This window comes from Lactuca sativa, chromosome 8, assembly GCF_002870075.4.
Source record: "Lactuca sativa cultivar Salinas chromosome 8, Lsat_Salinas_v11, whole genome shotgun sequence".
Taxonomy (NCBI): Eukaryota; Viridiplantae; Streptophyta; class Magnoliopsida; order Asterales; family Asteraceae; genus Lactuca; species Lactuca sativa.
This window is the reverse complement of record NC_056630.2, coordinates 257032379-257104467: the sequence shown is the minus strand read 5'-3', so window position 1 is coordinate 257104467 and position 72089 is coordinate 257032379. Positions and strand designations below refer to the sequence as shown.

At 36.6% G+C, this 72089-nt stretch overlaps 1 protein-coding gene and 1 long non-coding RNA gene across 3 annotated transcripts; one reads left to right on the top strand and one right to left on the bottom strand.

The window, feature by feature from the left end:
* Positions 1–26752: 26752 nt before the first annotated feature.
* On the bottom strand, positions 26753–28349 carry LOC122195722 (uncharacterized). Its single transcript, XR_006186317.1, has 2 exons — positions 28014–28349; positions 26753–27901 (listed from the first exon to the last, which is right to left on the bottom strand). It is a non-coding gene; the product is annotated as an uncharacterized LOC122195722 (long non-coding RNA).
* An 11718-nt stretch (positions 28350–40067) lies between these two features.
* LOC111903572 (R-linalool synthase QH1, chloroplastic) lies at positions 40068–42715 on the top strand. 2 transcript variants are annotated; one of them, XM_023899339.3, is made up of 7 exons: positions 40068–40361; positions 40453–40723; positions 40887–41259; positions 41367–41585; positions 41666–41804; positions 41916–42164; positions 42331–42715. In XM_023899339.3, the coding sequence occupies exons 1-7, from the start codon at positions 40083–40085 to the stop codon at positions 42619–42621; spliced, it is 1821 nt and encodes a 606-aa protein (XP_023755107.1). In that variant the 5' UTR covers positions 40068–40082; the 3' UTR covers positions 42622–42715. The 2 variants fall into 2 exon arrangements, with proteins under 2 accessions (XP_023755107.1, XP_052622197.1); XM_052766237.1 differs by lacking the exon at positions 42331–42715 and having other exon boundaries at positions 41923–42093.
* The last annotated feature ends 29374 nt before the right edge of the window (positions 42716–72089 follow it).

Below are 72089 nucleotides of genomic sequence, written 5' to 3'. Positions count from 1 at the left end.
GATCTTAGCTTGATGTTTCATTTGGGTGTTACATCAAGAATTCTAATCAACTTAACTTGAATTTTCTCCCATTTTGTAGATGTCTGAATCTTACAATGGTCTTCCCAAATCCTTTGGAACAAGCTTTCCAAATAAAGATGACGTTTCGAGATACGATCAAGGAAATGATAGTCATGCTTCACTTCCAGCACCTCCTCTAATTGTTCTCCCTGACCCACAAGTTCAAAGGCTTGAAATGTTCAAGCTCACTCAAGCCCTTTTGGCAAGTAAACACAAAGATGGGAAACCTGTGTGTGCACACGTCTTGGAGATGAAGTCACACATTGATAGGTTAAGCATGTTGGGTGTCGGGATTTCAAGTAAGTTGGTTGTTAACTGGGTTCTTCAGTCACTTACTGAATCATATAGTGAGTTCGTTAAAGAGTACTATATGATGGATCACGATGTAACCCTCCTTGATCTCACCTATTTGCTTATAGCTGCTAAATTAGCAATGATTTGGTGTGCTGGTCAAGCAAATTTGTCTGGTGAATCAAACTCCCAAACTTCAATGGACACTGGCAACATTGGAAGTCCAGAAAGAACTAAGTTTGTGATTATCTGGTGTGCTGTGCCAAAGGAGTCCATTTGCTTTTATTGCCAAGGGAAGGGGCATTGTAGACGAAGTTGCCCTAACTACCTGAGAGATCTAAGAGATGGGAGAGTCAAGACATATGGCTCTGCTTCAGGTAAAATCCATTAACTAACTCTTTTAAGTTCCTATTCTAGATTCTTAATACATGATGTGATAAGATTACATTTTGATGTTTTGTAGGATCGAAGAAAAGAGAGGAAGCTTAAGGGAAGAAGTGAGCTGAATCTAATCATGAAGAAAGTGGATTTCGATCGCATTGTTTGAAGATTGGATTTTTGAGCTACTACTTGGAGTTAGAATAGATTGTTAAGAAATATGTAATAACATAGTTTTTCAATTGAATTGCATTGTAAGGACAAATTTTCCCACAATAAAATGAATTTTGATTTTATCTTATTTATTTATCCTTGCAATGGCAAGTATAAAAAATTGATGTTTGAAGGTTTCTATTATTAGAAATAATGGATTTGATTCTTGATTATGTTATTTGTGGAGATGTCAAGAATTCACCAAATAGGGAGAGTTTCTCATCGCCCAAGTTTCAATTGGACAGAAACTTGGAATCATACAACTTGGTTGCGTGATGAATGAAAACTTTCATATTTGGAAATTATACTAATTCATTGACAAAGTGTCAAGTGAAGGACTAGTAGATCGAGTACACTAGATTGTGCGTTGATCAAATCCACCACAAAGAGAGATAAGATATTCATCATGATTTTCTAAAAGTTTAGTAAATATGATTAAGTGTAATTCTGAGTTGATTGAAAGAGTTTTAATGAATAGCATAACGAATAAAGAAGAATCAAGTAGGCAGAAAGATAAAAGTTTCTCTATTCTAAGAAGAAGGGAGAGTACTTTTTATTGTGTTTTATGATAAGTCTTAATGATTAAGAAACATATCTCAATTGATTCTCTAAGTGAGTCTTAGTACATTTGTATGTCTAAGAAGAGGAATCGGGAATTGTGGAATTGGTTAAATCAAGAAGTCAATCATACTTCGTTCCAATATCGAATCTTCGAGTTATACTCCAAGATTGCAAATTGAGTGACAAGTCTTAAGTAGGTTTATAACACTCAACAAATGTGGAATTTGGAAAAGTTTTTCTATTCTTGCACATTTGAAGTTGGTAAGTTGTGTTGTCTTGGATAAGACAAAGACCAACTAAGACCAATTTGTGAAGTGTTTTGTCTTGATAAAAGCTACACTAACTCTTGAATATTTGTTTGTCAAGAAATGCTTCTTGATAAGAGAACCTTATATGTCAAGGAGTCAGTGGGAGTTGTAATGTTTCTTGAAAAAGATTTCAAGAACAAATCAAAAATAAACCTTAACGATCATCACTAGCACACGACTTGAGGTTTACAACCTATCGCGTTGATATATTTTTGTTTCTGTGCCATTCCAATTAAGTTAATTATGCATGTGAGTTCTATGACTTCTCATTTGAATGCATAAAGACAAAGCACCTTGATCAATGGAAAGTACATTGATATGTAAGGATAACTTGGTAAACTACTTGGAAGACATGGTGGGCACTCGTGTTACCATAAGGCAAGAAATCAAGATTAAGAAAGTTCAGTCCATATGAGTTTGGATTTGTCACAAACTTTGGTTTTGGCAAATTCACATGGATAGGAACCATACACCATAAAATCTAAGTGTCATAAGATTCCCTCATTCATAAAAATGACTGTGAGGAAATGCTTTCACTAAGAGAGATTTTAAAAAGATAGCGATTGTGAAAATTGTATTCTCAAATTCGATTATGGTTACGGCATCCCTTTCCATAGTTCGAATTGTGAGATTTAGCAATTAGTTTGAACATTTGGAACTTAGTAACATAAGTTCTAAATTGTTTAGACACACATATGAGCTATCTAAGGAAAAGGTGTATAAGGTTAAGAAGCTTAGATAAAGGCTTATCGAAGCATCTGCTATTAGAAACATGACCTTTAGAAATTCAATAGGTATTGTTTCTGGAAGTTTAGTTTTTTCTGAATACACGTCAAAGCTAGTGGGAGCATAAGTGTTATGCTTATAAGATAATAATCATCATGATAGTGGGAGCATAAGTTTTGTGCTTGTATGATTATTATGGAGAGTATTGCAAGTTAGCAATATTAATTATAGAAAAACAAAGATTCAATTTGCAAAGTTGCATGGGTTGAAAAGTTGTTTTGCTATAATTAAGGGAGAGAATATTATACTTCGTTTCAAAATCTAAAGCTTGGATTGATAAATTTTAATAAATTTAGTCAAATAATACATAGTGTGTTCTCAAATTTCGATTATGATTACGGCATCCCTCTTCATAATTTGAATTGTGAGAACGTGACACATAAAATATTATGGCAGAAGATTGATAAAGTATCATATCTTTATGTAAGACATTATGCATCGTGTCCCATAGGCTTCAGGTATAGGATCGATTGCAAATGCTATAGTATTTGACCATTCTAAAATTTTCCAAATGTCCAGCGCATTAAGAGGGAAAAAGGATTAGAATCGGTTTTGACTAAAATAATTAAACAACTATCAAAGGATGATCCAAAGTTCACTGAGGATTGGTCGTTTGTGAGTAGTTGGAAGTATGGTATTGGATGGACCGTATCGACATTATTATTAATAGATAAGATTTTATTAAGAATGAGTTGTCATATGGGAAATATGGAAATGTTTCCATATTAGGAGTTGGATACTGAGAGTTTTTGTCTAGATTAGAAACTTCTATGCAAGAAGGATGTTCAAAGGAATGTGCTTTGAATGTGAGACTTCATGTCTATGGAATTGTCTTGTAACAATTTTTAAGAGAGTACTTTGTAATTTCATTAGCCAAGTCTTGGTGAATTTTGTGCTATGACTTTGCGAAAGGATCATTGGATAAAATGTTAGAATCTAGCATATTCTAATAGTAGCAAAGAACCTCCTTGTGTGTACGCAAATGATAAGAATTGGGAATTGTGAAATGAGCATCATTGGAAAAGTTTTTCAATTGATCTAGTTCACAAAGCATGGACCATAGGAAACAAAGTGTGCATGATTGGAGCATGGGACGATTGTTGTTATTCATGTAATGAGTTGATTATCCGAAACATTAAATGATAAATAATGAGTAATCAATATGGTGGATAAATAGAAGTGTTTTATTTACTCTCACAGATTGGGGCCATATAGGATTAAGGATTATTGTTATGTTTCAGTTTGCATGTTTTGACTTCCAAAATAACTAGGTTATTCAAACATCCACAGTCGGTCATACGTTGGGAGTATGTATGAAGGAAGACTGTCATGAATTTGTCTGTAGACTGTCTGAAGTGTTTAGACATGGCACAAGTTTGCTGCAGAGTTCATGAGGGCTTTGATAAGATTAGAGTATTGGATTAAACCCACGCTCACTTGGATCACTTCATGGATTTATCACGAGTGATTAGTGAGACGATAATATTGTATATTCTTGAAACCGAGACGTGAGAGTTGTTATTTGTTGGTCGGTTGCACATTGATAATAAGTAAACACACCAGTAACTTGGTGTTATAAAACTTATTGTTGTGTGTGATTCAGTCAGTAAATGCAAGCGAGAATTTGAGTTGAGGTTTATCCATTCCTTTTAACCAAAGTGGAATAAAAGCGATATCTGTGGGCCCCTCGATGATTTAGTGATGTCACCTAAGCGCTTGGCCAAGTTGGGACTAAGTTGATGTGTTCAATTGTAGTCTGTTGTCAGTCGTCATAAATCGGAAGTCAGGAAAACAATATAGAGAGAATGATTGAAATTCATGTCTTATGTCTATACGATATCTTGAGAATGGAGGAATATATGATCCCTTATCTAAAGAACACATTATCTGATAAGATCAAAGTTGACAGCGGCTTTTGAAAGCTACGATTGTTGATCAGATTCTGAAGTCATACAGAAAATAGCTATTAGACTTATCCAAGTGGGAGACTGTTGGATTAGTGTCTAAGTCCATAACTATTTTGGTATATACTTGACCCGATTATGAGCATGGTCCTTTTGGGTTGCCTTCACCATAGCAATATGTAGGATGATTTAAGGAGAGAAAAATTTAAATATGATATATTAATATATTATGAGAATAATATATTAAAGGAGAAATCATATTGTTTAATTAATATTAGTCAAGAATTAATTAAGAATTAGTTTTGTGGCTAAAAGAGATTAATTAAACTTAGGGGACTGGAATTGTAGTTATAAGATAATTATAATTGGGCTATGGATCACCTAATAATATATAGGTTGGACGAATTCTATGGCAAGCCCATTAGAAATCGTCTAAGGGATATGTTAAAGGGGTCCATAGGTTGCTTAGGGCTTAAGCAGTCAGATTAGGGTTTCCTAGTTGAAAACCCTAATAGCCTACATGTGTATAAAGGTCCCTTATGCCCCAAAAACGTGGACAAGTCTTCCTCTAGGGTACTAGACGTTTTGGGCAGCCTCCTCTCTTATCCTCTTCATCCAAGTTGGTTAGTGGTGTTTGTGACTCTATTAGAGGTGCAGCACTTGAGGCACTAAGCTTTTTGAAGCCAATCAAAGCAAGGAATTGATTGTTATTACAATATAACATTCAAAGGTAATTACTAAACCCTTATTTCAGTTCTTATATGACAGATCTAGGGTTTATAGCTTTGGATATTCAATTGCATGTTCATTAGACAAACTAGATCCAAAAGCTATTAGGGTTTGCATGTACACCATAGGATTGACGTATTGCTCTAAACCCATCAGGTTCCCATGGCATTCCAATCTAATACCATGTGAGGGGTTCCCATGGCATTGGTTGAGACCACGTGGGGGTTCCAGTGGCACTCGGTGTAAGACCTTGTATGGTTTCCATGGCATCTTCGTATGCTTGTATGTTTAGTTTGCATGATATTTCATTGGTTAGCTAACAACATGTGGGGGTTTACATGGCAGTTAGTGAAGACCATGTAGGGGGTTCATGTGGTAGTTGGTGAAAACGATGTGGGGGTTCCCATGCTAGGTAGTTAAGATCTTGTTGGGGTTTCCAGTGGCACCCGATATAAGATATTGGATGGTTTATAGGGTATCCTTATATGTTTGCATGTTTAGCTTATATGTTTGAATGTATGGTTTGATTGGTAGCAGATGAAGACCATGTGGGGGTTCCCATGGCAGGTAGTTAAGACCACGTGGGGGTTTCCAGTGGCACTTCGTGTAAGACCTTGAATGGTTTCCATGGCATCCCTATATGTTTATATGCATGGTTTATGCAATTAGTATGATATCTGTGATTATGTGTATAAGACCTCTGATGGTTTCCATGGCATCCTTATATGTGTATATGCATGGTTTATGCAATTGATATGGTTGATTTGATTATGTGGGGTGTTTTGGGGAACTCACTAAGCTTCATGCTTATAGTTTTTTTTATGGTTTCAGGTATCATCGGTTTGAAAAGGAATGGCCCGGCTTGATCGCAGTGCATACACCCATGTTTTCCGCAATATGTGATTTTGGGATGAACTCTGATAAATGTTTTAATTAGCAAAGATTTTCGAAAGCTTCGATTTATAAGATATATGTGTTTTGACTGTATTAAAAAATGAAATTTTTACACTTGATTTTTGGGTTGTTACATGAAAAATTATTGGCATAAAACTATTAGAAAGCGCATTGTGCCCGGCAACGGCGCCAATCTGTTAATCCCAGTTGTCGCGGCCGATTTAAACAAGTAAATTTATCACTACTTGTTGCAATAAATATATAGCACAGGGAAACAGGGTCAAATCCTCAGGGACACAGCTTAACGGTCAATCCTTTAATTCATCAGGCACATTCCAGTCAAAAGTAAATTATTAAAAGGGGGTTTTGAATTAAACTAAATAGAAAATTAAAATTTGCAGTGATATTAAATTAAAAGAAAATCAATATTAAAAACGATTTCAGCTCAACTGCGATTTTCCTAATCATGCAACTAACTGAGATCTGATTATTTGAGATGCGTTCTATCTAAGTTGGTACTGAGAAAAACTAACAAGCTCTAGTATAATCTCTTTTACCTAAGCTAGTTAATAAAAACAAGCTCTTCAATTAACCCTAAATTTTTAATGTTGAATTAAACAAGCTCTTAATTAAATCAAAAAAATTGCATTAAGTTCTTTGTAAAATTCCCAACAATATCCAGTACTTCTCACTAGTTCGGAAGCATAAAGATATTATTGTTCAGTTTATAATAATCTCAAATCCTAAGCACGGAAACGATTTATTATTTGTTACTTATTAGCAATTAATTAGAACAATTATGTGTTCTATTAACTTGGTAACTGGAATGATTAAACCCTAATTAGGTGATCAGACTAACAAGAATTTAAAACCAAACATTCATTAAGAACAAAACTAAAGTATCTAGATAGAAACACAAGTCAAAATCCAGATCCAATGATTGATCACATGAAAATTACTAGTCTGATGCAGAACTGAAAATAAGGATTTAGCTAGACATGGATAAAATCTGATCAAAATAGATGAAAAGAAACATCAAACAACTAATCTTACTAATCTAATTGAAGGAGATGATCTATAGTCTTTAGATCTTCAGAAATTGTTAAAACTGGAGAAGAAAAACCTCCAAAATCGTATTTTCGTCGTATGGAACTTTAGGAATCGACTAGGGTACCAAATTCCTCTAATGGAATGTCATTCGCGTCTTTTTATAAGCACAGCAGGAAAAACGGCAATACATGTGATCGCATGTTTTTAAGAAAACGCGTCTCAAGCCTGTTTAATGAAGTAGAATATTATTTCTAGGCTTTTTTTAGCAAAGTTTTGATCGCATGTACATAGTTTGTGATCGCATGTTTTGAGTCTTTACTTCAGATCCCTTCTAGACGACTTATTTTGACCCAGGGAAGCTTCGTGGCAAACATGCAATCGCAAGAAAAACATGTTATCATACATGCGATCGAATTTTTGGGCCATGCAATCGCAAATTTTTCCTTTTTCACAAACATGAAAGTTGTGCCAAATTGTGTGTAGTTTTCGTAACATTTTGAATCTCAATAATCACAGTTACGGTTCATGAGATATGGTAAAAATTGTAACATGGGGTCAAAGCTACCAACAACATCCTTTAGCTTCAGATTGTAGACTGTTTCTACGTGTGATCAATTCGATCGAATGCTTCTTGACCAAATAATCTTTCAAGTATTCCTCAACATACTCCTTCAATTGAAACTCCTTTTAGGCTCCAAATTTGCATCTAGCTGCTCCCAAAGCACTGCTTCACCTGAACTATATGAAATTGGCAAAAAATGCTAGCAATACTGGAATTCTGATAAAAGACATGAGTTGAACATTATTTAAACAAATGACATGAAAATGTACAAAATATGATGCTAAATGATAATAAAAACTACCCTAAAAAATGCATAAAACAGCATCTAACAAATCTCCCCAAACTTGAACCATACTTGCACTCAAGTAAGAAAAAGATAAAACATTATAAACAAATAGAAAGATGTAGCTGACTTTAACAGAATTTAGAATAAAAGAAACTATTTCAATCTTTTTTATACTTTTTATATATTATTTATACAATCAGACTTTACACCGAGAGTGTTCCAATCACTACTACCTAGACGACCATACTGCTACCTTTCATGTATCACAGACTCCCAAAGCGAGGAAGATCATGAAACGGTGTAAACTAATAGTCCAGCCATACTTTTATTTAAACTTTACACCTTAATTAGCTTTTAGACCAAAAATAACATAGTCCAGGACCTCATATCATTAAGAATAGATACTCAAGAACTAGTATTGACGCATCCTTAAGAACACATCACGGCAAATCAACTTTCACTGAAGCAGTGGGCCACACTCATAGGAGCCGAGCTCCTATGCTTTCACTTTTCTAAGAGCCACTAATATCATAACACACAGTTCTTTATTCGCCAAATTTGACTTTGAGATGGCTTCTGATTTGATTGAACTCGAATTTGTATCTTTGTTTTTAGCTTAAGTTCTTCAATCAACTTTTGAATTTCTTGAAATTTTTTCGATTAAGTTCTTTGAATTTTGGTTTGGGTACTGGATATGACAATTGTACCCTTTCTTCCTTCTTGACTGTGTGGATCTGGTATAAGGGATCTCTATTACCACGAGGGCAACGTGTATCAACAAGTAGTTCCATGTTTTGGGCGTACAGAGTTGTCGATGCAGATTTTTTTTAAACATTCAAAAGTAAATCATCCCAAAGCTGTTATTACCACCCGCAAAAACATTTCATTATGCCATTTTTTAATTATCTAGGGCTGGGTCTCAAATTACGGTGTTTGGGTCTCTAGTTATGACAACTGATTCTACACTTCCAGTAACAACCCAGTCACTTCGTACTTTCATTTTCCGCTTCGTACTTTCATTTTCCATCTTCACGGAGTTATCGAATGTAAATAATATTCTCATCACATATAAAAAAATTTAATTTTTCGGTTTTTTTTGTTAATATGCGAAAAATAAAATAAAATGAAACTAAAATAACTAGAAATAGAATCTTTTTGGGGTTTTTTTATGAATGCAGAAAAAGAAAAAAAAAAGGTATATAAAATATTTTAGGATTTTTCAAATTTTTTATATGCAAATGCAAAAGAATAAAATGCTAAAAAGAAATTGAAAATTTTAAATGAAAAACTAAAAATTTTAAATTTTTAACAAAAAAATGCAATTTTTTAGACTAACCCCCTCCTCAAGCTTAAAATAATGCATTGTTCTCAAAGATCAGAGCGGAATGAACAGGTCAATAAAGAATATAAAAAAAAAAAAAAAAAGGTGTAGCTAGGAAAGAATATACCTGTTAAGGTTGCAGAAATCTGATTTTGACGACAATGTGGCAAAAAATCTGAATTTCAACAACTTTGAAGATCCTCTGATTTCCCTCAGCTTGCTTGGAACTGTGACCATCTCTTTATTGAAAGCATAAAAACTAAAAATCTAATCCTCGGGTTGCCTCCCGGAAAGCCCCATATTTTTAAAGTCGTTGGCTCGACTTTGCCCAACCAGATTAACTAACTAGTATGGTTAGGACTTGTTTGAAGCTCAACTCTTTTTCTTGTGACTCCAAATCCCTTCAAGTATGGCAAGATGGATGGATGTGGAACATGTTTAGCACACTAGAAAGGAATTCATATTGTCTTCAGGTAAGCTTTTCAGATGATTTGATTTCTTCTTTCTCTTTCTGATCTTCTTTTTCTTTCCTAAAATCTTCTCATCGAAATTCTCAGCTTCTTTTCTTTTCAGATGCATCTCTGATTTCACCTCTCCCACCTTTTTTTTCAAAATTTTATTTCTTCTCAAAATTTTATATGATTCCTCCTCAGCAGATTTCAGCTCCTCCTCTTTTACCCCAAGCTTTCCTTTTTCCAACTCTTCTGATGTGGCAGATAAGTTTCTGTCTACAAATGTTTCTTGCACAGAGACATTAGAAAACTTATAGTAGCCCTCAAATAAATGATTGTTGGTACGAAGATAATTTACAGAAATATTTTCAGAAGGAAAATCATCATTATTAATTTTAAAATTAACAACCTCCTCATCAAACTCCATTGAAATTATGCCATTAAAAACATGATTTTTTTTTTAGTTTTCATAAATGGCCTTCCCAAAATAATAGAGTTTGTATCTGAAGTGTCCAAGTTCCTAATGTCCAAAATGTAAAAATCAGCAGGAAAAAGTAGATTATCCACTTGCACAAGAGCATCCTCCAGCACACCTTTTGGGTGTACTATCGAGTGGTCAGCCAACTGTATAATTATTCTGGTCTTTTGTAACGTTCCCATTTTTTATTTTTCAAAAACAGAATAGGGAAGGACATTGAATCAAGCACCTAGAACAAGCATGGCTTTTGGAAAATCAAGGTTACCTAATTTACAAGGAACTGAGAAAATTCTCGGATCCTTGCACTTTGGAGGCAAACATTTTTGCAGAATTAAAGAAATGTTTTTTCCAGCTTTTACAATCTGATTAAATTTCATTTTTTTTTCTTTGAGTTACAAAAGTTTTTAAGAAATTTAGCATACCGAGGGATATGTTGGATCATATCCAAAAGTGAGATATTTATCCGAACTGTAACATACCAAAAATACAGGCCAAAAATTTCGTTTTAATTAAGTTATTACATAAAACCATTAGTATAAAAACATTTTTAATAATATCTCATGTCAAAACCAAAGTATCAATAATCAAAACATAGTATCATAAAACCATATCAGAGTATAATCCCAAGGATCTCGTGTGCGGAAAACATGGTGTGATGCGCTGCGATCGAGGCGACTCCCATCCTTTGAAAACGAAGTACCTAAAACCAAAACTAAAAACCGTAACCACGAAGCTTAGTGAGTTCCCCCATCATACCACATAATGCCTATCCCTCAGTATCTTTCTGGCATAACTGGGAGTTGGACTCCCCTTCGGTATCTTTCAACCGATAGTCGGGAACTAACCTCCCCTTCGGTATCTTTCAACGGGTAACCGGGAGCTAACCTCCCCTTCGGTATCTTTCAACCGGTAACCAGGAGCTAACCTCTCCTTCGGTATCTTTCAACCGGTATTTGGGGACTATTTCACCCCTATCACTATCACATAATAACATGTCATAAACATATTGGTTCCAAGATAACATAACATAAACATACTGAATCACATAATGGCATATCATAACCATACTGGTCACATAATATCATATCATAAACATATTGCTCACATAATGGCATATCATAACCATACAAGTCACATAATAACATATCATAAACATACTGCTAGGCATGCATGGGTTTTTTCCACCCCTTCGGTATCTTTCAACCGATAACCGTCTTCAGTATCTTTCAACTAGTAACTGGGAACTATTGCACCCCTAATACTACTAACACATATCTCATAGCATCCCAGCATAATAAGCATATCAAATAATGGAAAACAGATAATTATCACAAAAGACAATCATCTCAAACATAATCACCTATTGGTAGGTCGACATGGGTGCCTTAGTCCCACCCCTACTGGAAGGTAACTCACCTCACACTGCTGAAGTCCCATAGACATAACCCCCAACTGCTGGATGACAGATTCCCGATCTGTCAACATCAAAACATCACCCAATTAATAATTGGGTTCCAACACATAACCATAAATACATACTTGGGATTAAATACTACTTTACCGCTAACTTAGTTTTATTCAAGCCCAAGGCCCAATCCAAAGTCCCAAAAGTCAGCTATGAGTCAAAGCCCAACATATGGCCCAATTTTCCAAATTGGGCCCAAACCATTACAAGGTCTTACCATAAGGCCCAACCATTTAGTCCAGTCCAACATTCAATATTCTAATGGCCCAATATCACATAATCATAAAGGCCCAAACTGTTGCCCATCTATGGCCCAATTTTCCAAATTGGGCCAAACTCCTCATATGGGCCTTACCTCAAAGCCCATTAATTATTCTAATTCATTTGCTTGATCTTGGATGGCCCATTAATATTCCAATCATCAAGGCCCAACAATAAACCCAAGTGAAATTAGGATATCACATAAAATGACTATTAGGGTTAAGTGTTTCTCACTTAACCTATTAAGGACTTAACCCACTAAGGACTTAATCCACTAAGTACAATATTGCTTAGATTAATTTCTGCCAATGTTTATTATTTAATATTTCAAGTTATTAAATAATTCCCATGTGTGTCCCGATAATTCTCAAAATTAGGGTTTTATTGGCATTAGGGTTTTCTAAACCCTAATTAGGGTTTCCAACCCAAATACTAGCTCATTTATCAATTTGTTGGGATTTTAGGTCAATTAGGGCTTTATTGGGCCTATTAGGCCCACTAGAATATCATTAAGCCCATTAGTGTTTTACTGGGTCAATTAGGGTCTGTTAGGGCTTACAAGGCCCATTAGGGTTTCAAGCACCCTAAACGAATCAAACTCAACAAGGCAAGCACACTGCCACCCGGCACGGCGGCCGGTGGCGGCAGGAGGTGGCAGCCACCACCCTAAGGTGGTGGTTTTCAATTTCTTTTATTATTCCATTTTCAAATTACATTTACAACCCAAAAATAAACACACTAAAAGTGAAAAAAAACACACACAGCCACCTTGTGGTGGCCAGTGGTGGTAATTGGTGGCAGCCACCACCTCACGGTGGTGGTGGTGACTGTTCTCGAGAGTTTCGACCACATAAAACCACACTAATAATGGAAAAACACCCAAAAACACTTCAGCTTCATGAGTCCTTGAACTCAGCCTCCATTTCACGGTGGCAGATGGCGAATCTTGGTCTTCAACAGAGTGGCAACAGTGGCGTCAATGACCGGGGAGGCTGTCAGCCACAACAGACTAACATCCGACGACGGTTGGTCTTCCACAAGAACAGTGGCGACGCGACGTCGGAAGCGTCGCGGTAAGGCTACGGTGATTGGTTGTCGGAGGTAGCAACGACGCCGGGGATTGAAGAGGTGAATGGTGGCGGCTAGAGGGAGGTACAAATACCTGTTGTAGCAGATGCTCCTGAGCTAATTACAATGGTTGAAGTACAAGCCATGATACAGGCTATGTTGGCTGAACAACGGGAAGAGATGAGGTAGATGTTGCATGAAATAGGGACAGACCTACAATGCTAGTTGAACAGCCCGAATTGAACAATGGGCAGTCAGAAGGAGGGAACTATAGTGGGACCGTTGGTTAAGCTAACCCACCAATAGTTCGAAAAAAACAACTAGTATGACGGAGTCGAGAGGAATGGATGAAAGTACAAGGATTCTCTGACTTGCAAGCCATCGACTTTCACTGGAAAAGTAGATCCGATCGGAGTCATGGATTGGATCTCGGAGATGGAGTTAGCTTTCATGACGTGTGGTTGCAGAGGCAAGTTACATACCACCTTTATAGTACGTCAATTCCAAGGAGGTGTTGTGCGTTGGTGGAATACCCTGGGGAAGACTCTGAGCCCTAATGAGCCCCTACAACTGACATGGGCAAAGTTTTTGGTGTAGTTCAAACGCAAGTACTACTCAGCCCAAACCTGCTCGAGCTAGAGAACCAGTTCATGACCTTGAAGAAAGGAAGCATGTCAATTGATGAATACACCAACAACTTCACAGAGAAGATAGAGTTCGCCTTGCGTCTTGTTCTGGATGAGCTGACGAAAATCGACAAGTACACAAAAGGACTTCCATATGAGTATGTTGTGCCAGTGCGTCAGGCACCTACTCTGGAGGCAGCTATCTGGGCTGCCAAGTCTGTAGAGGATATGATTAAGGGAAGAGTTGCCAACAAGATTGAGGTTTGCGAAAAGAGGAAGTTTGAGGGGTTTACGAGGCCCAATAAGAAGATCAAGTCTGGTTCAAAGGAGTTTAGCGAAGGAGGAAACAAAGTGAAAGGGTGCGAGAAGTGCAAGAAGAAGCACTTCGGGAAATGTAGCGAGGAAGTGACTTATTACAAGTGTGGGAAGACCGGACATTACGCCAACGAGTGCACCGCCAGCAAAAGGGTGTGTTATGAATGTCGTGAAGAAGGGCACGTTGCTAAGGATTGCCCGAAGAAGAAAGAGGTGAAACATTCCACCGAAACCGAAGGCAAGATCGTTCCATATGATCATTGACAAAGAAGATGGAAATGAAAGGGATCAGGAATGAGGATCTATGAAGTAGCCGTGTAAATAGTAACATGTGGTGTAGCCTATTAAAGGCATAGTATAGGTTGAACTTGAACACCTATGTAATCATTTCAAGGAATAATATAAAACCATCGTTTTGTTATCTAATGTGTCAAGTTGTTATGTGATTTTCTTGTATGGTGACTTGGGTGAACAGCGAGACAATATTTGGGACGAGTATGAGTAGGTGTGAAAGGTATTAGAGGCCTATACTACCGGAAGCACATGACTCATGTTGGGATCAGGGAAAGTCACAAGGTTACCAATAAGCTAGTAATTGATACCGTTTTATTCAAATATGTCATTACCATCATTTTGGTAATGAATAAGAGGATGATTGTTATTCTGACCCTAGTGGTCATATCGAATTGAGTCCGACTACGATAAGTATGTTACGTGGTTCAGAGAACCAAGTTTGATGTAGCATCTGACTTAAGGCGGAAGATTGAAATAAAAGATAATCAAAGCGATCAGTAGAGGTATCGTGATAGTTGCTTGTAGCTAGAAATGCTACCTCTTAAGATGTGATTAGAACATGAAGAAATGTATAGTCTGTTCTGGAAGACTCTAAGAGACCTGAGTCTAAGCATGGGAACATACGATGATAAGTCATTAGAATATGGCACATCGGTCCATTGTAGTAATAAAATAATTTATCTTAAGTTTGTTAAGAAGAAGAAGCAATCTCAAGTAAGGATCGAGATTGTGACTTGAAGGTCATAATTTGGAGTCTAACGTGAGATAGAGAGCAAGTGCAAGATCGAGCACTGCCTGCAATCAGGAAGTCTTAGAGTTAGATACTCGTTCAAAGAAACATCAAAGTTACGGTTATTACTTAAGATGAAGAGATAATGTATGGAGTCATCATGTGAGCCCTGTTTCGTTGACGATTCCGGGTCGTAATCATCCTAAGGGGGGAATAATTGTAACTCCCGTAGATCCGGGCTAGTCAATTTAGAGATAATAGGGGTCGAAAACGACTTTTCAACAAAAGATTATTTAGAATAAATAATCTTAACCAAGTTGTAGAATACATCTTAAGGGTTCCATACATATAAAGAACGCCAAAATCCGAGTTATAATGAAGAAGTTATGGTCCGTCGAAGTTTTACGGCAAAACCGACACGACACCAGGAGACGTAAATAGTGAATTTACGATGGAGGATTTTTTAGCCTTAGAAATCTACACAAAAGTTGTAGTATACGTTAAACCGAGAACATACAAAAAAAGGACGCCAAAAATCTGACTTTGTATGATGAAGTTATGAATTTTCTAAGATTTGGCTTAGCAATGCACAGCCCGAAACTAGAATTTTAGATCGAGCGGTTTTTGGCCTACGCGACCTAAATGAGAATTGAAGATCTCATTAATAGGAACTCAACGGTAAAAAGACAGACGAAAACAGAGTCTGTATGTAGAAGTTATGAATTTTACGCAGACATTTAACAGTATAATCTCCTCGTACTATTAAATTTAAGATCGGTCGAGAATTAGCCGACAGAGTCAAAATGAAAGTTGTAGATCTTATTTTTATCTACGCGTGGATATAAAAAATGACAAAAACGGAGCTCTTATGTGAAATTTATGGATTTTTTAAGTCGGAAGTGTGTTATGCAAAAATGGGTAACGTGGCATAATCTTGGCTATTGTTTTCTCCCCAAGTCTTGCCACCAGATGGTGACATGTGGCACCAAGTTCAGCCATATTTCACCCTATAAATAGAACCTCTCCCACAGTGGCGAATCTATGATTCAAACTCACGTGTGTCCCATTATAAAATAAATGAGTTGAAAATTTTGGATATGAGTCGGTTTGTCGATATACTTTGATCAAGGTGTTTGTTATTCATAATTTTGTTGTTGGTATCATGATCATACCATAAAGAGCTTCTTTCACATTTTTATGTAAATTTTTAGCATTATGCCAAAAATAATAAAATAAATATTTACAAATCTATATAAATCATCAAAAACAAATACATATACACTATCACTATTTATCTATAATATAAATAAAGCATCTAAACAAATAATATATATAAAAAATCACTTAAAAAGGTATAATAAAATAATAATCATAATTGTTCATTTTACCAAACAAAAAGTGTGCCTTTTTTTGTTTCATTTAAGCATTATTATGTTATATAAGTCGGAAGTATTTTTCAGTACAATTTTAGTGAAGTAAATTAAATTGATAATTACAATTGTTCATTATAGAAAGCAATAAGAGACATTTGATGCCTGACATATGTTCACAAAAGCAATGATAGGTTTAGACTATGACTTTTCTAGTTTGTAGGTAAACTATGCTTTTTTTTTTCCTTTATTTGCTTTACAGTCCATATCAACCATATCGACTGCTACAAGAAATTTAACCTTAAGTCCTAAAAGAAAGAAAAGAAAGACTTACCCAAATAAAAGTTGAATAGAGGAGAAGCAACGCATGTTTCTGGTTGCAGTGCAGGTGATAGATTGTCCAGTCCGGTCAGATGAATGTGGGGATGGTATCCAGTAGGAGTGGCGAAGAGCAGGTGAGAGACGACCAGTCGTCTAAAACTATGACCCCAAGACATGTTGAAGACAACCTACGGTCACCGGAGATCGAGACAGTCGAAGTCGTTATTGTTCGCGACACCAAAAATCAGCGGCGGCCGGAAGGCGGTAATTCGGTTTTTGGAAGACAAAGGGCACTCGAAAATCATAATGTTTTAGGTTTTTGTTTTTCCACTTTACTAATTTTCTACCCTTTATAGTTTATAGATGAATATGAACTTGCAATATTCTTTCTTATTATATATTTGTAAAATATTTTGTTTACTTAACAAACTCCTAAATTTCTGCTCTTGAATTGTTTTGTAAGTTTTAAAGATTAATAAGAAATTGCGATTGACAAATGTGGTAAATCAAATCAAAATAATGTATTATTTATTATTTTGTGTTACTTTATCCAAGGGTGTCCGGACTTTTTCCCAACAGGTGTCCCATGGAATTTACGTTATATCTTGTAAATAAAATTTGAGATTTAGGGGTGTCCATGGACACCCTTTATTAACATTGTAAACTCACCCCTGCTCTCCCACCGTCATTTTCTTCACACCTTTCCCATTCTTTCTCTCTTTACTCTCTCTCTAAAACCTCTCTCTAGCCCCGAAACCCCCCGAAAATCCTAGAGGACCTCCCTAGCACGAGGCAGAAGCACCGGAGTGCTTGACAGCTCCGAGAAGAAGACTTTTCGGCTTAGGAAAACTGCTCCAAGCAAATCCCGGTTTTCTGTAAAACCTGCTATAAGTGAGCTACGTCTAAGCTATTTTTAATATAACTTTTATTTAATTATAGTAACGTTATTAGGAACTTATAATAAGTACTTGGGCTATTATTATGAGTTATATAAGTATTGTTTAACGCTTATATAATAGTAATAATAGCTAGACTATTAATTAGTCTCGGCAAATAATATACTAAACTCTAGTGGTAATAATATTAGGTTTCGTCGAAGAAAATTATTTTAAGAAGCGAAGCGCTGTCTGAGTTCGGAATCACTACATTTTCAAGTGAGTGCATGGTCCCTTTCATCTTACACATAGATATGAAGTATTTAATATAAATTACGTGCTATGTGTGCATATTGTCTGAATACTTGTTGTCTACGCTAGGTGAAATATTTTTAATACACATTTTAAATGATTTAAACTATATATGTATTTTATATCTACAAAATGTGTTGGGTAAAACATGGGTAGATTTAATAGTTGTTGTGTGACCAAATAAAAATAATGAGAGGCCTCGATATAGATGTTATTGATGATCCAGTCATCTAGCGGAGTATAGATGACGACCACGAACTATTCTAGACAGACCAGTGAAACGCTAGCAGACTCGCAACCTATAGGTGTTTATTTGAACTGTGTGCTCACCAGCAGTACTCCATCCCCCACATGCTTGCCTTATTTGACATGAATTGCTGAGGAACCCCCGAAGCATGTGTTGTCACCTCGATGGAAGTCCTTAGACTAGATCCCTTGTGTTAGAAGTTTTAGGGACGTAAAGTGAGGATAACGGGAATGGGTAATCGGGTTTGTTTGGTTTGATAAAGTTAATAAACTTATTTATTATGGGTTAAAAACCCTATGTACTCACCAGGTTTCTCAACCTTACCCACTCAATTTATTAATATCACAGGTGTTAATATGGAGTCACATTACACTGAGAGATTAAGGAGATATAAATCACTAGTGATAATGAATATAAGTTCTGTTGATGCTTATTTTATGTATTGATGATGACATCCCAAATGTTTTAAAACGAATAAAAATACTTTTCTTCGGAAATGCTTTGATAACGTATTTATCATGTTTTATTGGGAACAAATTCCGAAATTTTTTATTAAAAGAGGTACTCTAATTTTTATAAAGCATAAACAAAATCGGTCTTTTTTGGCCGTGAAAATGGGGATGTCACATTCAAGTTGTCTAGCGTGTAAGGAATGATAAGAAACGATTTTGAGGACAAAATCAAATTTAAGTGGGGGGGAGTTGTAACTTCCCATTTAAAATAGAATAATTAAAATAATAAATCTGAAACCCCGAGAAGAAATTTTACTATTATTTTATATTATTACTATCCAAGTCAAATAATAACTAGTAGGGTATTGGTTTCGAGGTGCCAAATGATACACTTTTGATTTCCGAGGGTTAAAGTGTAAGTTCAGGACGTATTTGTAAGGATTTTAGAAGGCAGGGTGTAATGGGTAACTTTTGGACTCATTCTAGAAGGATTTATGGGAACTTGGGTATAAAGGGTAAAGTATGGACTTCATTTGAGAATAATTTGTAGAGGAGGGGTTGTTTTGTAACTATTGGACTTATATTGAAAGGATTTTATGGAGTCATGGGTCAAATGGTAATTTTTGGACTTAATATGAAAGGAAAAGGAGGAGGGATCAGTTGTGACAAATATGAATACTAGTTAAATGAAGCGGGTATAAGTGTTCTATTGCATCTAAACCCTAACCTAATACAACTCCAGCCGTCACCACCCTCTCCACCCTTGTCCCTCCAGTCGCCATTACCCCTTCATCCTTAGATCTCCAGCGTCGCAGCTCCCTCTTCTATTGAGTCGCAAACCGTCTTCGTTGGAGTCGTCGAGCACCACCACCACAGCTAATGTCGCTAGTTATGTCATGATCGACCGAAGAAATCCCACCGAGATCGAGGTTTGAGCTGTGAACGACGAAGAGCAGGTTGATAACGTCCAAAATCACCGGTAGGACCAATCTCATCTCACACTTTCTTTCCCCTCGAGGTGTCCGATGCGGGGTGTGTCGTTATGGCCGTCAGATATGGCTTTATGGTCGCTATTCCAAGTCGTTCAAATAACACCAGCCTCCTAGTCGATAGTTGGAGTTGTGGGCTCGTGTCGTGCATGGTTATGTGCTTCCAAGGAACCTGAGATGTCTTGTATAAGTATTGCTGGCCGGAAACCGAAGAAAAGACCCACCATGACCGTCAGCCATGGTGGCCGCCGCTTGCTGACATTTTTCCGTCACCACCAGCCACAGTGGAAGGTGGTTGTGTGTGCATTTTTTTCTATGTACTTTGGTGTATGTACGGCTGCTGTATTTCATTAACTGTGTGTATATGTGGTTTGTGTAAAATGGAAGCAAAATTGAGCCACCACCACCACCGTGAGGTGGTGGCTGCCACCTCCGACCACCGCATGAAGCTACAGTGTGGCTATGTGTGTTTGTTTACTTTATTGTGTGTATGTTTATTCAGGATTTTTGGTTTGTAAATTGTAATCGATATAAGAGTAATAAAAGGAAAACTTATAACCACCATCGTGAGGTGGGGCTGCCGGCACCAACCGCCGCATTAGGTGGTGGTGTGCCTCATTTGCGTGTTGACTCGTTTGGGGATGTTTGGACAAAGTGGGCCCAATGAAACCCTAATGGACCCAATGAAGCCCTAATTGACCTAAAAGCCCGAACATGTGTCTAATGGGCCTAATGAACTTTAATTGATCAAAAGACTTAGCTATTGGGCCTATTGGGCTAAGATGGGGTTGGAAACCCTAATTAGGGTTTAGAAAACCCTAATATTGGATCTATGGGCTTGGATTTGATCGGGACTGCACTTGAATTATTCACTAAACTCAATATATTAATTAATGATCATGTGCAGTCAACCTAAGTCAATATTAGACTTAATGGATTAAGTCCTTAATGGGTTAAGTAGGAAAACTTAACCCTAATCATCATTTTATGTGAAAATCATAATTTCACTTGGGCGTTGAGTTGGGTCTTTCTATTGGGCTTTGGTAACTAGATTATTAATGGGTCATCCAAGAATAATCATATAGACTAGAATATGTTGATGGGCTTAGGGTAAGACCCATATGAGGGTGTGGACCCAATTCGGAAAATTGGGTCATAGATGGACCATAGTTTGGGCCTTGTTGATTATATCATATTAGGCTCATTGGAAATGCCAAATGTTTGGACTGGACTAAGTAGTTGGGTCGTAGATGGGCCATAGTTTGGGCCCAATTTGGAAAATTAGGCCATATGTTGGGCTTTGATTCCTAGTTTGACTTTTGGGCCTTTGGATTGGGCCTCGGGCTTGAATCAAGCCAAGATGGGGTAATGTAGCCTGTTACTCCAAGAGCTTGTGGTTATGTGTTGGGACCCAATTATTAATTGGGTGATGTTTTAATATTAACAGTTCGGGAAACTGTCATCCAGCAGTTGGGATTGTGTCTACGGGACTTCATCATTTTGAGGTGAGTTATCCTTACTATATCGATAGGGTCTAAGTCACCAAGGCCGGCCCTTTATGGATTGTATCCAGATTATGGCACGATATGTTTATTGGTTTACATCCTGGTAGTTAGGATGGTGATATGCTTATGCTTAGTGACCTGGTTAGGTTAGTGTCCTGGTTATAGGATGATGTTATGTTTGTGACCGGTTAGGTCCAATAACTCGGTTTTTGGGATGTTGCTATGATTAGAGATCTGTTAGATCGGTTTGACTGTTATATGATATAAGCTAGTGTATGATATTTATGTGCACATGTTTGTTTGCTTGGGGGTTGGGTTGAGACGGTCCTACTTTGTGTTGTAGGCCAACATACCCGGCGAGCGGTCCGGATAGGCTATAGGCCCTACGAGGCGGTCCAGTCATGCCGAAGGCTCGGAAGCGGCCCAGATAGGCTTTAGTCCCTGCGAGGCGGTCCAGTCATGCTGAAGGATCATTATGCATGATGTTCTGTATTTGTTATATGATATGGTTATATTTGTATGGCGTTGCTATTTTGGGGGAACTCGCTAAACTTTGTGCTTCAGATATCTCGGCAAGGCGAAGGCATGACCGTACACATCCTCGTGTTTTGGACTTATGGTTTCTGGGTTACTCTGGTATTAAACTATTTTAAAAACATTTTGTAATAATTAAATGTTTATGAATCTTTGAAAAAGCTTTAAATTGGCTCGATTTTTATGGGTGTTACATTAGCGTACTTATGCGAGGGATTGACGGGCATCCATACATGTATGTGCAGCGTACATATGCGTATGCAGAGCGTATGTGGCATATATTGAAAACCCTAATTTCAGCGTTGGACATTATATATTCATCTTTATGGCTTAAAAAACCCTCATTTCTTAGCCTCCTCTGACCCTTAAGCCTCATATTCGAAACCCTAAGCACTTCATTGTGTTTTTGAGCTCATTGTGTACATTTGGTGTGTTTTTCATCCATATCTAAGAAGGAGAAGCTTGGAGCAAGGTGGTGGATCAAGGAAGAGTTAGTGGATCTTGATTGTTTGCTTTCATTTCCTGCTTGTTTGAGGTAAAAATTTATTAACTTGCTCATTAGTGGCTTAGATCTATCATTTATGAGTTTTAGTTCCTTTTTGGTCCCAAGGATGAGATCTATTGGTTTGATGCCACCCTGGGAGCTATGAGTTGCCATTCTTGGTGTTTCTGAGGCTCTAGATGCATAAAGTTGTCACCTTTAGGGTTTAGATTCATCCATGAAATAGTTTATGTCAATTTGTTAATAGTAGGGTGTTATATTTTGAAGTTGGGTCTTTATGGGGCATGCAAAGTCACCAAGACAGTGACTTTATGGTTATAGACACTTATTGGGACTCAGATCTGTGATTTGGACTTCTAGACTTAAGCATTAAGGGCTTAATGGAAGATTTGGCTTAATGGAGGAGTAGGTTGGACATACAAGTCTGTATGTGCAACATACAAGCCAAACAGCGTGTACGCTTAGCATACAGCTGAGTATGCCCCGCGTACTCAGTTGGAAGGGATTATTCATTTTGGGCTTCGGTTGGGCCTTCTTTTTGGGTTGGGAGTTCGCGTTCTTTTTGGACCGTCTGCGAAGAGGAATTTTATACTAGGAAAATGTTTGTGCTTTAGGTTAAGAGCACGTAAAGGGTTGGGCCCAATTTGGAAAATTAGGCCAAGTATACGTCTTGAATGATTATTTGGTTTTGGGCCATTTTAGATTTTGAGTTTGGGCCTTAGTCTTGGCTTAAACTAAGTGAGGGGTAAAATGTACCTCAAGAATGGACTTTCGGACTTATGGTTATGGTTTGGACCCCAAATGTTAATTGGGTGTTGTTTTGGTTTTGATTAGCTCGAGGATTCGTTGGACCATCAACCAGGGATTTTTCAGTGAGATTTAGTAGTCGAGGTGAGTCTCCTCATTATGTTTAGCGGGTGGAAGGCACAAATGCCGACCCATGATCTGTTATGTTAGAATACTCGCTATCTGTGTGACACTTGTATATGTGCTTATATGCTTACTGGGTGGGGCCCGATGGTTACTTTGTATGTTATTACATGTTATGCTTATATGAATTGTATGTGGATGGGGACCGTTATACTCATTAGGCGGGGCCCGTTATACTCATTGGGTGGGGCCCATTATTTGATATGTATGTATGGTATGTGGTATCTTGGGAAACTCACTAAGCTCTGTGCTTACGGTTTTCAGTTTATGTTTCTGGTACTTCCGGTTCCAATGGGAATGGCTCAGGATGACTGCATTGTACACACCACCTGTGTTTCCGCTTTTGTGACATTACTCTGATTGATATGATGTTGATACACTTATTTTCATTTGGGTTGTATGGATAATGTTTTGGAATACTGTTTTACATAAATTAAAAATGAAATTTTTTGTATCATAATTTCAGGATGTTTCACGTTGTGTATTTTGTCCCTCTAAATATTGAAATGACTTTAATACCCTTAGGTTTTCTTACTCTACCTCCCCTACACCTAGCCGCTGAGCCGGCGACCAACCACAATCTCTTACTCTACCTCCCCTACACCTAGCTGCCGACCAACCACAATCTCTCATCTCATGTCGGAAAAGCGTTAGCCACAAAACACATCCACCTCACCAGAAAACTGCAAAAATTGCCACAATAATCACCTCCTATTTCCATTCATGCAACCACTCCACCCGTTGCAACAACCACTTGCCGCGACACCAACCCTCACCCAAACCATCGGGGTAAATCACAGTAGCCGCCATCTCCTTCATCTGTATCGACTCTTAGGTCTTTAACAACATCCACCATTTGACATTTGTTGGAATCACTACCAAGATTTTCCAATGAAAACCATTATATACGAAAACAACTTCAAACCTATAGATTAAAGTCCATCAAATGTACCTGGAACAAGATCGAGGATAAGAGAGCCAAATCGGAGAACAAATATATAGATGTAGGTACACACAAAAGCATTCACAAAATTACAACCAATATTTTTGAGAAGCCAAACACCACCAAGAAATTAAAACCCAAAAATTGATAGAGAGGTGGGAATGAGTCTGATAAACAATCATTGATCTATAGAGCTAGGGTTGTAATGCGAAGAACGGTAGTTTCAAGGGCAACAACGGTGGTTTCTTCTCTCTTGATTTTCTTCTTTTTGAAACAAGTTCAAGCCTGTAAAAATCCCATAATAATATCGGCTCTTTCTACATTAAATTTTGAGAAATTATTGTCGTTTAATAGGAGAAGTGAAGTGATTCTAGTGGTATCTTCTCTCCTGATTTTCTTTTTGTTGAAACAAGGTTTGTAAAAAGAAAAAGAGATAACGACGAAGGTGGAAGAAGGAAGAAGATAGGGGTTTCGAGAATTGGGTGTGTTCCTTTTTCTAGAGAGAGATAGAGAGAGATGAGGGGAGGGAGAGAGGGAGAAAGAGAGAGAGAGAGAGAGAGAGAGAGAGAGAGAGATCTTTTATTTTTAATTATTAAAATAAAGAGAATAAATATTATATTTAAAAAGTGAAAGAAAAATAAAAAATAACTACCCCAAGGGTATTAAAGTCATTGCAATATTCAGAGGGGCCAAATAGATAATGAAACTAGCTCAAAAGGACCACCAATCCAAAAAAAAAAAAAATTGAGGTTTAGACCAAACCTAAGAAGCAAAATGCATACCACAGGGACCATTTTTGCAATTTTATCACGTTAAAACCATCGTAGTCTAGTACTTAAAACAACACATGGTTTCTAAATTGTGTTTTTTTTTACCCTTTAGTGACATTCATTAATGTTAAAGCATGACATATGACATCATTTATTCACATAAATAAAACATATAAAAAAAATGTGACCATTGTTTGAGTTTGGTGATACATAATTGTTAAAACCATCACGAAATAATACTTATAACAACGCATTTTTTTTAAATGTTGTGACTATTATTACCCTTTAGTGACATTCATTTGTATTCAACCATGATATATGATATCATTTAGTCATATAAAAATAACTCATAAAGAAAACAATGTGACAGTTGTTTGTTTTTAATGATACATAACTATTAAAACCATCAATATATATTACTTATATCAACACATTTTTTCTAATTGATGTGACTGACTACTTGTTACCTTTAGTTACATTCATTTAAGGTAAAGCATGTTATGTGATATCATTTAATCAAATAAAAACTAATACAGAAAATAAAACATAATCATTGTTAACATTTGGTGATACATAATTATAGAAAATAAAATGTAACTATTGTTTACATTTGGTGATACATAATCGTTAAAACTATCGGATTTTTTCTAAATGGTGTGACTATTGTCATCCTTTAGCCACATTTAATTTTGTAATCATAGTCTTGATTACGAATGGACATCAACAATATTAAAATGTTACAAATAGATATTATGTGAATAAACACAAAAAATAAAAAATATATTAATCATTAATCCAAATTAAATAGCATACAATACATAAATGTTGTACTCAAAATATATCTACCATATATACAAACAAAATATGAAATAAGTCATAAAATAAAATGTAGATTACTTCTTCGACTTATGAACACTCTTGCTTGTAGTTCACATGAGCTTTACTCGTTGTGTAAGTTATTTTGTGCTCTTTAGAATTATCAATGTTAGCATCCTTAGTTGTAGTTGTAGTCGGAACCTCTAGCAATACAATTTGTATGTATCATCAAACATTAAAACAAAATTGATAAAAGGGAAAAATACTTTAAAAGATATAACAGAAAATTTTAAGTTGTCCATGTAATGACATGGTTTTTTGTCCAAGCAACAAAACCTTCAAGTGATTCTCTAACTACTTCGTGTTTGGAAGTTTCATTTGATAATATACATTCTCCTTTACCACTTCTTCAACAAAACCTTTAAGGAGGTTTCATGTACAATGATATATTGGCATTAATGGTATTTTCTTACCAAATAGCCCAAATGCATAGAAGATAATTTGCATCACACTGACAGAAAAATTGACTACTACTCTTTCCCGATTTTAATTGAAGTCAAAAGCTTCTGCCAGAGAAAAGAATTTAAATATATATAAAGCAGAAAATAAATACTAGCGAATTACAAAAATGTCTCTATCACACAAACCTTGTAATGCCTATTATCTTTTCATCATGTCTCATCATCATTTTTTTTTTTTTTTTTTTTTTTTCACTCTAAAAGGAAACCAGTAAAAACCATGCCTACATAATCAGAAGAAAAACTCAAGTGTTTAAGAAGCATTTTCTTGGCCTGTAAAGTATGAGAAAATAGTGTGTGAGATTAATAAAAATATAAAGAAAATGGTGTGTTTAAGTGTAAATTTTCTATTTACCTTAACAAGTCAAAACAGAAAAAAAATCTTATGCATTTTGGTTGGATTTTAGAAAATCAATCACGGGTACAAGATTGAGAATCATTGTAGCTGATACATCTATATAGACATATCCCAAATGCACTAGAAATTAAAAGAGCAAGTGAATGAAATCTAACAGGGGTAAATTAGTAATTAGTAAATTCAATGTGGTCAATGAAAACTAAAACGAAATCCACAACAGCAAGTGAATGAAACCTCAAGTTAGCTATCCATCACCACAACCAGAACAAAAACATAAATTTGGTATCATAATTAACATTTCAGATTTTCATAAATTAAATTAACATCAAATTTTCAGAACTTTAATACATCAGATTTTCGAAAATAAAAATAACCTGTTATGTTTTCAAATACATCAGATTATTCAGAATTTAAAACAAGCTATCAGATTTTCATATACATCAAATATTCAGAAAATACAATATCATATTATTCAGAAATCAAAAACACATCAGACTTTCGAATTAGAAATCACATGTCAATATTTCAAAATCAGAATTCACATATCAGATTTTCAATCAGAACTTTAGCATACATCAGATTAATTAGAAAATTAATTACCTCACAAATATGATACATTAGATTATATAATAATCATAATAACATATCAAATTACTGAGAAATTAAGAACACATATAAGATTATTTAGAAAATAGAATCACATCATATTTTCTATATCAGATTTTTAAAATCAGAATCGACAACTTCACTTCACCCTTAAGCTATATAAGAAAACTGAAATTTAAGAAACTTTAATCACTATCAGATTTTTGCAACTTGAGCTATTATGTTTTTCAAGAAATTATAATGACTTGATCACTAGGAATAACTTACAGAGATCTATTAGAAAGAAAGATTCATTCAATCAGCCCTTTGAAACTTTAGGATCGATTAGACTAATGGAGGATAGTTTGAAATACATTGTATGACCCAAGGACTCCTAATGTTCAAGTCTTTCTCAACTAACCTTTCCTTATCACCATCATCAAATCAAAGCAAAAGAACAGATGATTATATATTGCAATGAAGTTTCAATGTATACTGAAGCATAGATGTAACCTTTCTCCCTAAAGATGATAGCAATTCCAAAATGAAAATTCAGATTTCAAAGAAACATATACAATCAATAGAGACAAACTCAAAAATCAATAGAAAGAACCTGATGGAATTTACAGAGCTATGAGCTACCATATGAGAAGCGTAGGCATGTTGTTTTTGTAGAACCATCGCCTATCTTGTTTTACCGAATCAATTAAAAAGAACATATGAAATTGTAGAAGAATGACAGTGAAAGAAATGTTAAAAACAGTTCCCATTGAACGATTTAATCAAAACAGAAGGTACAAATTTTGCCCCAAATGTCGCCTCCCTTTAGCAAAGTTACACAACTACGACCACAAATTGAACACCACCGAAAAGTTAAAACGTGACTCGGAAAAGAGGATGTGTGTGGAGAAACAGGAAATTTAAAAGCCAAAAAAATTAAGCGTTGATTCATACCATTTTATGTGAGATCGGAGAGGATGCGAATCAAATCTTTCGCTAAGACCTAATTGCGCACGGTGAAAATAGGCGACGACCGACGACGAGGACGGATGACGGACGACGTGAATGCGTGATGCTGAATTTCTTAAGCCCTAATCACACACTGGAGGGGTGAAAAGATGAGCGAGGTCAAAACAGGGCGGAGAAACAGTAAACTATGTAGTCGAAGGAGGAGGCCGACGATTCTCTATTAATTTTGGGAAGCGGGGTTTTCAAAATATTTTAGAATGACGAATTTTGTTTTCCGGTTACAATAACGGATGGTGCGACGCGGGAAGGGAGTGGGATAGATACCCGCATTCACTTTCTTGTTTTGATTGGACAGACTTTCTGTTTTTTTTTTCTTTCAGTTAAATTACATACCTAAAAAACTTATAAAAAATATATTAGCAATGATTCATAGTTTTTAATTGCTTACAAAATGAGGATAATATTTAAATTTAATATATACATATATTTAAAAAAGAAAAAGAGTGAAAGATCATTCTCATCCATACTTTGAGTTTTGGTTAGGGATGGCAATATAACCCAACCTGCTGGGGAACTCAGTTAACCCGCCTCGACTAGGGAAGGGTATTCCCTACAAAACCGGATAATGGGTATGGGTTCGGGGATCCCCGTATGACAAAAAGTGGGGATAGGGATGGGGACGGGTATGCTATTCCCCAACCCGCCCCTCCCCCGATTATATTATACCCACATAGACATATAATATATCAATTCATTATAGATCCAGTACTATCCTATAAATATAAATGTTATATACTTTAAGTGAAATATGCCCATGACCGAGTGATTGACCCAAATTGAAAATCAGAATCGATAATTCCGTATGTCTTGCATATTCCGATTTCCAATCACTTCATGATCATATGTTGATTCGCTTGGGCTTAGGCAATTGGCACGCTGTGAGTTGCGAGACAGACGAGATTGTGACGAGTTGCAACTTGCGAGACGACGAGAGTGACGAGTCGTTTCCCAGAAGGCGAGAACTGAGAGTCTGAGAACCCCAATCTCCAAACTTCAATTGTGCATTCGTGGTTCTGTTTGAACCAAACATCGCAGGCGGCAGGTCACTCGGCATTGGCACGAAACAGGTTACAGGTTAGCGACTTTCTTTCTCCTGATTCCAATCGTGCTTCTCATCTTTTGTTTGACATGATTTTCATTACAGCGACATGATTTTTTGTTGCATTAACTGTTTCAATTTTCATTACAGTGAGACGATTTTCTTTTGTATTAACTGTTTCAATTCGAGTAAGTGTTTCAATTTTGTTTTTTCATTACGAATTTAGGATGTTGTTATGCATATTATTCTCAATACACCATTTCAAATATGTGTTTATGATTTTCCAATTTGATATTGTTGTGTAGAGTGCAGACTTTGTGATGTTCATACTCTGTTTTTTAGATTTTGGATGATGATGATGATGATGAATTTATGTTTATAATTAATGTTTTTGTGTAGATTGTATGATGTTTAGACTCTATTTGATGTTACAAATTGTGTTTTTTGTAGGTTTAGATGGCTACACCAGAAAATGATAAACAACCAACCATGAATGATGAAGATGAACTTGAGGACAAAAAACAAGAAGCTGTAGAAAATAATCCTAAAAAAGGTTGAAATCCGCTACTTGGAACCATTTTGATCCGATTTTTGTTGATGGTGTTCGTAGATGGGCGAAGTGCATACATTGCAAGAAACAACTGACTGGTAGATCCAATGATGGAACAACACATTTGAAAGATCATTACACGATATGTGTTGGCAAAAATAGAAGAGACATTAGGCAACATATATTGGTTCAAGGACAAAAAACTATTGATGGTAAAGCCTATATGAGTAAATATTCATTTGTGTTGAAGTGTCTAGAGATGAACTAGCAAAGATGATTATAATTCATGATATGGTTTTCGAAAGTATACCGAAAGTCTTCAACCTTTATTTAAGGCTCCTTGTCGTAATACAGTCAATGACGATATAATGAAGGTATATGAAGATAAAAAATGTCATATCTTCAAATGTTTTGAAGAGAATGCTAGTAGGATTGCTCTCACGTCTAATATGTGGACAACAATTAACCAAAAGAAAGGTTACATGGTAATCACAACACATTATATAGATGTCAACTGGAAGTTACAAAATCAAATTATGAGGTATTTACTATAACTAATATTATTATTTGTAAGTTATATTGGATGAAGTTTGTAAGTGTTGTATTTTGTTTAGTGCATCTTTATACATGTGTCATCTCCACACACTGTTGATGCATTGTCACAAGCTATGATAGAATGCTTTTTGGAGTGGAACATTGACAACAAGTTGTCAACATTAACACTTGACAATTGTTCTACAAATGATGCCATCGTCGACAAGCTTTTAGGTACGCTTACTACTTCATCGCTGATTTTGAAGGGGAGAATATTTCATATGCGATGTTGTGCACACATAATTAATCTTATTGTGCAAGATGGATTTTATGTGATTGCCAATGCAATTGAGAATGTTAGGAATAGTGTCTCCTATTTGACAAGTTCTCCTAAAAGAATACAAGATATTAGATTTTTTGCTTGGCAAGTGGGTGTTAATTTCCAAACAAAGTTACTTCTTGATTGCAAAACAAGATGGAATTCCATTTATATGATTTCGAGTGTTGCTTTGGAGTACAAAGAAGTTTTTAATCGTTTGAGCAAAAAAGATAAACATTATGTTTGCTTGCCTAGTGAAGATGAATGGAATATGGCATCAAGTGTTTCTGAAAAGCTTAAATTGTTCTATCAAGCGACGGAAAAAATTTCTAGTACCAAATTTCCCACATCAAACATATTCTTCCCTTTAATTTGTGACATGAAACTATCATTGTTGAGTTGGAGCGTATCTGATAATAATGTTATTAAGTCTATGGCATCAACTATGTTGACCAAATTTGAGAAGTATTGGAATGTAATACATAATATTATGAGTGTAGCAATTATCTTAGACCCAAGGAATAAGTTAAAGTTGACCGGTTATTTCTTTCCAAAGTTATATGGGGAAGAAGCAAGAAGTGAGATTATGCAAGTACGCAACATAATTACTGAGTTATTTGAAGAGTATAAAAAGAAACATGATGCAAAACAAGGAGCTTCTTGGAAACGACAATGCGAAACAAACGTCTTTGAGGGAAGGGGTTCTACTTTAAGCAAATCAACATGGGAATTGGATTTCGAGAATATGCTTTCTAAGGATGATGGATTGGAAAAAACTGAGTTGGATGATTATTTAGCTGAGAAGTTGTTACCGAATGAGAAGGGTTTTGACATATTAATGTGGTGGAAGTGTAATGGTTCTAAGTTTCCTATATTACAGAAGATTGCTAAAGATATCTTAGCCATTCCAATTTCTTCAGTTGCTTCGGAATCATCTTTTAGCATGAGCGGGAATAAAGTGACAAAACAACGTAACCGACTCAAAGCGGAAAAAGTTGGGGCATTAACGTGTAGCCAAAGTTGGCTACGGAAAGAACTTCAAGGTAAAAAGAAAGGAGAACCAAAGGCTTTTGATCAGTTGCATATGATAAGGATGTTGAGTAATTCTCAAAGAAATAGAACCAAAGACTTGAAATTTCTTTTGTTTAATCATGTTCTCGTTTTGATGGTTGTTAAATTTTATGATTGATGTAAACAATCTAATTATGAGATATGGTTTTGATAGTTTATTAAACTTGATTTTTTTTGTGGCTTAAGTTGATTTATTATGACATATGATTTTGAACTTTTGATAGCACGGGGATGGGTTGGGGATGGGCCGGGGATGGGTCGGGGACAAGCCCAAAATCTAAAGGGGAGGGGATTAGATTTCCCGCATCTGTTGGAGATGGAGATGGGTATGGGGATAAGGTTATAGACTCCGGGATGGGGATGGGGATGGTAAACCCGCCCCATTGCCATCCCTAGTTTTGGTGAGGGAAAAAAAGTAAATGTAAAGTTGATGTAGCAGTCAAGAAGTGAGGGATCTTTCCCACACACATCTCAGGTTCAAGAAGAAGAAGGGTGAAGGAAGCTTTCGATTTTAGGTTTAACAAATTAAATAGTAACAAAAAAATTGTGGTTAATAATTCAAATAAATGTCACTACTCGAATGAAGTAGCTTATTCATAAACTTCATGTCGTCATTTTTTTTCATTTATATTTGATCATCGAAAAATACATAATAGCGACAATTTGGAACCGGTTATTTACAACTAGAGGGAACCCATACAAAGCATGGGGCAGATGTACTTAGGGGTGTAAACGAGTCAACCTACTTGTGAGCTACTCAGAATCGGCTCATTAAAAGCTCAAGTCGAAACCCATTTTAAAAGAGTCCGAGTCAAACTCGAGCTTAATATTAAACTTGTTTAATAAACGAGCTCGAGCTCGTACCTATGCCACAAAGCTCGATTAGGCTCGCAATCCTAAACGAGCATATATATATATATATATATATATATATATATATATATATATATATATATATATATATATATATATATATATATATATAGGTTCAAATGTTTCTCACATATATTGTGTGCTAAAATGCACCAATAAGAATTTAGTAAAAATTATATATATATATATATATATATATATATATTAAATGATATCCTTACTTATAGTTCCTTTTTATGGAAATTAATTAAATTCGTCATTAATGTCAATAATAATATTCTTTCAAAATGAATTCGTATCTAGAATATTGAGTGTTTATTTTAGTAGAATACACTCTTGTTCTTCATATTCTATGCAAATTTATTGTATTTTAAGTGAGTGAGTAATGAAACAAAAAACGAACTCACATATAAAACGTAGATGCGAATTCATTCCGAAAGAATGTTATTGTTGACGTTATTGACGAATTTAATTAGTTTCCATAAAAAGAGAATTATAATTATGGATATCATTTAATATACATACAATGATGGAAATAATTTAATATTTATATTTATTTAATTAAATAATTATTTAATTTTACTAAATTTCTATTGATGCATTCTAGCACACAATAAATGTAAGAAACACATTAACCTAGTCCTATATATATATATATATATATATATATATATATATATATATATATATATATATATATAATTTATTATATTTTTATATATTAAAATTAAAAATATTTTGAGGAATTAAGGATTTAGGGTAATAGGAAATGAGCTTCTTAACGAGCTTGAATAAAGCTTAAGCTTATTTGCGCACATTGGACATAAGACGAGTGAAGCCCAAGCTCGAGTTGAGCTTATATAATTCTCTACGAGCTCGAGTCAAGCTTGGTATAAGAAAACTCGAATCGATTCGAGCTCGAGCTCGAGCCGGATTTGTATAATTCTCTACGAGCTCGAGTCAAACTTGGTATAAGAAAACTCGAATCGATTCGAGCTCGAGCTCGAGCCGGATTTGTATAATTCTCTACGAGCTCGAGTCAAGCTCGGTACAAGAAAACTCGAATCGAGTCGAGCTCGAGCTCGAGCCAAGTCTGACCTGGCTCGGGATCAGCTTGGATCGTTTGTAGCGTTCGTTTTAACAAATTAAAATCAATTCAATTCATAATATATAATATTTACAACTAAAAGGGTAACATTGTAAACGACAATGTACTTTGAAGACAATAAGATATCATGTATTTCTAAATCGTTCTAGCAATCAAATTTACTAACCATTACTCCAAGTAAGTTGAATCTCTTATGTTTTAATGCTTTGGATTTGGTACTTCGTAATGCAAGTCTAACTAGGTGGTTTTCTAATTCTTTCCAGTTTCATGGAAAAACTATAATATATTTTACCATTTTAATATTTATAAAATGTATAATAAAACAAAGAAGAGTGAAGTTTTTATAACATTCTAATTATATAGAATACCAAAACACACATCTCCACAAATCCAACAATCCCTTTACAGGTCTGATTTTCAATTGCTGTTTATTTGTATTCGTTGAACTTGAGGTTTCCGAATTCTTGGACTTGACTTAGTGTTGTTTCTCTTCTAAAACTGCCTGAACTGGAGATGTCGAATAATACAAGTTCAAACTAGAGACGTTGAACCATATATACATGAGACATACCGATCTATGTGTGCCCAGACCACGGATGACAGAATATAGATGTCAAACCACCGATGATGGACCATTGTTGCCGGACCACAATCAATCGGTAAAAAGGAATAGATAAGTGACATCAATGGAACGGTAATATGAGTGACAGGTGATGGGTTTTCCGATTGATAGGCAGAGATGATTCATGGTAGCCGGAGGCAACCGGTGTTGGTCGGAATTTTGATGTCGACTAGAGGTGGTGTGTTTCTTGAAGGTGGTTGTCGGAGGTCTTCTGATGGAGAGGATGATTGAGTTGGGCTCACCTGGGATCTTTTTTGTTTTGTTTTTTTGTCTTTACATGTGTTTGTCCTTTGTCTTTGCACATTTATCAGCTATTTTTCTTTATTTCTTTTGCTTTTTTACGTTGATTGGAGACAATGAGTTGACCACTTTTCAATTTGATCATTTTTGTATAATATAGGGAAGGTATACGTGTTTTGGTTGTGGTAAAAGGGTAAATGATTTCTTAGGGTTTACTAAATGTACAAATATAAGATATGTGTTTGCAAACAATGGCTGCTTCAAAGAATGAATAATATGTAGAAAAATCTCAACTAATAAGGATTTGATGGTAATACGGTCTAAGGATATAGGATAAGACTCATAAGATTGGTTTTTATTCCAAGGTTTCTAAAGTAACCACCAAGATATAAACAAGACTGATCTAGAAAGATCTTTAAATCTCCAAACATGTTCAAAAGAATAGAAACTAAGAGAAATCTTGATATCTAAACAATGGTGAAGCGGATCTAGATTAGTAAGAGCATGACAGATTTGAAAAGCTGATGATAGAAATCAACAGATCTTGACAAAACTTAGGTGAAACACATTGATCTGAATAGATCGAGGGTGAAAATGAGGTTGAGATCAAGAGACGGTAACTATTTTACTCGAGGTCCCACAAATGGCGCTACTTGATGTAACCCGAAAATTCATCACGAGGCTGATCGAGAGAAGATCTCAGATATGAGCTTCGATGCCTTTAGCAAGCCTTGATATATTAATTTCCTGTTACACTTATAAGTGAGAATCGTTAGAGTCGCCCCAAGACTTGCATCCCGGGAGCGATATCCGACGATTAAGTTAGTATTGATACAAAACGATGATCAGATCCATCGAGCGAGTGGAATCCGAGTGTAAGTGCGATAAGTATGTAGAGAGAGTTAGAGCATACCTAAAATGTGTGTTTGTGAGGTGTATATATAGTCTGAAGTATATTTACCTTGGGAAGGTAAATTCCGGTTGTACATTAGGAAGGGGCGCAAGGTTGGAACTTTTTGTGTTAGGAAGGAGCGAGCTGTAAAATTGAACCGAGCCATGTTGGCCGAATCACCAAACTTAATCATTAGATAATACCAAATCCAACCTTCAGCAGAAGACCAAACTGAACCTTCCGCAGAAATCCAAACCAAACCTTTAGTGAAAGAACGAACTGAACCTTTAGTAGGAGACTGAACTGAACCATCAGAGAATACCGAACCGAACCTTCAATAGAACACTGAACTGAACCATCAGTAGAAGAGAGAACTGAACCTTGAGTAGAAGACTGAACCAAACCTTCAGTGGAAAGCCGAATCGAACCTTCAGCTGAAGACCGAACTGAACCTTCAGCAGAAGTTGAAACCGAGCCATCAGCAGAAGACCGAACATAACATGGTTGGCAAAACTGTATTTTATCGAACAACTTATGCCTGAACTTGAAAAGCGGTCGTGTAAGATATATACATCATCATATAGTATGTTGTTATTATGCATACTTTGATTGCTATAATGCATAAGGTCAAAGTATGTTGTTATTATGAATATGTTGCTGTAATTGACGAAAACTATAGCATGTTGTCATAATGGATTAAATTGATTTCTAAAATAGTAGAATAAACTCAAAGTATGTTTTCATTATAAGTACATTGCTATAATGGACAAAAATTATAGTATGTTGTAATAATGTAATAAAGTGATTACTATATTGTATAAAAAACTCAAATTATGTTGTTATTATGAGTATGTTGCTATAATGGACAAAAAATTATAGTATGTTGTTATTATGAGTATATTAATTGCTATAATGGATAAAAGAGTGAAAGTTTGTTGTTATTATAAGTACATTGCTATAACGGTTTAAAATTTTAGTAGATTTATTAACTATATATGTTTGTCTTACCATTTTTAGGTACAAAGTTTTCATAAAGAAATGGCTAGCATGCATGAAAATGAAGCACGAAGGGAAGCGCAGGGCGCAAAAGGGAAACAAAATAGAGGAGGTGCGAAAAAAGCATGCCTTTCTTGAAGCCCAAATGACATTTTTTTCAAGAAAATTCGATTACGTATTAATCAATATTCGATTGATTGATCTAAGGTTATTGACAAAAAAGATTTTTCCAAGCCACTTTGTTTCTTTTTGTCCAAGTTGCTTCTTTTTTTTGTTTAACTCACTTCCATTTTTGTTTGTCAGTTTCGGGAATATCCCCATTTATAGGTCTGATATCTACATCTATGAATTGAAAGGTCCAGGTGATCCACAATTTTTATTGATTTAGAATCAATAGGTCTTCAAATCATTCATTTGAAAAAATTGAAACCCTTCTTATAGGATGATCATGAGACTTGCCAAAAATCTAAATTCTTGATCTTTGGAGGAACAATATCACCATTTTTGTTCAATAAGATACCATAGTGGATGATTGACTCATTCCATGCTAGAAATAAGCGCAGGAAATGCTTTGACAACACAAATTCCTATTTCTCAATGGTATTCCACAATCAATACAATTTGTTGAATCCCATGAAATCATTTCATAGAAGTTCTTTGAGATCTTTTGTATAAAGCAAATCAACTTCGATTCTTGAATAATCTACATCACTTCTATTTCTATTGTAACAAAACATTTTCCTTTTATGTGGAGAAGGCTTGTATCAACAATTATGATTTTACGTATGGATAGTTCGTCAATATCTTGTTCATTCGCAAAAAAATATTTTCTTTATGCGTCGATAAACAAAAACATGCATGACTGCCCAGAGGAGAACAACATGTAGAGATGACAAGACTGGAACCTCTGATATTTTTTACCCGAAAAAGGCAATACCAAGCTATGCTACATCCCTTTCAACCGGTCTACAGTATCATTGTAGAGAAGCCCTACCCTGTTTTCCACATCAACAATGCACCGCCATCAATATTCAATTTATCTTGCCATTTCATCTTTTATGTCTTTATTGATTTAAATACTCATCATCATCTCGTCGATTCCACAAACACTTTCTTACTTATCTTATGAGCAAGGTTCTAAATAATAATCCCTTTGAATGAGTTGAATAAGCAAGGCTTTCCCGATATAAACATTTGCATGTGAAAGATATCCCAATTCCGTGTATCCGGTTAAGCAAGCCTTGCTGCCAGCTTCCACCTAGAAAAAAGTGTGAGAGACATAGTCGATGCCAATATAGTTGTAATTTCACACTGAAGCTTTTCCCTTCAAAAAGTTGATATTTCATTTCAAAAGTGGTCTATCCGCAATGGAGAAATGGTGCTAGTCCTTTTTCCTTCGATAACAAGATTGAAATGGATAAAGTGGATTCTCCCTAATGTTGAAATGAGACTGATTTCAATGATTGAACTGATGGAAACTAGCAATCAATCTTACTTAATAAGAGCTTTCCATCTTAATAGCCTTCCTTCTTGCTTGCTTGAGAGAAGGCTTTCTTGTGTTCTTGCTTAGCTGGGGAGTCAATGGACCAATAAGCTAGTTGTCTCAGTGACTTGCAGAAAAAAAAAGCTTTCTAGGTTTGTCTTTTGTCTCCATAATAAATGGTCGGTAATCTGTCACAAGGAAATTAGTTTATATTTCTAATCTAAACAATTTGTAATCATATTTTGTGACACTTTTTAGTTATGTTCAAACAATTGGTAATTGCATGCGGCATAAGATGTTTGATTAGGTATTTTGGAATATTAGTTTGTGTATTCTTAGATGTTTAAACATGTAATCGTATTTTGTGACACTTTATGATTGTATTTCTTTTTTACTTATTCACTTTAGTTTAGTTTCTGGATTTGTGTAGAAAAAAATTGGAAGTTTTAATTTATTTTTTATTAGCCCTTAAAAAAAATCATTTTACTAACAGAATTGTGACAGAAAAGGCTGTCACGAAAAGGAAAGAATATTTGTCGGTAATCTGTCACTAAAATATTTCGTCGGTAAATCGTCATTAACAATTTTCTTGATAATCTGTCACTGTCGATTCCATCGATAATTCGTCACTAAAAGTGTTTTTCGGTAATGCGTCATTAAACTATCCAACGGTAATCAATCACTAAAAGTGTATGTTGATTCTCCGTTAATATCATGTCGTTAATTTGGTCAAAGAAGTCCAACAAGTGGTCATCGATGTCCGTCAGAAATCTATCGCAAATTCCGTCGGTATTGCGTCAGTAAAATTTACCCATGGGGCTTTTTACGAAAGATATAATTCTTTCAGAAATTAGCTTTACCTATGGATTTTCGACGGATATTTCATTTGAAAATTGCCTAGTTTTCTAGTACTGTGATAAACTCTTTTTAAGTTTAAACAATTAATTTATTTAAATTTTAGTTTATATTAAACAGCTTAGTGACTTAAAAAAACAAACAGTGGTATTCTTGCAAACTGCAGAAATTTTGAATAACTCTCAAACATATATGTTCGGTAAAATATTAAAGGGATATATACAGTAAAGTCCCAATATTTTCATTGATTTGACAAGAAAGTCCTAAACTTTATTTTTTTGACAGTAAAGTCCAAATTACCGGTAGTTTTTGACACTTTTATCCTTTTTCCCCGGTTAGTCGGTAATTAGGACTTTCTTGTCAACAAAATAAAGTTTAGGACTTTCTTGTCAAATCGTCAATTAGGACTTTACTGTAAAAAAAAATAAACTTTAGGACTTTTTTGTCAAATCGTTCAAAGTATTGGGATTTTAGTGAATATATAATTTTTTTTGTTAGAAATTTAATGATATGATACTCTTTAAGCATAAGAGTTATTGAAACATTCTCTAATAAGCTAGATCCTATTGAAATCCTTTACGTTTGCTTCTTGTTAAATCGTTTTTTTAATCTCAACAAATCGACATTGAAAAAAATTGATTATCTCAATTTTTTTCAATGTCGGTTTGTTGAGATTAAAAAAACGATTTAACAAGAAGCAAACGTAAAGGATTTCAATAGGATCTAGCTGATTAGAGAATGTTTCAATAACTCTTATGCTTAAAGAGTATCATACCATTAAATTTCTAACAAAAAAAATTATATATTCACTAAAGTCCCAATATTTTAAACGATTTGACAAAAAAGTCTTAAAGTTTATTTTTTTGACAGTAAAGTCCTAATTGACGATTTGACAAGAAAGTTCTAAACTTTATTTTGTTGACAAAAAAGTCCTAATTACCGGCTAACCGGGGAAAAAGGGTAAAAGTGTCAAAAATTACCGGTAATTTGGACTTTACTGTCAAAAAAAATAAAGTTTAGGACTTTCTTGTCAAATCGATGAAAATATTGGACTTTACTGTATATATCCCAATATTAAATGTAGAACTTTTGTGTTTGAAAAATTAGCAATACCTAAAAATAATGTAAATGCATTGAGTAGATATCCTAAAAGAGAGCATAAAAATTGAGTAGATATAATAAAAGATGCATAAAAATGCATCGAATACTAACGTCCATAGATTTCTATTTCCAATGGAAAGCATGTTTAAAACATTACATGCATTGTCAATATCAGGGGACCAACTGCCGACAAAGAATTAATATCGTCCACTCAAACCAACAAGATAATATTTTGAGTATTTGCTCACCACAAAAAAAAAAAAAAGGAAAGAAACAGAGGAATTTAATAGTGTACTTATAACGAGCTGGCAATGACAAAAAATTGTGCATCAACTCAAGTGTGGTCTTTGGCTTTGACGTATACGTCCTTCTTAATGGCTTTATTGCACTTCATTTCCAATTCAAGCTTCTTTTACAAAGATTCTTGTGCCAAAAGTAGAGGGTTTAACATATGCAAGCCATTATATTCATCACAATCCACATCAATAGCCACCACGACATTGGATAAATCTCTCGTTAGACGATCAGCAAACTATAAGCTGTCTTTATGGTCATTTGATCATATTCAGTCACTCTCTACCAAATACAAGGTACGCAATATAAGTTCTATATATAACTATTTCCATTTTACATGTCCTTTTTAATTGCTAGTATATTCACGAATTTATGTTACATGCACAGGGAAATGATTACACGTCAAGAGCACATACTTTGATAGATGCAGTGAAGTCCATGATATGCAAAGTGAGCCATCCGTTCAGGACCCTTGAACTAATTGATGATTTGCAGAGACTTGGAATAGCGTATCATTTTGTGGATGAAATAAATTATCTCTTGGAGATGATTTACCACAATTACTATGAAACTCAAGACATGTGGGATATAATGGATCTAAACCATAAAGCCCTTGGTTTTAGAATAATGAGACAACATGGTTATCATGTTCCTCAAGGTACAATGTTAATAAAATATCTTTTATAACCTCCGATGCTTCATTTCTCTTAAAGATAATTTAAAGATTTCTATATTGGTCCAGCATCCCAAAAGTATAAAAGTTCAAAGAACACGAGTCACAAAAGTAACACTTTCAATCATTCTTTTTTGTATATAATTAGATATATTTTGCAACTTCAGCGACACAACTCGAAATCTCAAGCCGCACTTATACCAGGATATGATGTGCACATTGAACTTGTATGAGGCTTCATATCATTCATTTGAGAATGAAAGCGTATTGGACGATATTAGAGATTTTACATCTAACTATCTCAAAGAAAATCTAGAGCAAATTACTGAAAATTTATCATCAATGGTAACTCACGCTTTGGAGCTTCCACTGCACTGGAGAGTACCGAGGGTAGAGGCAAAATGGTTTATCGTTGAATATGAGAATAGAAGTGGCATGAATCCGACCCTTTTGGAGCTTGCAAAATTAGATTTTAATATCGGCCAAGCTATGCACCTTGAAGATCTACAACACTCTTCAAGGTACATTTTCTTCCCCATTTGTATCCATTATCCTATAAATCAACAATAGTTAGACGTACGTATGCTTGAATAGACTAATGATGATAGTTGATGACGCATATGAATAGATGGTGGAGAGATACAAGTTGGGATAAGAATTTAAGCTTTGCCCGAGATCGATTGGTGGAGAATTTCCTGTGGACAGTTGGGGTGAATTACCTACCTCACTTTAGTGTTGAAAGAAAAACACTATTGAAGGTTAATGCCATAATAACTACTATTGACGATGTCTATGATGTGTATGCTACTTTGGATGAACTTGAACTATTTACTGATATCGTGGACAGGTAATTGTAAATATGCTCTTTCTTTCCTTGGAATTACAGTAGAAGTTTTATATTATTTCAAAAAATGTTTATAATTGTAGATGGGACATCAATTTGGTCGGAAAGCTTCCACATTATATGAAGATCTGTTTCATTGGATTCTACAATTCGGTAAATGAGATGACATATGAGACATTAACGAAAACCGGATTCATGATCCTTCCTTACCTAAAAAAAGAGGTGATTATTCCATCCTTTTCAATAATAGCATATCCTGTTTCCTTTTTGATTAATAATATATTGTGACCCCGCTCAAATCTAATTTTGCATTCAATAATGATAACATGATAGTGGGCAGATTTATGCAAGGCATACTTGGTAGAAGCACGGTGGTATCACAGTGGACATACACCAACACTAGAAGACTACTTGGACAACGCTTGTGTATCGATAGCTGCTCCAGTAATACTTACGCATCTTAGCTTTTTGACCTCGATTACTTCAAAAGAAGAAATTTTACAAGGCATAAAGAGAGCTGAAAATATAGTTCGCTACTCCTCCTTAATCCTCCGACTTGTTGATGACTTAGGGACATCCTCGGTAATTATAATTTTTTACAATTATTGTTCTATATGCTTCTACAATTTATATTGCAGTCACATAGAGTTAAAGATATTTCTCAACATAATTACATAATAAGTATTTTCATCATAAAAAAGTATTTTAAACAAATAAGCTCTAATATATATTCTTTTATTCCTTTAAGGATGAAATTGCAAGAGGGGATAATCCAAAATCAATCCAATGTTACATGCATGAGACTGGTGCTACAGAAACGGAAGCTAGAAGGTATATCCAAAAGTTAATCACGGAAACCTGGAAGAAACTTAATAAGGAACGGGCAGGCGCAAACTCACAGTTTTTAAGGGAGTTTAATGATGGTGCAACAAACCTTGCGAGGATGGCACAGTTCATGTACGGTGATGGAGACCGGCATGGTCGTCCAGAATTGACTAGACCCCATGTCGTATCCCTATTATTCAATCCAATCCAATGAATCCATGAACCACGAATTGTCTTTTAATACAATTATTCTTTATATCTAAATTGAGATATCATAATATTATAATATTATACGGTGTATAAGATTATTTCCATTCACAACCAAAACTAACACAATTATCAATTAAAAAAATAATTTCTCTTTTTCTTCCACCTATATAATCAAACTAGGGAGAATTTCATATATGCTCTTTTTAAATATCAAAATATCATATTTATCCAACTTAATTTCTAAATATCATATTTACCCTTCATAAAATTTTTAAATATCATATTTACCCTTCATAAAATTTCAAAATATTATATATGTCCTTTTTAAACATCAAAATATCATATATATCCTTCTTAATATCAAAATATTGTATACACACTTTTTAAACATCAAAATATCAATGGTAATATCTAAAATATCCTCCATATACAATATAATAATAATCAACAACAACAAAAACTAAACAATCAAAATATAAATTCCATAGAAGGGGTTGAAGATGAATCTTTTTGTTTATCAAGAGGCTGACATTTCAACAATTTAAAAGTTCACATTCTATTATCATAGACGTAAGGATAACATGGTTAAATTTTTTAATTATTATAATAATTCTAAAGTATAAAATATTAAAAACATTATAAAAAAGGATTTGGGCAAATATGATATTTTGAAGATTTATGAAGGGTAAATATGATATTGAGAAATTAAGATGGACAATATATGATATTTTGAAGTTTAAGAGGGACATATATGAAATTCTCCCTAAATAGCTAGGATTCCATCGATACACAAATTGGGTCAAGGTACATCTGGTCGGGAAATTAATACAATACAACTATATCTATACACTATATGCTACGCTAACAAAAAGGAGGTAATATGTAACCATATCTTAATCTATTGTTATCGAGGGATGGAATGGTTGTTTTGTATTTCACTACATGTGGGGGAATTAAAGTAGTAGAAGAGGAGAACCCGTCAATCAATCCTAAAATTTTTCAATCCAACCTAAAGGTGGTCCATTGATTAAAATGGAGAATGGAAAATTCATATAATGACAGGAGAACTTTTGGCCTGCTCACTGGCAAAGTGGCAAATATGAAATATTTGCATGAAAGCATAAATCATGTTTTTTAAAGCGTTTCATATAAAATTTTAATCTACATGTAAATGTAAGGCTGACAATTCCCGACACGACCCGCAACACGACACGAAATAAATGAGTTTGGGTTGAGTTTTTGAACCCGCCAACCCGTTTATTAAACGGGTTATATATGAGTTTCTCAAAAAATAAACGGGTTGACCCGCCAACCCGTTTATATTCTTAATAAAAAAAATTATTTTGATTTTTAAATGTATTTATGTATCAAGTATTAATATTTAGTATATATTATATAATATATACCATTGATTCATAGACCATTTGACTGTTTTGACATTTTGACTCATAGTGGATGGTCTAAGGTCGTAAGTCGTAACCTATAAGGCTAAGTCTGTAACATGTTTCTATGAATGCTTTTAATTTTCATTTGGATGTTTAATACTTAAATGTCTAAAATTCAGATATGTTTACATCAACCATTAAGAATTTATTCATGTTTAATTGTCAATTTTATTTAAGGAATCTAACCCACGAACCCAAACCTGACCCACAAACCCGCCAACCTGTGAACCCGTATAAATAAATGGGTTGCTGGGTCATATATGGGTTTATGTTCCAAACCCGCCAACCCGTGACCCGCCAACCCATGACATGTATATTTAAATGGGTCGTGTTTGGGTTGGCATATTTTGACCCGCCAACCCGTCAACCCGCGACATGCCAACCCAAACACGACACGATTGTCAGGCCTATGTAAATGTTGAGAAAATGTAATACAAAACGTGGGTCCAAGAGGTCAGAAGATCTGGTGGAATGCTCTAGTTCCAAAATAACAAATCACCGTAATTTTTCAAGTGGTCCAAGAAAAAACAAATCACCGTGATGTGGTGCAAGTACAAAATCATTTTTTTTTCTTTTTTTAGGAATGCGATCCACCATTTTGGAAGGAGAGAAATTCATATATGCCCTTGCTAAACATTTAGATATTGTTGGAATAGTGTCTAAGGCTGTAACTATATTTGGCAAGTATTTGACCCGGTTGTGCATGGTCCTTTTGGGTTGCCTTCACCATAGCAACTTGATAGGATGATTTGTATTGAGAGAAGAAATATTATTAATATATTATGAGAATAATATAAAGAATAATAATATTGTTATTTGATTAATATAAGTCATAAATTAATTAGGAATTAATTTGGTGACTTAAAGAGGTTAATTGAATAAAGGGGCATAAACTGTCAAATGTGTGATAGTTGTATTTTGGGCTATGAATCTTTATGGATAAGAGGGTGGACGATTTTAAGGTTTGGAGAAGCCTAGAAATCGTCCAAGGCCTAATCTATAAGGATCATTGGATTGCTTAGGGCCTAAGTTATCCAATTAGGGTTTTAGGGTGAAACCCTAGGAGCTCATAAGTATAAATAGACCCATGGGGTTGAGGAAATCGGCACCTTTGTTATTGGAGTAACCCTAGGCCGATTTTCTCACCCTCCTCTCTCTCTCTCTCTCTCTCTCTCTCTTATCATCCTCTTGCTAGTTGGTGTTTCTAAGCCATTAGAGGAGTGAAAATTGTGACTCTAAGCTCCAAAGACAAGAAGAATCAAGCAAGCAACTCTAGGTATTCCTTTAGATCTGATTTCATATGTTATGAATTTGAATGTTTACACTAGATCTATCAATTAAAGTCTTGGATACATTGCATGTTTAATTAGAGAAACCTAGATCCAAGCATTAGGGTTTGCATGTGCACATAGGAAAGTTCTTATGGCTCAAACCCATCAGTGGTATCAGAACCTTGATTGGTTTCTATTGAATTAATGCGATGGTTGATTGCTTGTTGATTGCAAAATTCGATTTTGTCCATCTGCCTGATGAACTCGACGAGTAGGGCTCAACTCGGCGAGTCCATTGTGGTACTCGGCGAGTTCGAGCGTCAGGTGGAGCTAGTTTCAGGATTTCTTGCTGTTTTTCTTATGGAAACTTGCCTTAATCTTTATGGGTCAATAAAATCCGAATTTTAACATATATGTGAGTATATTCTTGACCTAACAAAAGATATTTACCAATTAGTTGAATAATAATTTCCTTATATGATATTAATTGATTATTTTAATTGAATTGGTGAATTGTTTTGCAAGAAACATTTAAATAAATCAAATATGGATAATTATGAGATTAAATGGTTAATTTAAATTATTTGTTATTTGATCCCTTGTGTTTTGAAAAGTTAAAACTAATCCTCAAGTTTTGTGATTAAAAGTTTAATTTGGACAATTTAAATTTCAAACCTTAGAATTTTACAAGTTTAAAATTCAACCCCATACTAATATAATATTACAAGACTAATATATATATATATATATATATATATATATATATATATATATATATATATATATATATACGTATAATTAAAATGCTAGTCTTACCGTTAGTAGGCCTCATTCACAAAGCCGGTCTATAAGGTGGGTATAAGGTTGCTGCCTATAAAATGACGCTTAATGGGTGTACACTCACACCCACCGCTTGCTTGACCGGTGGAGGGTCGTTAGCCGAATGGGTAGATAGGGCAACTCTATCTTCTCATTAAAAGTATAATGTTAAAATACAAAGTAACTACATGTTTTTCAAATTCTCAATCCTAGTTACTTTAGGAAAAGTGAATTGATGCAATCCCATGAAATAACACTTTGCACCCTTGCTAAGAAGTTAGTGGAGCGTGTGTGGTTTACCGGCACACTAATTGGTTCTAAGCAAAGGTGGCAAAGGGTGATTCATTGTTTATCATAGTTCAGTGGAGCATGTGTGGTTTACCGGCACATCGAATAGGTGATTGTAACAATGACGACACCGTGTAGATTTGCATGGTTATTCACACCCACTTTGTGATCCTCGGCATCCCAGTCACAAACGAGAGGGGCATATCGAGATTTAAACATGCCATTGAAAAAGTTCAATGAATCTCATCGAAACCTAGAAATTCTCAATGCGTTTAAAACTTAAGGTTATGTTTTCATGGTGGAGAATTAGTGAATCGTCATTCACTTACCTTCAAATTGTTTGCATGTTGGATTACGACATCCCTTTTCTAATGTGTAAATAGTGTTGTTGGATCCTAGCCCTAATTTTTTATTGGGTGATAATTAGGGATTCAATTCTTATCAAACTTTGTCCTTTTCTATTTGTAGATGTCGAACGCGAACAACGCTGCTGCTAGCTTATTCACGTTAATGAGCCTTTTCCAAAAAGTGACTTTTGATGGAACGAACTTTAGCGAATGGATAAGATACATTCGCACGATTGCTCGCTATGAGGACAAGGGGCATGTCCTTGACGAGAAGCTCGAAAAGATCAATCCAGAAATCGCTACTCCGGCTGAAATGACTGCTTTTGAGACTCATGAGCGTGATGCAACGAAAGTTCATTGCATCATGATAGCCACAATGAACGCCGAATTCCAAAAATCCTATGAGGACATGTATCCGTACGAGATGCATCAAGACTTGTTGGAGAGATACCATCAAAACGCGAGGCAGGAACGTTACGAGATCTTGACTAACATGATCACTACTAAAATAGGAAATGGAGAATCTCTAACCGTGCACTTGCAAAAGATGCAAAGGTATGTTGATCGTCTTCGCAAGTTGAATGTCGACTTTGGGGAAGATTTGGCTATCGACATGGTTCTTCAGTCCTTGCCTCCATGTTATAACCAATTTAGGATGACCTACCACATGAACAAGGAATAGGTCACCCTAAGCAAGCTCCAAGGGCTCCTAAGGGTTGCTGAGAGCAACCTTAAGGACAAGTCTGTTGCACCGACTCCTAATCCACCCACTGCTCCTGTTTTGGCTATAGGGCAGGGAAGGGGTAAGAAGAGGAAGGCTCTGTCAAAGAGCCACCGCAAGGGAAAGTCCCGAGATGGTTCCTCTTCTAGTGGGACCAAGGTTGATCCTGCTAAACCCAACCCTAACCCGAAGGAGGCAGAATGCCACCATTGCCAAAAAATAGGGCATTGGAAGAGAAGTTGCCCGGAATATCTGCAAGCCATCAAGGATGTAAAGATCAAGCCATCTTTCGCAGGTATTTACACAATTAAATCTAATGATTCATCTCATGTTATTTCTTGGGTGCTTGATACCGGGTATGGTTACCACATTTGTTCTGAATTGCAGGGACTAAGAAGAAATATGGATGTGGAGCATGGAAGAATAAATCTAATCATGGGAAACAGAAGATCATCACCTGTCACCAAGATTGGAGTGTATTCTTTAGTGCTTAGTAATGGATTAAGTTTAGATTTAAATAATTGTTGCTACTCGCCAGATATGGCAAGAAACATCATTTCATTTCATGGTTTGTTTAGACAAGGATTTAGATATTCATTTAATAATGAGAATGGTTCGATTTATGCTTATCTAAATGGTGTTTTATATTTTGAAGCAATGCCTTGTAATGGAATCTATGAGACTGTTATGATTGTAGATAACTTAGGAAATGATGTTTTATGCATGGATTCTTCCAATAGTATGGGTAAAGCATGTTTGTGGCATTGTCGTCTTGGACATGTCAACAAGAAGCGCATAGCCCAACTCCAAAAGGATGGAGTGTTGGAGTCATTCGACCTTAGGGAAGATGACACGTGTGAGTCTTGTTTGCTTGGAAAGATGACCAAGTCACCCTTCACTGGTACTTGTGAGAGGGGTGAGGGTTTGTTGGATCTCATACATACCAATGTATGTGGACCCTTTGGATCCACCACAAAGGATGCAAACCACTTCTATGTGACTTTCACCGATGATTATAGTAGATATGGGTATATTTATTTAATCAAGCACAAGTCAGAAACGTTTGAAAAGTTCAAAGAATTCAAACATGAAGTGGAGAATCAATTGGGCAGGAAAATCAAGATGCTTCAATCCGATCGAGGAGGATAGTACCTAATTCTTGAATTCCACGATTATCTCAAAGAATGCGGATAATTTTGCAATTGACGCCACCTAGGACACCGCAGTTGAATGGTGTGGCAGAAAGGCGTAATCGAACCTTGTTAGACATGGTTCGTTCTATGATGAGTCGTGCTTCACTACCTATCTCATTCTAGGGGTATGCCTTAGAGACTGACGCCCATATCCTTAACCGAGTCCCTACAAAGAAGGTTGCCGAAACACCTCATGAGATGTGGACAGGGAAAGCTCCCTCGTTGGCACATATCAAGGTTTGGGGTTGCGAGGCTTTCGTAAGACGAGATACTCACGACAAGCTCGAACCTCGTAGTGAGCGGTGTATTTTCATCGGCTACCCGTAGAAATCCTTTGGATATCTCTTCTATAGACTGAATGACAATGTTGTCTTCGTTGTGAGGAGAGGGGTTTTCCGAGAGCGAGAACTCATAAGCCAAGGCGACAGTGGGAGGAAGATCGAACTTGAAGAGATTCAAGAATCGAGTGATGAAGGAACCTCTACCGCTGGCGCTCAACCAGAGGAGGAAACTCCGGTTGAACCAATTGACGAGTCCTTACCTCTAAGACGTTTCGAAAGATTTAGAGTTCAACCCTAGTTTTATGGTTTTCATATTACTATCGAAGGGAACACGTATATAATGGTACACTAATAAATCTAGATGAACCTAATAGCTATAAGGAAGTCATGGCAGGCCCGGAGTCTGCAAAATGGAAAGAGGCAATGGACAGCGAGATTCAATCCATGTATGACAACCAAGTTTGGAATTTGGTTGATAATGTGCCCGGACGTAAGACCGTTGGGTGCAAATGGATCTTCAAGAAGAAGACCGAAGTGGATGGGAATGTGCACACATATAAGGCACGACTGGTTGCGAAGGGCTTTACTCAAACTCCCGGAGTTGACTATGATGAGACCTTCTCACCAGTTGCGAAAATAAAGTCTATTAGGGTGATGCTAGCCATTGCTGCATTTCATGATTATGAGATATGGCAGATGGATGTCAAGACCGCTTTCCTTAATGGGAAGCTGGCTGAGGATGTTTACATGGCTCAGCCAGAGGGTTTTGTTGATACGAAGCATCCAAATAGAGTGTGCAAGCTTGAGAAGTCCATTTATGGGCTTAAGCAAGCATCTCGCAGACGGAATCTTTGCTTCGATGAGAAAGTCAAAGAGTTTGGATTTGTACGAAGCGAAGATGAATCATGTGTATATGTCAAATCCAGTGGGAGTATAGTTAGCTTCCTCATTTTGTATGTCGATGACATACTACTCATAGGAAACGACGTCCTAACACTGCAGGAGGTTAAGTCCTAGATCGGGAAGTGCTTCGCTATGAAGGACCTCGGAGAGGCTTCCTATATTTTGGGAATAAGGATAGTAAGAGAAAGAAGTAAGAAACTAATAGGACTTAGTCAGAACACTTAGATAAAGTACTAAAACGTTTTAGTATGGAAAATTCGAAGAAGGGAGAATTACCGATACAAAGTAATGCCAAGTTGAGTAAGACTCAAAGTCCGAGTACCGAAGCCGAGATAGCAGAGATGAGCCGAGTACCTTACGCTTCCGCAATTGGCTCAATCATGTATGCTATGACCTGTACTCGCCCTGATGTAGCCTTTGCTTTGAGCATGGTCAGTAGATATCAAGGGAACCCTGGCAGAGCCCATTGGATTGCGGTCAAGAATATCCTTAAGTACCTTCGGAGGACCAATGAATGGTTTTTAGTCATCGGGGGGAGCGATGACTTAAAGGTGCGAGGGTATAGTGATGCTAGTTTCCAAACCGACAGGGACAACTACCGTTCGCAGTCGGGCTAGGTCTTTACCCTTAATGGAGGAGCAGTAACTTGGAAAACTTCCAAGCAGCAAACCATAGCTGATTCAACGTGTGAATCAGAGTACATTGCAGAGAGCAAAGCGTCGAAGGAGGCAATATGGTTGAAGAACTTCATTGTTGATCTTGGAGTTGTACCTGCCATAAAGGAGCCTATGGAAATTTTCTGTGATAATGAAGGAGCGGTTGCCTTGACCAAGGAACCAGGGATCATGGTAGATCTTGACATATCGACAGAAAATATCACTTTATTAGACATCGATTTGAAGAAGGACACCTCAAGGCTCTAGTACTTTTGAATCATTATACTTTTAATAAAGTTATCTCATATCCAACCCATTTTGCTAACGACTCTCCTCCAAATAAAGGAGTGGTGGGTGAGAGTGGACTCCCATTCAATAACCATTTTATAGGCCACTTCCTTATACCCCCCCCCCCCCCCCCCCCAATTATAATATCATTTCGTGAATGAGACATAGTAGCGATTCAACTGACTTATTGTTATACATATAGTAATTAACTTATAATAATAATATATATAAGGTGTATTTTAAAACATTTTCACCATACAATGTTTAATTTTCAATTGTCTAAATTAAATTTAAACCAATTATGATTTAATATTTATCTTTTAATTAACCTTTAATTAAATTAATTTAAATCATTAGGGATTAAATAATTATTTTCTATTAAACAATTAATAAAATAATGCCAATTTAATACTAATTGAAAACCTTTCTAATTTATGAAAATTGGGGTTTTAGGGTTATCCAATTTTTATTATTCAAAGTTTAAGGCTATTGAAATGATAATTAAGAAAACCAAAAAACCCTAAGGAAACCCTTGGGTTTTTCAAAATTTAGGGTGGAGGCTAGGGTTTCAAGAACCCTACCTATTTGCAAAAATTCAAGGCCTTTAGGGTTTAATTGCTATAAACCCTAATTTTGATCTATTCACTATATTATGCACAATCAACTAGAAAACTATGGCTCTGATATCACTTATATTTTTTTATAGGTTACAATATAATGCATGAGGTGAAATAATTTAACCCTTATGTTCACATGCAACCTATTTGAATCTAAGTTTTATCTATTGATAGATATAATCTTTGAACACCAAACAACCCTAGCCTATCATACTATTATTGAAAATAACAAAGATTAAGGTTTACATACCTTTTAATTAGTATTGTAAATAACCAAACAATTCCTTTCTTGAAGTCTTTTGGAAATTTAACACCAAAAGCTTGATGCATGTAATGGTTTGTATCCAAACCCTAGTAAAGGAAGATTAGAGCAGATAGAGGAGATGGGAACAGAAATTCGACTCTTCTTGCTTTAGGTATGCTTGGACAAAAATAGGGAACCTAAAGGGACCTATTTATAGTTGATAGGAAAATCCTAAATAATCCTAATTTCAAATAAAATAATATTATTTCAAATTTGACTTTATCTATTTTCCTTTTTATCCACTCGGAGCATTCTGGTAACCCTAGGAGGCTCCCAAATTTAGGCCACCATAGGAACAATCCAAAATCTCTCTCTTCTTTAATTTTTGAGCAATTATAACGTAAGTCCTTGCAATGTTAATTAATTCAATTAATCCCAAAATTAATTTTTGATTAGTTATTAATTAAATAATACTACTTCAAATTAATATATCAATAAATTATTTATTGCTATTTGTTAATCATATAATAAATCAATAAATCAACATTTCTCTCCAAAAGACATTCCAGTCAGTTACTAGTTTTGAGGGATACCCCAAAGGATTTTGCTTTTAATTCAAGTATATATCAATTTAGTTATTAGCTTAAACACCTAATCCTACATAAATATCAGATGAAATATGAACCTATTATTAAACATTTATGAAGGATGATCAGAGCCTATATTCAAGAGATCTCTAAAATGGATGTAGAGATCGCAACTGTTTTGAAGAGGGTTTTAACAACCCAAATATCCAATAAAAATTTTCATTTTTAATTAACAATATCATTCTCAAAGACATAATAATTCAGCCACATTTGTTTTCTAAGAATCCATAAGATCAAAGAAATTATCGAAAAACATTAGAGTGTCCTTACAGAAAACGCCGGAGAGTGCATGCTGCGTCATCATGCTGGGCTCTGAAGTACCTGAACATAAACATATAAGGATGCCCTGGAAACCCTCCAGGGTCGTATTCGGGGTACCCTAGAAACCCTCCAGGGTCTTAGCCCATTGCCTTGGGAACCCCCCGAGGTCTTAACTATTGATGTCATGGAAACCCTCTAAGGTCTTACACCTTAGTGCCTTGGGAACCCCCCAAGGTCTTTACCTAGGATGAATTAGAAACCCTCCAAGGTCTTGCACCCAAAAGCCTCGGGAACCCCCTGAGTTCTTTACTTAGGATGCCTTGCAAACCCTCCAAGATCTTACACCCAAATGCCTCGAGAACACCCCGAGGTCTTTCATGCAAGTACCACAAATACGGATAGCATACCACAATGCAAATGATCAACTAACACATCACATAACAATAATGGGACGGTCTTGGTGCCTTCAACCATTTGGTATGTTGAGGAGACTCACGTATCAAGAAATGCTGAACTGAAATATCAAATCTCAACTCATAGCTCCAATTCAACTACCTACAACCACTAAGTGAATAACTTTTTCAAAATCCCGAAATACCAAAAATACACTTAAATTCAAACTTGGTCAACCATAGTCAACATCAAGGTCAAGTGTCCATGTTGCACCCAACTCATCGAGTGCATCTAGCAACTCGTCGAGTTCCTTCAGAGTTCAGGAAAACCGGGACAAAACCTCGCTGAGTTGTCTCATCAACTCGTCGAGTGCACTCAGTATCCATAAGACGGGGTAATTTGATCCGACTCGTCGAATTTCTAAGGCAACTCATCGAGTGTAACGACCCAAAATTTTCATTTATATTTTTCATTCTTAATTAGCCGAACACATTTGCATAAATCATGAAATCCCAACATAATTGTTTTCAAATCCATATTCATTACAATTTATTTAAAAGAAAACATTAGAGTCTCCCTAAAACATATCACTGAGAGGGAGATAGAGTGCACGTCGTGCCATCACGCCTAGCCCTAGCCCTTGGGCTCAGATGTACCCGAAACAAGTGAGTTCCCCAGAGCATACCACATACAAACCACATACACAGCTAATTAAAGCTATATACATATCACATAAGCCATGCATACATAGAACTTGTAAGAATGCTATAGGCTACCCTACATGGTGTTAGGGTGCAAAGTCATGCTTGGATGTATTATTTTAGGCTTTCCTCTTTGTATGTGTAAATGGGTTGAGTCTTTTCCTATAAATAGGAAGTGAGTGACTCCCATTATGTAAGAGTCCATTTGGAGTGTTAGACTAGAGAGAGAAATTGTATACAAACCCATTTGTATAATCTTTCTAGATCTAATAAGAGCTTACAAAGATTTATTTACTCCTTGTGTTCTTAAATTTGTATGATGAATCACTAGATCTTTTCTAATTCCACACATGCCATCAGAATCATCACCTCTACAATTGGTATCAGAGCGGGTGTTCTTGATTTCATCAAGAATTGATCCTTGATGGCTATTTTGATTTGGTGATTCTTATTGTTCATTGATCTTCGTGTTTAGAGAGTGTTTTTGTATTCTAGAAGTCGAATTTTTCCTTGATTTGATCCATAATTCAACTTTCTCTCTCTATAATACTTTTTTGTACCACTTTCTCTCACTAGAATTTGGTTCATATCACTTTCTCTCTCTAGAGATCCCCTTGATTTACACTTTCTCTCTCTAGAAAACTCAAGTTCATAACATTTGATTCAAAAGAAAAGAAGCAATTATGGAGCAATGGTTGGTTCGGAATGAAAGTTTTCTATACGTATACACTTCTTTTGAATGCATTCTTTATCAATTGACTGTTGGATCGCAAAGTGAAGATGTACTTATGTCAAATGGAGAAAGGGATAGAAAGGGAGATTTCATTGGTTATCCAATTTATCAAAACAAAGATTTGTTTGATCGATTGACTACAACATATCAAGAAAGACGAAGAAATAAGAGGAATGGTGAAGTCATAAAAGGAATTCCTCTTGCTAATTGTAAACCGGGAAGAAATAGACTTGAATATTATGCAAATTGTCGTGAAGCTCAAGAACATGTTCTTGATGATGTTCATCGTGTTCATGATGTTCAAGGAAAAGAAGTTCAAAACAATGGAGTTCAATGTGATGTTCTTGATGTTCAAGAAAAGGAGTTCAAGTTGATTTTCAAGATGAAAAAGTTTTTTGCTCAATTGGAGTTCAAACCGATGATATTTTGTGTTCTTGTGATTCGTTTGACGGAATGATTCCTTATCGGAAGCCGGTGATCCAAGAAAATCACAAGCATCAAACTCCAAAAGATTTGATTCAAACTCAAAATGTTCATGTTGTTGAAAGTGGGTTTGTTCATGCAGTCAAGTCTTCAAGATGCAAAAAGATGAAAAAGAAAAAGAAGATGAATCGGAAGAACAAGCGGGTTTACTCACAAAAATCGTCATATGTTGTGAAGCCAAAATCCGTGAAGCAAATTTGGGTTCCAAAGCAACAATCTCCAAAGGTTGCATTGAATTTGAAGTCAAAACCCGAATGTGTTGGTGGTTCTTTTGAAGATGTTCTTGGTTTGATGAAGAACACGAAGAACACAAAGAACGAGTTATACATCTCGCATAGTGGGTGGTACAATGTTCTATTTGGAGATTTTCTCATCCCGACAAAAGAACCAAGATCTTCCAAATTTGATTCGTTCGTTGAAAATGGAACTCGATTCGTCAAAAAGGTAACTCAAATTCTCAAATGGATTCCAAAACGTCCATGATTTCGATTCGTGCTTTGCGTTTTTCATTTTTGATCGATTTGCCTCATTGGATCTAATCCGTTTCAAACTCATTGTTGATCCAATTATTTTTTTTTATCAATTCAAAAATCAAAATCAATTTCTTATCGTGATCAATTGTTATGATCAATTAAATCTCGAATTGTTTACTGTTCATTTTCATTCCTTGAGCCCAAATCAAAACAAATTTGTGGTCTATTTTTTCCTCGATCTGATACTGTTCATTGAATAATATGTGAAGCCCAATCCAATACTAATTCTTTTGCCGATTGATTTTGAGTCCATAAAATTCTAAAAAGATCAAATAAATTCCATTTGCTACTATTTCTTATCTATATTTGAGCCCAAATCGTAAAATTCTTTCATCTGAATCATTCAAATCATTGATAGTTGTTCATCTTTTGACTTGTACACACGCATCGTGTACTTGTACCATCACATAATGTTTCTTCATAATCAGTTTTTCTTTTGTTCTTGATTCTCGTTTTCATTTCATCTCTAATAATCAACTGATACTGTGAATCGATATTGTATTATTAGTTGTATATCGAGTCGATCTTGGTTTTGTTGATGTCTAGAAAGTCTTCCATCGAAATCTTAATTTTGAAGAATTTGATGAAGAAATGCTGAATATGTTGAAGAACAAGTTGAATATTCTCTGTTTGATCTGAAAATTGTTGATAAATTCATGGATTTGTGTTTGTCAACTGAAGAATTCTTAAAGTCAAAGCTAAAATTCAAAATCGGTTTCTTGATGAATCTGGAATTGATTTCGCATTTGATGTTTTTGTTTTGAGTCATTTGAGAAATCGAACAGGAAAGCGGTATTAGAGTCGAACTTGATTTAAAAATTTTGACTTGGACTTGCGATTTATGCGAAGGATCGATTTGAGATTGCATGATGATTGTTCGCAAGTTAAATTTATGTGAGATTGAAGAATTTTGGAAGAATCACTTAATTTGGGTTTGGATTTTGAATGAGCGAAGGTGGTCGATGATTCACGATTTTGGAGATAATCGATCGGTTTCTTTGGTGTGATAGATCGATAATTTCGATTTGTGTAATATTTGGAGTCGATGATCTGTAAAAGAAGACTTTGTGAGTTTGATTTACTGTAAATCGATTTGGGAGTTTTTGAAAGCTTGAGTTGAAGAACCGATTGCGAAATCGATGTTTGGAGTTTTGATTTTGGTTGTCAACAAGCCAAATGGTCGAACTCGGTTTACAGATGGTCGGCGATTGATAGCAGATAACAAAATTGTTGGGTTCGCATATGAAATCAGATGAGTTCGCATCTATGAATCGATTCTGTTGTTCACTTGGATTTCACATTTGGTGAGACAAGTGTGTGGTTGATGATTTTTTGGTTCGCATATAAAATCAACTGAGTTCGCATATTGGTGAATCGATATTATGTTCGCATCTGGGTTTCAAAGGTTTCAAAAAGCAGTTCGCATTTGGATATAGAAATCTCAATTATTTTCGCATATTTGGTTAATTGGATAAAAAATGCGAAGGTGATTAGCAGTTCGCATTTGTGCCTTAGACCCATGGGTAACACGTATATCATAATCACATAATAGGACGGCCTTGGTGCCTTAGACCCATGGGTATGGTGAGAAGACTCACCTCTGACTGCTGAATACAAAAGTTTCTCTCCTAATAGCCTGTAACCTCCCGTGCTGAATAGTAATATTAATCAATGTTAGGACTTTAATTAAACAAAGGAAGACCAAACCCCAAACCCTTCCATAAGGCCTAATTATCCTTTCCTTGTTAATGGGCCCAAAGTCCAAGATCATTAATGGGCATTTTGGCCCAATAAGGCCCAATCAATATGTCCATGGCCCAAAACAGATGATATGACTCATAATTTCTAGAATACAACCATGCCCAATAACCAAATGAGGCCCAACTGCTCAAAAGCCAAAAACTGATTCGGGCCTAACTGTGATATGTACGCTCTGCATACTGGGGTCTTGGGACTACGCGCGGCATACACTGGGTTACACCCAGCGTACTACCTGATTAAGCACTTTCTCTATTAAGTGCTTAATACTCAATTCCTTTACGTCCAAAAGCCAGATCTAAGTTTTCTAAGACGCCCTAAGGCATAAGGTTGGCAACTTTATGCCTTTGCATGGCTAATATACACCCAACACCTCCATTAAGACCTTTTCAAGGTCTTTAACCCATGCATGAGGCCAATACTTCCACCAAGACTCCATTTTTATGTTACTAAAGGACCAAGGGACTTCAGATCTGTCATTCCCATCTTCTGGAGTTGCTTAACTCATAAATGGAGGTCCAATATCAACCAAAAGGGACAAGGCAGAAAACCCTAGCTAGATCTAGAGTTTTAAGTGGAAATGTGCAAGCTTTTTACCTCTATAAGCTTTTCAAGATGACCAAGATGCAGATTCTTGAAGCACCAAATTGTCATAATCTTTCTTAGCAAATCCTTCTTTTTGAAAGAACTCTAAAATGGCCACAAAAGCCACTCCTTAAGCTCAAAAACCCTCTCACACAATATCTCAGCTGAACGTGGACGAAATGAGGCTTAAGAGACTGATAGAATTTGGTCCAAAGGGCTAAAAGATGTTTAAATAGGGGACAAGTCCGAGATTTAGGGTTTGCACCCTCAACACGTATGATCGGCGTACTTCTGGTATGCCCAACATATGTCCACCTCCTCCGTGACCATCCATAGCTAGTACGCCCAGTGTACTTTAAGGACCAATTGTGAAAAATGTGAATTCTTGAGGGTTTCAAGTCGTACATGATTTGGGGCGTTACATTGAGTTTCCCCAATCATTACCTATTCATCCCTTTTCAAACGAATATAAAACCCCAAACTACAAATCCGGTCTCCTAGGGTTAAGATACCATGTAAAGTTGCTAACTTTACGTTCATGCATGTCATCAAAGGGGTTAAAACACTCATATGAAGCTTAATAAGGGTTTTAGTGCATGAGGAAGGGCCATAACTTAATAAACATGGTAACTTTATGTCTAAGGAGACCATAAGGAGTCCATATCTGAAGTCATGGCCTCATGACAAGCTTAAACCCGAGAGTGACTCCATTTTGCACGAGAAATGACCATATTCTTGCATAAGGGAAGATCTAAGAAATGGAAAGCCAAGGTAAGGACTTTTAACCTCCAAATGGTTGCTAGCACAGAGTAGATGTCAGATCTAGAGCCTCTCCTTTTGCTCCAACCTCTTCAATATCCAAATTCCTTCACAACCACACCAAAATCACTCTTCAAGGCTCTCACACACAATCAAGAAGGTACTAGGCTTGATTTAGCATTTCTATGGGCTGTAAAGACGATGAGGGATGCCACAATGAGTCATAAGTTCTTTATATAGGGCACAAAAGCCTGAAAATTAGGGTTTTCCTTTCCAGCATCTACTCGTCGAGTAGACCCTTCATCTTGCGTTCATAATGATCCCTACTCGACGAGTTGGAGCTCCTAACTCATTGAGTCCCAGTCCAAAACGCTTAAGTTTTAAAGAAATAAATCATACCTGAAACAAGCGTCACAAATCTCCCTTACTTGAACTAGAAGTCTTCCTCAAAGTCTGCTGATGTAAACAAATCGGGTTAGTGGTCTCGCATCTCATGTTCTGGCTCCCATGTCAACTCGGAGCGTCTTCGGTGCTGCCATTACACCTTCATTAGCTTCACTTCCTTGTTATGAAGGACCTTGGTCTTCCTATCCATAACTGGAACAGGCCTCTCAATGTAGTTCAGACTCTCATCTACCCAAATGCCATCTAAAGATATAACATCAGCCTCGTCAGGGATACACTTCCGAAGCTGAGACACATGGAAAGTGTTGTGAATCTGGCTAAGCTCGTCCAGAAGATCAAAACGGTAAGCCACCTTGCCCACCCGAGCGGTAATCCTGAACGGACCAATATATCGAGGCCCAAGATTGCCCCTCTTTCGGAACCGAATGCCACCCTTCCATGGTGACACTTTCAGCAAGACGTAGTCTCCCACCTAGAACTCAAGGTCCAAGGGACGCCGGTCGGCATAACTCTTCTGACAGATCTATGCAACCCGCAGCTTTTCGTTCACATGTTGGATCAACCTGTTCATCTTAAGCACCACCTTGGTGCTTCCCATGACTCAGTGCCCAACTTCACCCCAACAAACTAGGGTCCTACACCTCCGACCATACAACATCCAAAACGGGGGTTGGTTGATACTAGCATGATAACTAATGTTATATGAAAACTCTGCTAATGGGAGGTAAGTATCTCAACTCCCTCCGAAATCCAAAACACATGCCCGCAACATATCCTCGAGCGTCTGGATCATCCTCTTGCTCTGGGCATCTGTCTGGGGGTGGTATGCAATGCTGAAGTGTAACTGAGTTCCTAACTCTTCGTGGAACTTCCGCCAAAACCTGGATGTAAATCGAACATCGCAGTCTGAGACCACGATACTGGCACTTCATGTTGGACCACTACCTCCCGCACATAGATATTTGCTAATTTCTCAGCAGAAATACTCTCTGAGATCAGAATAAAGTGGACACTCTTCATCAATCTGTCCATGGCAACCCATATCGCATTCACACTCCTCGCTTGTAACGCCCGGGTTTCAGGGCTAAGCATTTTTGACAATGTAATAGTCTAGGTCAACTATTGTCACTCTTTTTGAAGTAATAAAGATGAAATATTTGAGTATTATGTGAATTATGTGTATTTGTGTGCTTATTATTTAATTATAAATGTATAATTAATAAAGAATAAAAATAAGCATCAAAATTAAAGTGTGAGATAAGCCCGATATCTTTATATAAAGTTGTAGTGGTCGAAACAAGGATTCTGGGGATATAAAGAACGCCGAAATCCGAGTTATAACGAAGAAGTTATGACCCGTTGAAGTTTCGTGACAAAACCAACACGATACCGGGAAGCGTAAATAGTGAATTTACGATAGAGCGAGATTTAGCCTTAGCGATCTAAAAGAAAGTTGTAGAATATGTTAAACTAAGAGCATCGATAAAAAGAACGCCCAAATCTGACTTCGTATGAGGAAGTTTTGATTTTCGAAATTTTGGATTAGCAGTGTACAGCCCGAAATTAGAATATTAGATCGAGTGGTTTTTAGCCGACACAACCTAAATGAGAATCGAAGAGCTCGTTAAGAGTAGCGTAACAAGAAAAACATGGGCGAAAACGGACGTCGGATGAAGTTATGAGAATTTAACGGACCAATCATGTCTCGGCCTGTTAATAATATAAATTTTAAAATAAAGTCAAAATTAGCCGACGAAGTCTAAACGAAAGTTGTAGAGTACGTTCCCACCTTCGCATGGATATAAAGAAAGTTAAAAACGGAGCTAGTATGTGCAAGATACAAATTTTTGAAGTTCGGAATCGAATTTGCGAGACCTGGTGCGAAGTAACTGATGTGGCAGCGCCATAGCCGTCTGATACCGATGACAAGGCTCGCTTCTGATCAGCGCCACGTCGCCTCGCCTTCGCCTTATGCCCCACGTATGAAATCCGGAACGCCCCGCGTACTTCGGCCTTATCCTTCCGACGAGTGCGAGACAGCTGGATCCGGGTGGCAACCCTATCCGAGACTACGCCCAGCGTAGCAGAGGACTACGCCCAACGTACGTCCGAGGCTCGCAGGCTATAAAAGGGGGCGAGGGTCTCTAGATTTTTCACACATTCTTCACGTCTCTCTCTACAATATTTCTCTCTCTAAGGTTCCAAACCCTCCCCTAAGCCCCGAGGCTCCCGGAGTCCCGAGAGAAAGTGTCTTTCGGTTTCGAAACGCTGCTCCAAATAAAGCCCGATTTTCTTTAAAATCCGCTGTAAGTGAGCTACGCTTACGCAATTTTTAATATAGCTTTCAAATAATTATAGGAATGTTATTAGGTCCTTAAAATAATTATTTGGGCTATTATTATGAGTTATATTGAGTGTTATTTAACGCTTATATAATAATAATAATAGTCAGACTATTAATTTGTCGCGGTTGACGTTAGACTAAACCCTAGTGGTATTGATACTAGGTTTTATCGAAGGAAAATTGTTTTGAGTGTATCGAAGCATTGTCCGAGTGCTGAGTCACCACCTTTCAGATGAGTGCATAGTTTCTTTCAGCTTACACATAGATATGAAGTATTTTATATAAATTACGTGCTATGTGTGCATATTATCTGAATACTTGCTATCTATGCTGGATGAACGTTTTTATACATGTTTTCAATGATTTAAACTGTATATGTATTTTATATCTACGAAAATGTTGGGGTAAAACATGGGTAGATGTAATAGGTGATGTGTGATAAAATGATGAGAGGCCTCGATGTTGATGTTGTTGATCCAGTGATCTAGCGGAGTATAGATGACGACCACGGACTCTTCTAGACAGTCCAGTGGAACGCTGACAGGCTCGCAACCTGTAGGTGTTTGTGAACGATGTGTTCACCGGTGTACTCCATCCCCCACATGGTTGTCTCTAGGACATTTATTGCTAAGGAACCCCCTTAGCAGTGGTGTCCATCCCGATGATGATCCTTAGGCTAGGTCCCTTATGATAGGTGTTTAGGGACGTAAAGTGAGGATAACGGGAACGGGTAATCGGGTTATTGTTGATTGATGAAATTAATAACCTTATTTATTGTGGGTTGAAAACCCTATGTGCTCACAAGGCTCCCAAGCCTGACCCACTCAGTTTCTTGTATTACAGGTAGTGACGCATGAGCATAGATGTGATGTTTTGGATGAGGGATTACAAATATAGGCCTGTGGATATGAAATAATGTAGTAAGGCTTATATTGTACTGTTTATGCTTTTGATCTGTATCGAACATGACATCCCAAGTCTTTTAATGAAATACATTTCCTTGGAAATGCTTTTGATAAATATTTATCATATTGTTGTTTTGGGACAAATTCCGCAACACTTTTATTTAAAATGTTACTCTGATTTTCAAACAAAGCATAAACAAAATCGGTCTTTTCTGGCCGTGATTTTGGGGATGTCACACTTGGTATTAGAGCATTAGTTTAAGCGAACTAGGAATTTGTAGGATTTCTAGACTTAAACTTAGAATGCGAAGAGATGATTGTGAGGTGTGAGCACTAGCTTATTTTAGGAATTGTGCCTAAAATGCTTTTATGTGCTAAATGCTTTGTGCATGATATGCTGTTGTTTGTTCGGATCTATGGTCTATTGCCGACCGGATCTGGAAACCTTATGTGTTTAGGATTCTAAACGTACGAGTACGATATTAGAGCTATCATATAAACGTTTCGGAGAGATAAGGGTGATTTGAACATCAGTCCTAAATAAAGATCTAAACTCACCTTATTCAGTGTATAGATCAAGATGGCAAGGACCCGTAGCGGAAGCGTGAATGCAAATGGGAACAGAAACCAACCCCCAGTGATTGAGCAAATACCAGTTGTCGAAGCCGTTGCCGGGCTAATAACGATGATCGCAGTGCAAGCGATGATCTAGGCGATGTTGGATCGTCAAATGGAGGAAACCAGGCATTTGCTCCAGCAAAATCGAGAGGAAGCGACCATACAGATCGAACAGCCCGAGTTGAACGAAGGGCGGACTGAGGAGGGAAACTACAGTGGGACTGTTGGTCAAGCCAACCCACCGATAGTTAGGCAAAACCACCAGGATGGAGGAAATGACGGACGTGGATGCAAATACAAGGATTTCATGGCATCCAAACCACCGAGTCTATCCGGAAGCCCGACGTCGGTGGATGTCATGAATTGGATCTCTGAGATGGAGATGATGTTTGAGAGTTGCGAGTGTAGCAACAGGCAGAAGAAGAAGGTCTGCTATGAGTGCAACGATGAGGGGCACATTTCAAGGGATTACCCGAAGAAGAAGGAGGCAGGAAGACCCAACATACCACCGAAGCCAAAGGTGAGAGCCTTCCAGATGACGCTCGAGGCTGCGAAGGAGGCAGCAGACATCGCTTCAGGTACCTTTCTTGTAAATGGTTTGCCTGCCAATATACTATTTGATTCCGGAGCCAACTACTCCTTTGTGTCGTGTAAATTTGGTCGGAAACTAGCATTACATGTAGAAAAACTTGATAATTCCCTAATTGTAGAAGTTTCCAGTGGCAATTTCTTACCTGTTGGTAATCGTATTAAGAACATTATCATTAACCTAAACGGAAACGAATTCCATGAAGAACTATTACCCATAGAGTTAAATGGTTTCGACATCGTCTTGCGTATGGATTGGCTTACTGCCAACGATGCTGAGATTCAATGCCGAAAGAAGATAGTTAGGGTGAACCCACCCGAAAAAGAATCATTTATGGTGTACGGGGACAAACGCAGAGTGAATTCTGGAATCATCTCCTTGATGAAAGCCAGAAAATGTTTGTCCAAAGGATGTGCATCATACTTTGCATTCGTAATCGATGCTAAGAAGGAAAAGAAAGAGGTGCAGAATATACCGGTTGTATGTGATTATCCGGAAGTCTTTCCCGAAGATCTTCCCGGGTTACCACCAGATAGGCAAGTAGAGTTTCAGATAGACTTGTTACCAGGTACAACACCAATAGCAAAGACACCTTACCGATTAGCACCGACGGAGATGAAGGAGTTTATGACGCAACTTCAGGAGCTGTTGGACAACGGTTTCATTCGACCTAGTTCATCACCCTGGGGAGCTCCGGTGTTATTCGTGAAGAAAAAGGATGGAAGTACAAGAATGTGTATAGACTACTGAGAGCTGAACAAGGCAACAGTGAAGAACAAGTATCCATTTCCGAGGATTGATGACCTATTCGATCAGCTGCAAGGTTCGAGCTACTTCTCAAAGATCGATCTTAGGTCGGGATATCATCAGCCGAAAGTGAGAGATCAGGATATTGAGAAGACTGCATTCAGAACGAGATATGGACACTATGAGTTCTTGGTTACGTCGTTTGGACTAACCAATGTTGCATCAACATTCATGGATTTGATGAATAGGGTTTGTAAACAATTCCTCGATAAATCTGTGATAGTGTTCATCGACTACATTCTGATCTAATCGAAAAGCCAAGAGGAGCATGGCAAGCATCTACGGGAAGTGTTGGAAGTGTTAAGGAAGGAGAAGCTTTACACTAAGTTCTCCAAGTGTGATTTTTGGATCCAAGAAGTCCAATTCTTGGGTCATGTGGTTAACCAAGAAGGGATAATGGTTCACCCAACAAAAATCAAAGCTGTAATGAAGTGGGAACGTCCAAAGAGTCCCACAAAGATCCGAAGCTTTCTAGGATTAGCCGGATATTACCGATGATTTATCCAAGGCTTTTCTTATAGCTGCTCCATTAACAACATTGAACCATGATGAGGCATTCTAGAAGCTAAAGAAGAAGTTATGTGAAGCACCGATACTTTCTCTACCCGATGGAGTTGAAGATTTCGCAGTTTATAGTGACGCTTCTGGAGTCAGGTTGGGTTGTGTTCTAACCCAGAGAGAAAAGGTGATAGCATATGCATCTCGACAATTGAAAGAGCACGAAAAGAACTACCCCACTCAGGATTTGGAGTTGACTACAGTAGTTTTCGCTCTAAAGATATGGAGGCATTACCTGTATGGCACGAAGTGCAAGTTGTTCACTGATCATAAGAGTCTCCAGTATCTCTTTAATCAAAAAGAACTGAACATGAGGCAACGATGCTGGCTAGAGTTACTCAAGGACTACGACTGTGAGATACTTTATCACCGATGATGATCCTTAGGCTAGGTCCCTTATGATAGGTGTTTAGGGACGTAAAGTGAGGATAAAACCTATGTGCTTACTAGGCTCCCAAGCCTGACCCACTCAGTTTCTTGTATTACAGGTAGTGACGCATGAGCATAGATGTGATGTTTTGGATGAGGGAGTACATATATAGGCCTGTAGATATGAAATAATGTAGTAAGGCTTATATTGTACTGTTTATGCTTTTGACATCCCAAGTCTTTTAATGAAATACATTTCCTTGGAAATGCTTTTGATAAATCTTTATCATATTATTATTTTGGGACAAATTCCGCAACACTTTTATTTAAAATGTTACTCTGATTTTCACACAAAGCATAAAAAAAATCGGTCTTTTATGGCCGTGATTTTGGGGATGTCACATCACTGTCCTTGGTAACTACATGATGAAGTCCATGGTGATCTCTTTCCATTTCCACATGGGAATAGGTAGCGGCTGAACCTTACCATAAGGCCACTGATGCTCGGCCTTGACCTTCATGCAGGCCAAGTACCGTTCCATAAACCAGGCGATCTCCCGCTTCATGCAGGGCCACTAGTAACTCAGTCTCGGGTCTATATACATTTTTGTATCCCTCGGATGTATAGAGAACTTGGACTTGTGTGCCTCTTCTGATATCTTCTGTCTCACTCCCCCAGATGCCGGAATCCACACCCGACCACACTGTGTCAAAAGACCACGACCATCCTGAACAAACAAGGGAATCTGACCCCGAATCCGCTCTAACTTCCAATTTTCACTCTTCAAACCCTCCACTTGAGCCTTCTTGATCATGTATAATAGTGAGAGACCACCGTCATCCACAAACAAAAATTCTCGATCGGGGAACCTGCCGTTTGGCGGCTAATAGCATCGACCATCACGTTGGCCTTCCCTGGATGGTACAAAATCTCACAATCGTAGTCCTTTAGGACGTCCAACCTTCTCCTTTGTCACATGTTTAGGTTCTGCTGATCCATCAAGTACTTCAGACTTTTTTGGTCAGTAAAGATGGTGAACCAAACCCCATACAAGTAGTGCCTCCAGATTTTGAGAGCAAACACCACTGCCCCCAATTCCAGGTCGTGAGTGGGGTAATTCGCCTCATGAGGCTTTAACTGCCTCAAGGCGTACGTGATCACATGCCCCCTCTGCATCAGTACTGCCCCTAACCCTGAGATCAATGCATCAGAATAGACTATCAAATCATCCAGCCCCTTAGGTAGTGCTAGAATCAAGGCCTCGCATAACCTATGTCTCAATGCCTTGAAAGCCAACTGTTGGTCCGGACCTCTTCAGAAAGTCACATTTTTCTTGGTCAAACGGGTCAATGGCACGGTGATCTTGGAGAAATCCTAGACGAATCTCCGATAATACCCCACTAGAACAATCGGCCCTTTTAAGGCCGGTCTCATTGCAGTGGAAACAAATCAAGCCCTTTTTGGAGCAGTCCCTACTCATGTCGCGGGGCTGACCACAAGTATAACATAATGTGCCCCTCACCCAACAAATTCCTCCATGTGACCTCCCGCACTTGGCACACTGGCCACGGCCCTTCTGGCCCTTTCCAGAAGATTCAGAGGTCCTAGGCTTTTTAGCCTGACCCACAACTGTCTGAACCTGTTCCGACTTTCACTTAGTGCGAAGCTCCAGCTCCATCTCCCGCTCTCGGGCCTTCTCCACCATCTCATTCAGGGTATTGCACCCTGTAAAGCTCACAAACTCATGGATGTCATCCCTAAGCATGGAATGATACCTCATTCTCCTCATATCCTCATACACAACATACTGCAGGATCAACAGTGGTCATTCCTGAAACTTGGCGGTGATCTCCGCCATAGTCTTGGTGGTCTGCTAGAGCTCTTGAAACTCCCTCACTAACCGTTGCACCTCAATAGGTGGTTCAAAACTCCAGATCAAAGCATCTAACAAACTCAACCCATGTTATCTCAGCCAGACCGGCTACTCCCACCTAGCTAGTCATATTCTCCCACAAATCCCTGACTCGGTCCCTCAATGTACACGAAACCACACCTTTTCCACATTGGGGCAAAAGCTCGTGCACTGGGCATTCTCCATGTCTGCCACCCAGCATTGACTAGCTATGGGGTTCCTGACCCCGAAGAACTCAGGCGCTCCGTATGCCTTGAATTCCATGAACGAAGGAGTTCTGGCCTCGACCTAGCCCGCAACAATCTCGGCTCGGAAAGACCTGAGCCGCTCTTCCTTGATCTGTATCATCCTTTCCTTGACTGTCCCAAAAATCATTGGGGTAGCGTCAAGGATGCCTCTTGTAACCTCAGCTGCAATAAGCTCGTGCAGCCTCTCATCAAAAGGTTCGGTATCGTAACCCGTCCTGGATCCTAATCCTGATCCCCTTGCTCCATGTCGTGTGATTACCATCCTGATTTGAAATACCATAAAACATAATGATCAAGATATTCAATTAGGGGATCCTTCCACACTGGTCTCCATAGAGCTCCCAGATCTAACATTGGTATGGGTACATGTCCTGTGCTTTCAGTAGTACGGGCCCGATACTACCTTCTACACCTACCTGTACCTTCCCCACGGCTCTACCTGATAACTCTCATTCATCCCAATACAAAATATATCTCACAGACTACTGCATATCTCAAATCCTAGGCTATCCTAAGATTTTGTCAACCCCTATCAAACTAGAATCACAACAGACATAACAGGTTGCTTTATGCATGCAAATTATACACATAACAGGATCAAATACAATTTTGAATAACTGACACTACCCTATGACCACAACCAAACAAGGAACAAGAAATAAGGCCAAATCAATCATTCTAAGGTTATAAGATCCTAACTGTATACATTTTTTAAAGCGTACACATAGGAAATCCATCCGACTATCGTAATCCAAATATCAGTACAACATGGCTAACATATTGGGGAACCACTTACTTGAGCTCGGCTGATTACACGCATTGCATTCTCCCTTTTCCAGTTTAAGAAGTTTTAAAATTTAATTTTTTTCAAAACAGTTTTACCATTTCCTTAATTTGAGTCCTGACACACCCGAGAGTGTACTCGAATCCCTCAAACCAAAGCTCTGATACCAACTTGTAACAACCTAAATTTCTAATAAAAGTTTTCATTTTAAATTAACAATATCAATCTTAAAGACATAATAATTCGACCACATTTGTTTCTCAAAAATCCATAATATCGAAAAATTTATCTAAAAACATCAGAGTGTCCCCAAATAAAATCCGGAGAGTGCATGTCGCGCCATCACGTCGTGCCCTTGCCCTTAGGCTCTAAAGTACCTAAAACAACCAACTAACTATAAGCTAACGCTTAGTGAGTTCCCTAGAGCATACCCCATGCAATGGAAACCTTATAAGGTCTTACACCTTAGTGCCTTGGGAACCCCCAAGGTCATTACCTAGGATGCCTTGGAAACCCTCCAAGGTCTTACACCCAAATGCCTTGCGAAACCCCCAAGGTCTTTACTTAGGATGCCTTGGAAACCCCCGAGGTCTTTACTTAGGATGCCTTGGAAACCCTCCAAGGTCTTACACCCAAATGCCTCGGGAACACCCCGAGGTCTTTCATGCAAGTACCATAAATACGGCTAGCATACCACAATGCAAATAATCAACTACCACATCACATAACAACAATGGGTCGACCTTGGTGCCTTCGACCCATTGGTATGGTAAGGAGACTTACCTCTCAAGAAGTGTTGAACTGATAAGATCAAATCCCAACTCACAGCTCCAATTCAACTGCCTACAACCACTAAGTGTTTAGCTTTGGTAAAATCATGAAATACCATAAATACACTTAACGTCAAACTTGGTCAACCATAGTCAACATCAAGGTTAACAGTTAAGTCAGCAGTCCATGCTGACCCCAACTCGTTGAGTTCCTTCAGGTTTCAGGAAAACTGGGACAAACCCTCGCCAACTCGCCGAGTTATCTCATCAACTCGTGGAGTGTACCCAATATCCAGAAGGAGGGGTAATTTGATCCGACTCATCGAGTTTCTAGGGCAACTCGTCGAATTTCCCCAATCTTAACCTATTCAGCCTTTTTTAGTCGAATATAAAACCCTAAACTACAAATCTAGTCCCCTAGGGTTAAGATACCATGTGAAGTTGCTAACTTTTCGTTCATGCATGACATCCAAGGGGTTAAAACACTCATATGAAACTTAATAAGGGGTTTATGACATGAGGAAGGGCCATAACTTAATAAATATGGTAACTTTACGTCCAAAGAGACCATAAGGAGTCCAGATCTGAAGTTTGTCCTCATTACAAGCTCAAACCCGCGAGTGACTCCATTTTGCGCTAGAAATGACCATATTCTTGCATAAGGGAAGATCTAAGAAATAGAAAGCCAAGCTAAAAACTTTTTACCTCCAAATGGTTGCTAACACAGATTAGATGTCAGATCTACAGCCTCTCCTTTTGCTCCAACCTCTTCAAGTTCCAAATTCCTTCACAACAACACCAAAATCACTCTTCAAGGTTCTCACACACACTCAAGAAGGTACTAGGCTCGAATTAGGGTTTATTTGGGCTGTAAAGATGATGAGGGAGGCCAAAATGAGCCATAAGTTTTTTATATAGGGCACAAAAGCCTGAAAATTAGGGTTTTCCTTTCCAGCGTCTACTCTTTGAGTTGGGGCCTTCCAACTCGTCGAGTAGAACCTTCATACTGCGTCCATAATGATCCCTACTCGACGAGTTCGAGTTCCCAACTCGTTGAGTCCCAATCCAAAACCTTCAAATTTTCAAGAAATAAATGATACCTGAAACGAGGGTTACAAGGGTGCATATTCCGAAGCCATTCCCACAACCTAAAGGATTGGAAAATCTTAAGGTTGCTTTTATTCAAAATGATCCATAGGGTGTAGTTTACAAGGAAAATGAGAACTGTGTTCTGTGAAATAGTATGATGCACTTACGAGATAAACATTTGTTCCATTTTACAACTATTTCAACTATTCTTTCAAAGGCAGAGATGCACAAATTAAACACCACTGATGATATCAAGTGTGTTTTAGATATGTTGAAATGGTGGTTAACTATTCAAATGATTGTTTGGGATGATTCCAAAAGTTTTTGATGAAAAGAAGTGAAGAATACTTTTGCGACTCGATGCAAAGCGGGAGATTGTTAGGTCACGCAGAATGAATAGATTGTGCCAAGTCTGTATGCGAAATGTTTTGCAAGTCTTGTGTGTTATAGTCTTTTCGTTTCGTATGCAAACTAAATGTTTCAATCTCGCATGTCTGTATTTCTCATTATTACTTAGGTTCACATGTTAGTTAAGTGGCGGGCTGTTGACTTAGGTGTCCTAATTTATTTACTTAGGTTCACATGTTAGAGCCTAAACGACTATCTTCTCACCTAGTATACAAATAGGAGAGTGAGTTAGATAGAAAGAATATCTTTTGTGGATTCGTTTTTTCTTCAATGTATCAAACTTGTTTTTATTCTGTAATGAAATTGAAGATCTTATTTACTTTGTTGTGTTCAACTGATTTGAACTTATCTTCTATGACGTTTTTTTATTAGAATCTATTCATTACTATTATTTTATCAATTATCTAGACACATAAATAATTTTGCAAATGACTATATATGTATCTATCCTCTTATACAAAAATAATCACAAAAATATTATATAAATCAAACAAATACCATTGTAGATAGTCACATTTACCCATAATTTTCAATCATGGGTAGTACATTTTTAACTTAAATTGTTAGCAAAAGATTTGAAAATTCTTTATAATGGTCACACTACCCAACAAAAAATGTCTAGGATATAATTTTATTAGTAACCTTTGGCCTCTAAAATAATCTAAAATGTAAAAAAACTGTTTTTGAAAAATATGTAACTATATGTCGTTTTTATAATACTTTTTCTATAATTTTGGTTAATGAATAAGTAAATACGACTTTAAATTAATATTTTTATATTTTATTTATATTTAACTTTTTTGAATTAGAAAATAACATGACGTATACAATGATAAGTCCGTCCTAAATGAAGATAATGAATATAAAAATATGATTAAAATGTAAACTACTATTACTTGATAAAATAAGTCCAACATGACGTTTAAAATTATTTTAAAATCCAAAATTTTTGTGTGTTTATCAAGATTGTCAAGATCCTGATTTTGATGGTAGGATCTTAAGATCTTAAGATTCTATCTATGATAATCGTATCGTAATAGGATTGCTTTATATATCTCAAAAGGGATAGTAGGATCAGGAAACGATCCAATGGTATCATTCTATGAAAATTGACAAATTGTAATCTGATTTTTTTAAGCATTTACTTACCGACTTGGCCTTACCCATGTCAATCAAGAATAACCTCATTCAATACCAATTTTTATGAAACTTAAACTAATCGATATTGCTTCTTACCTATATTTCTTATAAAGAACATAAAAGATTAAAGTGATTGAAAAAGATATATTTTTCATGTTTTAAATTATAATTGTATCATTTTCGGTAGGATCTTAGGATCCGGATCTTACAAACTAAAAAAGATCATAATTAGAATCACGATCTTGACAACCTAAACGTGTTGTTTTAAATTTTTTGAGTTGCAACCAAGTACAACGTGACCTTTACGATTACCTATAAATTCTAAATTAAAACTTTGTATAAAACCTAAACTATTGTTATTCAATCAAATAAGTCCAACTGACATGATGTTTACAATTATTTTAAAACCAAACTTTTAGTTTACTTATGTTTCATTTAACTTAAATTTTATAGTTCAAAAACAAGTACAACTTGACGTTTAAAATTATTTGAAAAGCAAACTTTTAGCTTATTTATGTTTCCTTGTTATAAAATATGCATGTACAACATGACGTTTACAATTATGTTAATACCAAACTTTTAGTTTATTTATGTTCCAT

Excerpts from the sequence above, each read along its gene's own strand:
- LOC111903572 (XM_023899339.3), top strand. The coding sequence starts at position 40,083 with ATGACAAAAAATTGTGCATCAACTCAAGTGTGGTCTTTGGCTTTGACG. Across the intron at positions 41,260-41,366 it reads GATCTACAACACTCTTCAAG|ATGGTGGAGAGATACAAGTT; the intron begins GTACATTTTCTT and ends GCATATGAATAG. Across the intron at positions 41,586-41,665 it reads TTTACTGATATCGTGGACAG|ATGGGACATCAATTTGGTCG; the intron begins GTAATTGTAAAT and ends TTATAATTGTAG.